This window comes from Corvus hawaiiensis, chromosome 22 (genome assembly GCF_020740725.1).
Source record: "Corvus hawaiiensis isolate bCorHaw1 chromosome 22, bCorHaw1.pri.cur, whole genome shotgun sequence".
Classification (NCBI taxonomy): Eukaryota; Metazoa; Chordata; class Aves; order Passeriformes; family Corvidae; genus Corvus; species Corvus hawaiiensis.
The window spans coordinates 6214878-6285421 of record NC_063234.1 but is presented as its reverse complement, the minus strand read 5'-3'; the positions used below and the strand labels follow the sequence as shown (position 1 = coordinate 6285421).

General features: G+C 50.5%; 1 protein-coding gene and 2 long non-coding RNA genes across 5 annotated transcripts in view; 1 reads left to right on the top strand and 2 right to left on the bottom strand.

Annotated features, from left to right (window-relative positions):
- LOC125337075 overlaps window positions 1-5214 on the bottom strand; it is an 8910-nt gene extending 3696 nt beyond the window's left edge. The window contains exon 1 of the long non-coding RNA XR_007207933.1: window positions 1-5214. This exon is cut by the window's left edge and continues 2712 nt beyond it. This is a non-coding gene — a long non-coding RNA (uncharacterized LOC125337075).
- Window positions 5215-41559: 36345 nt separating this feature from the next.
- Window positions 41560-63584, bottom strand: LOC125337076. Its single transcript, XR_007207934.1, has 2 exons — window positions 63508-63584; window positions 41560-44108 (listed from the first exon to the last, which is right to left on the bottom strand). It is a non-coding gene; the product is annotated as an uncharacterized LOC125337076 (long non-coding RNA).
- On the top strand, window positions 49553-69164 carry WNT4 (Wnt family member 4). Of its 3 annotated transcripts, XM_048326368.1 has the most exons (8): window positions 49622-49705; window positions 50733-50833; window positions 50969-51005; window positions 51547-51779; window positions 60775-61010; window positions 63035-63166; window positions 63535-63677; window positions 63895-69164. In XM_048326368.1, the coding sequence occupies exons 4-8, from the start codon at window positions 51652-51654 to the stop codon at window positions 64360-64362; spliced, it is 1107 nt and encodes a 368-aa protein (XP_048182325.1). In that variant the 5' UTR covers window positions 49622-49705; window positions 50733-50833; window positions 50969-51005; window positions 51547-51651; the 3' UTR covers window positions 64363-69164. The 3 variants fall into 3 exon arrangements, with proteins under 3 accessions (XP_048182326.1, XP_048182325.1, XP_048182324.1); XM_048326367.1 differs by having other exon boundaries at window positions 50733-51064; window positions 51585-51779; XM_048326369.1 differs by lacking the exons at window positions 50733-50833; window positions 50969-51005; window positions 51547-51779 and having other exon boundaries at window positions 49553-49705.
- Window positions 69165-70544: the final 1380 nt, after the last annotated feature.

Sequence of the window (70544 nt, the reverse complement as noted above, 5' to 3'; positions counted from 1 at the left end):
AGCTGCCCAGTATTGTCCAGCAGCTGTTACCACATCCGCCAGCACTCGCTCAGCAGCAACATTGGAGCATTATGAGGCCACTCAGCCATGGAGATTGTGGGGCTCTGTCAAGTAAACACTGGGACTCAGAGCTGGAGATGTGCTTCCTCGTCAGGTCTGTTCCCAGTCTTTCACCTGAAGCATCTTAGTGCCTCCCAGCAGTGCAACAGGGGACACGGTAGAAACCCGTCCCACGTGCTGTTCCCACACTGCTGCCCTGTTCAGGTCCTGGGGTGGACAGCCACCAGCCCCTCAGCCCAGCCGGTTCCCCATCATGACCTCAAAAGCATTCCAGACCCCCCGGGTGAGGATGCAAGAACAGTGTCCATGCTCGGCATCCCCTCCCACTTGGAGGGAAAGGGAGATGGGTCACTGGGACCCATCTGCGTGTGTGGCATCAGCCTACTGCTGCAGCCGCTTGGTGTGGGGTTGGCAGCACAGTAGCAAAAGTAGCTGCGCGGGGGGCCTGGATCAGGCTGGATCTGGCTGGAGGAGGAGGCACACTGCATTTCCCAGACCAGTGCTGCCAGCAGAACTGCTGTTGAGGTCCAGCCAAAACCTAAAGCCTCCTTCCCCAGCTGGGAGCTGCGCAGCTCCCCTTCCTCCCTCCACCCCGTCCCCTGACACCCGGCTGCAGCTGCCTCTCCCGACACTGAAGGGCGCTCTCCGAAAGCCCGGCTGGCGCAGTGCTGCTGCAGGATGATGACCCGAGGGCTCAGAGCCCTCAGCCGGCTCTCACAGTGCCGTGTGTGTACCCGCACGTAGCTCATCTGACACGGGGCTGGGAATGACTTGGTGGAGGGAGTCTCCACAGGCCATCTTTAGGATGGGGTGCTGTCCTTCCAGGAGGTTTTTCAGCTGGAAGGAAATACCTTTAGTGGGCAATTCCTTCCAAATCTCTCATTATTCCTGGTAGCCAGATGTTCCCCTGCAGCTTCTGAAGAGACAGGAGCTGCAGGTCTCTGTCATTTTTTCTTCCCCACCAGATCAACCTATTTCTCTCTTTCTTCCCTCATGTCACATCCCTGTGGTGATGGCGAGGGGTGGGGAGCAAGGACACTGTGAGGGTGAGGGAAAAGGCTTCATGAGAGAAGGTAGAGTGTGGTGGGCTACACTGGGAAGAGGCAAGGGGTGGAGGGCACAGGGGATGGACAGAGCAGGAGAGGAGGAGTAAGGGGCAGGGGAAGGATGCATTTTATAATTCACTGTTCCACTAACCCCCTAAATAGAGTCACCCTGGCCTGGACAGGACAGACAGCTGGAGGTTAGCAAACGCTTCCTCCTCCCCCAGACAGGGAACAGCAGTAGGGAGGCAGCTGGGGGGCCCTGGCTGTCTGAAGTCCCAACTGCCCCGCACTGCTCCCACCCCATCAATCCTGGGAGCATCCCATGTGTGGCTGTGCCCCTGTCACATTTGTTCTGGGGCAAGGTCTGTAAGCCTCCAGCCCTCTCAACTCAGTTTTTCACTAGTGTGGGTCAGGAACTCAGAGCATGGAGCAGGATCAGGCCCAAGCCTTGCTTTCCCTTGGCTCTGCTGGATCAAGGTCCTATTGTTTTGGATAGGCTGGGTTGCAGCATCACCCAAGCCATGGGGTGAGGGGGTGGGAAGCGAGGGTGCATATACCAGCAGCAGATCACGGTGACTGTCTTGTGCATGGCCAGGAGATCCCTGGTCTGTGGTTCTTGCAGGCTGAGAGCTTCTCCCCATCCAGTCCCACCCTTCTGGACATACCCACAGCACTCTGGTGTCTCATCCAGGACAAGGTCCTTTCCTGGTTCAGAGTGACATTCTGGGTACCCCCAGGAGTCATCCCCAACTGCTGTACACGGTAATGGTCTAGAAAGAGAGGAGAGATCAGATTAAAGATCTCTCCATTCAGAGCTGGAGGGTCAGAACAGGATATGCTCTTCCCCCTGACACCCAGAGGTGAATGTAAAAGGGCACAGGGTTACATTGGGACCACTGCTGTGACTTGAACTGAATTTTGAGCTTCATCTTAGCCCCAGAGATGTTGGAGCAAAATCCTTCTGGACATCTCTGAAGGGGAAAGGTGACTATTTTATTTGTTTGTTTGTTTGTTTTTATTTTGCAAACATAGCTGCCCTGGCTCATCCTCTGCGTGACCACAGCACAGTTTGGGGCCAAAGCAGAGCCTCCCACCAGTTCTGGTCACAACAACCCTTCAGGCTGCAGACTTTGGTAAACATGTCTCCATGAAACCTTTCTCTTTGTTGTTCTTGTTTTCAAACCCAAAGTATTTGCTCCAAGGAGCAGCTGGGAACAGCAGAGTGGGCAGGGTTATGTTGGGACCTTGTGTGGCATCCCCTCGGCATGTGTACCATGCTTCTCTCCTACTCTCGCACCTACTGGGACAGAATCTGGCAGAGGAGCTAATGCTGGTGCCCCAAAGCAGGGAAATAGCTGAAGGACTGAACAAGAGGGAAGTTTTGTACCTTGTTCCTTGAATAGCTTCTATGGAAAAATTGGTCAGAAATCATTCACCAAAGGGAGGTTTTGAAGACACAATCAGATTTTCACCTAATGAGTTCTTTTCATTAAAACATTTGCTTTCAGAGAAAATTTTCAGTGTTTCATCTGAAAGAAAGAAAAAGCAATGAATTCAAAAACACCACTGCCACATCTCCCAGCAAAGGGAAAGCTGGGTTGACCCTGCCGTGCAGATGAAGAGTGAAACCCAGAACACCTGAAGGGCCAAGGTCTGTGTGTAGCTGAAAGAAGTCTGCCCTCCCCAACAGTCAGATTGTCAATTTTTGCCAAATAGCTCAAACATCCCAGAGAAACAAATGTCCTGATGTGCCACTGGCTGTTGAATTGTTGTGGACCAGGCAGCAGTGACAGAGATTCGCAACCAGGGGAGTTCTGTTAGTTGTCCCTATACATGAGACAACTCTGCAAGAACCTTTTAAGACATAGAAGCATGAAAATAAGCAAGGCCAGGGGCATCCAGGGAGAGCAGTTCACTCAGCATCCCAGCCTAACCATGGCATAAGGCATCTTGCCTTGCCCCTTCCATCCCAGTGCTGGGCTCCTACATCCTCTGCCCCTGAGCTCAGCCAAAGCTCAGTAACTGCCAGCTAAGTCATTAGTGTGGCACAGCCCCAAAGCCTGGCAGGGAGACAGGGCATAAAAGCAAGACTCTGTGACATGGACCAGAAGGACAGTCCTGGCAGACTGCACCTGGCAGGGACCCAGAGATGCTGCTACAGCCGACATCCCCAGCCGCCACCACAGCAAGGCCAGGTTGGGCGCCAGGAGATGTGGTTTGCATGGAGCTATTGTTCCATGGGAAACTGGCTGTCTTCCTGCTCTTCATCTGTCAGCAGGATTTTCAGAGAATATGTTCCCAAATATGAAGTGAATGTGGCAGGCTGAGCTGGAGCCCTTTGCTAGAAAACCTGGACGTCAGAGTGGGTCCGGTTTAATCCCAGAGTCTGTGAGAATCAGTGTAAAGTAGCATATCAAGTGAACTTTTCACTCTGTGGCAGGAGGGATTACCACATCCCCTTTGTTTGTTGTGCACTGCGTAACTGAAAACACTTTAACCCTTTCTTGCAGCCCTGCGGCACTAAGTACCCATGAAAATTCCTAGGAAAACTGCAGCTGTTCCAGTCTCCGCTGGTTGGAGGGTGACGGGTACTCTCGTTTTCCATGAGCCATTGCTCCTAGGCTCCCTCTTGGCTAGGGAAATGGGTCCTGTTTTAAAATGCCTCACCACAGAGCTCCTTGGGAAGGTTTTGCATCAGGCAGTGCAGGCAGCACCAGGTGCTCCCAACTTTCTCATAGCCCTGGCCTGGCAAAACCTTGGAGGAGGCTCCACTGGTTCCATGTCCAAGTGAGTTTTGCAGCTACAGAGCAGCAGTTTCAGCCCTTTCAGCACCCACACAACTCACCAGTCTGTCATCTTTTACTGCCCTGCATTAGTGCAGTTCCAAGGAGAAAAAAACGCACAGGAAAATCCTGCCAAAATATTAAAGTGAGATCATTTCTATTAGAAAATGTTCCCTGTGAAGAAGCAAGTTTCGATGTGAAGCAAATCAGAAAAGTTATTTTGGTTCAAGATGAATGAAAATGCAAATGCTGGCCTCTGAGAAGTTTATTTCTAATAAATCACGTTTCATTCCTCCCTCCTCTTTCTTGGTTCTTTTCCAGTTGAAATGCCTCAAAATTTCATCAGTTCTGGACAAGTCACCAGGTGACATGGTGTCATGGTTTTAATGCTCCTATTCCTACTTGATAACTTTCCTACAGTTGGAGAAAACAAAGGGGAAATAAAATGGAGGAAAGGCAGAAAAGCCAGACTCCAGGACATGAGTCATCTCACTGCCCTCAGCAGCAAACTGAGATGAAAGAGAGAAAACTTCCTGTTTCCAGTTTCAAAAGACAGGCTTTGAAATGCAACCCGAAAAGCTGAATTTGAAACTGGGCTTTCCACCTTATCCTGTAAATTCCACAGAGTATTGGAGACATGAAAAATTACCTTTTTTTTTTTTTCCTGGAAAGGAAAGCATTAAAATAAAACTTTCTAGTTGGGGGATTTTCTCCTTTAGGAAGTTGGTGGTGTCACCTCTGCAGCAGCTTCTCATCAGTCTCAAGCTCACTGGGTAGGCCCCACATGCCACATTTGCTTCTCAGGATGCAGTTTTTACTCTCTCCAATCTGCACTGTGTCCATCACCTCCCAGTCACTCCCCACCCTGGCCTCAACAATGCTTGGTCACAACAAGCCTTCCCTCCAACTCCCTCCTCTGGAAATGCCCAAAGGAAAGCAGCTGAGCAACCCTCTGCTCATCCACTGAAAAAAAATTCTTTAAGGTCAGTTCAGGAGCTTTCTGGGGGCAATTTTAGTTATTTCATGTGTTTGCAGCACAAGGACCACAACATGATGTTCATGACCAGCACTAAAGTGGGCAGTGCAATGCTTTCAGTCCAGGCATGGACTCCAGCCCAGCACCCAGAATTTCTAGATAGACAATGTGTGTTCACTAGGAGATAAGGACCAGGTCTGGATCCTGGACCCTCTCCATTGTACTCTTTCTTGCTCTTCATTTGGGTGTTAAGAGCTAATGGGCTGAATTAATGACTCCTCCAACCCTGGCACTAAAGGAAGGTTCCAGGTTTCCCAGCCCTCTTTGCCAGGTGCTAGGAATCATCCTGGTTTCCTTCCTTCCTGGTCTCTTCATGGCCCTGGGCTCAGTGCCATGAAGCTCTGCACCTTCCTGCTACCAAGGAGCTGCAAAGCATCCACATCTAAGCAAAATCCTCAGCACAGCTGGGACAGATGCTGGTCCGGTATCCCAAATTGCCTTTGGGTGAAAATGAATGAACTCTCCTTGTGAATGCTGGGCAGGTACTGCCCAGACAATTGACTGCAAATATTCAATTACACTTTGAAATGCATCTTAAGAGAGCCAACCTGCTCTCTTAAGAATGCACTTTCCTAGGCAAACACATGGAAAACCACATTGTAAGCTCAACTGCTCGCTGAAAATGAATTTCTGAATCATTTAAGTAAGCACTAGTGGTGGGAACTGGGGATCTGGCACCCAAGACAAAATCGTCAAAAGGCAGAGTTCCTTTCTTGGAATGGATAAGTGGGTCAAACAGCTCATCTTACCTGGTCTTCAACCCTTGCTCGTCATCCTCTTGTCCCACAGGATGGCAAGGGTCACACACAAACCATTTCTTTGGAGTCTCTGTTCTTTTTTGATGTGTTTCTGCTTCTGTTCTTGCCCTAACAGGCGACCATGTGTACTGATGATGAGACAAGGAGCACAGGGCCAGATGTAGGCAGGATCCATCCAAGTGGCTGCCTCTAGCTGGAGGCTGATCTATGAGATATGGACATACTTCTTGCTTGTCAGTCCCCCTAGCCCGGTGCCTTTCCATGCCCTGGCACCCTCGGTCAGCCTGAGTCACCCAGTGCTCAAAACCTTCCCAGGGTGGCTGCCTGAGGGACCTACTCCAGGTCATGGCTGATGGGGCATTTCCCTGGATGGGGAGTCAGAGCCCAGCTCTGCCTTTGCCTTGCAGAGCCAGCTCTGCCAGTGGGGGGAGTGTGACCTTGTGACTCCCACAAATCCCAAATTAATTAATCCTGGGGACACTGGGGCAGCATGAACAACCTGTTTGATTTCTCTGCAGTTTTTTCCTGGGGCTCAAAGGGATTAGTGCAGGCGGGAACAGGGAAATATAACAAGGGGCTCAGCTTTCAGCTCCCGCTCCCAGCCAGCAGACTTCTGTTCTTACCAGAGGTATTAACAGCAGTAATCCACACTGTCTCTGAGCGTTATCTGTGTGTGGCATCCTCTTCCTCTCACCCTTGCCCTCTCAAGTATGCTTCCATGCTCAACTCACTAGTATGTGTTCATGTCCTGCCTGATGAACTTGCACCATCCTTGTTCCTCCTTGACACATGCCCCTCTGTGCACATCCCATCCCCCTGTATCCTATGGCATATGCAATGCCCCACACAGAGCCCACCCAAATTACTATGGGGCCATACACTTCTTGCATATCTGTCCCTATAGCCCAACACACTTCATGTACAACTCATTGATGCACTCTCACATGCACATGAATACCCCGTGATGCTTGAGCATGTCTGCATCTGTTCCCCATGCATGCACATCTCACTCATATAAACTCACATGGGCTCACAGTTTGCCTCCTCACATGCTCTGCACCAAATTCTATCTCAGCTCTGCATGACCAGCCTGGTCATGCTGTAGTCTGTGGGCTCATGCCATTTCTCTTAGGCCATTCTTCCATGACTCCTTGTGGAGAGTGTTGGGCATGCTGGTCCGCAGCGACAACTGCACCATGAGTGTGGTGCTCCAGAGTCAACATATGATGTTCAAATCCTTAATGAAAAGGAGTTTTGTTACAGCTTGAGCAGGTACCAAATGCAAGGACCCATTTGGCCTTGGTATCATCTCAGTGCAAAGAAGCCTTTGATGGAAATGGGTGAGCTGCAACCATCTGCTCCTGCCAACAGATCTACGAGTGCTGTTGCAGTTTGTCACAACTTTTAGAACCCTTGGGGTAGCTGGGAGCAGAGGGCATCCCTGTGAACCAGAAGGCTTGGGCATCTCTGGGAACACTTTGGGTCACTCAACTGAGTTACTGGCTCCAGTGCCTGGCCATGGCTGCTGAGGTCCCAGATAACAGAGAGTTGAGGATGGCTGGATTGAGTGCCCCCTGACCACCATTCATGCTTTGTATCCAGTGCTTCATCATCCAGACAGGAAGATGTGAAGACCCAGAGGGTCCTGAGCACAGTTACCCTTAGGATAAGGGAAGCAGAAAAGTATGGAGTAGACAAAAGTGATGGGATATTGTTAAAACATGAATCACAGGGGTGTGAGAGGTGGCCCCTGAATGGGCAAGGAGGAATGACCTGCTGCTAACTCAGAATAGACCCATAGAAGATCTCACTATTGTGCCTGTTGCTATTAACCAACAGCATCTGTCATGTGCAAACACAATATCCTCTTCTCCAGGAGAGAAGGGGAGAAACCAGTAAGAGATAATGGGAACCCTCCTAAGAATGATCAAGTTCCTTACAATGTGGTTTTCCATGTGTTTGCCTAGGAAAGTGCATTCTTAAGAGAGCAGGTTGGCTCTCTTAAGATGCATTTCAAAGTGTAATTGAATATTTGCAGTCAATTGTCTGGGCAGTACCTGCCCAGCATTCACAAGGAGAGTTCATTCATTTTCACCCAAAGGCAATTTGGGATACCGGACCAGCATCTGTCCCAGCTGTGCTGAGGATTTTGCTTAGATGTGGATGCTTTGCAGCTCCTTGGTAGCAGGAAGGTGCAGAGCTTCATGGCACTGAGCCCAGGGCCATGAAGAGACCAGGAAGGAAGGAAACCAGGATGATTCCTAGCACCTGGCAAAGAGGGCTGGGAAACCTGGAACCTTCCTTTAGTGCCAGGGTTGGAGGAGTCATTAATTCAGCCCATTAGCTCTTAACACCCAAATGAAGAGCAAGAAAGAGTATAATAGAGAGGGTCCAGGATCCAGACCTGGTCCTCATCCTCTGGTGAATTGCTCCTTGCCACAGTAAAACTTAATCCCTTAAGTACAGGCACTTTGAAACTGTCCAAATCAAAGTGCAACATCCCAGGTGCCCACTTGCCAGCCTGCTCCAGGAGCAGGCTTTCAAGATCTTAAAGGAAATAGGCTGCCTCAGTCACCAGCTGGTGCTGCTAGAATGAAGAACTCTGAACAAAGCTGGACCTTATCCCTCCAAACCAAGATATTCAGCCTTGCAATCACCCATTCCCCTGGCTCCTAGGTCTGTGCTTCTTTCTGTTCCATCTCTGCTCCAAGCCTCAATCAAGCAGCTGAAAACTCATTATCAGCCCAGTATGGACAGCCTGAGACCGGCTGTGTGGAGAGGATGGCAGCTCCCTGCCTAGTTCCAAGGAGTTTATAGTCAGAGATGGCTCTGGTAGCCAGGGAAAGCCCTCATGAAACAATGACAGAGTGCCCAATTGATGAGACCCTGGTCCCTGACCTTCAATCCCTTGGCAGCTTCCCAGGTTATCCCAAAATGAAATGGTGCTGCACAGTGGGACTGGAAAAGTTAGCCAAGGCTTGGTGCAGACTGCCACTGTCCATAGAGTCCATCCAGAGTGATAACCTAGGGGGACAGAGACAGATCAGCCTTCCCACTAGCTGACTCTGCCTGCTTTGATGAAATCTGCCCTCTTAAAACCAAAGATCCTGCTTTCCAGCAGTCACAGAGATTTGTCTTTCCTGTAGTCTGGCTGAGGTGGTGTCCAAACTGAGAACACTGAGGCCACAAAACAAGTGTTCCCCACACTTGGGTAGAGTGGGTGATATATAAAAATCTTTGCCTTCTCCTTGGCATGGGCAGTTCTCATGGGAACAGCCTGCCTGGAGGCAGAGGCTTCCCCAAATGCAGATGGACAAGCAGCAGCTCCCAACCTGCCAAAACCCAGAGCTCATTGAGCCGCTAATTCAGTCCTTAGCTCAGTATCAGCATGTGTACATGACACTCTCCACATATGTGAAGGGTAACATAATTAATCATTGGTGCGAATTCCTCATGTGAAATGGACAGGGGCTCAGACCCAGAGTGCTTGTGAGTAACTCCATCCTAGTGACTGCTTTGTGGTGACGAAGAAACATAAAGGTCTGAAGTAACAAAATACTCGGTTCTCCAAGGTAGCAGGATCCCGATCTTGGACCAGCATAGCCTCATGCTGCACATTTCTGATCATACTCAGTACCTTTCTCCCAGCCTAGTTCTCCTCCATCCTTTCTGACGTTGAACAATCTACACCACACACAACAACAGTGGATTTTCTGCAGGGCTGGAATACATCCCCTTTACTGCACTGTTTGTTGCATATTGTTATCAGCCTGGTCATTCAAACCCAAATTCATCCCTCCTGAGCTTGCCAGGCCAGATGGTAAGGGTATGTTATATGAAGGGTCCTGTGCAGTATCAAAAGGTGAGGGAGTTACAAACTGTATCACCAGCAGGTATGTTCCCCACTGCTCTGGACTCGATGGAAAGCTGGGTTTACAAGGGCTGTGCATTGAACATGGCCAAATAACTCAAGGAAGCATGACTGGGGGTCATGTGTACAAGACCGGGTCTTTTCTCTTGGAAAGCAGCAGCACTGAAAGGGCCTTAGGCAATTGTGGAAACAACTTGAGCTGAGCATAAGCTTCCAGGACAAAAGAGAGCTTAGCTGGCAAACAGTGTTACAGGCTTTAGCAGAGGGACAGTGAATAGAGGGGAAGCAGCCTATCCCTGAGCATGGCAGGAGGAAGTCCATCGCTGCCATATGGACACAGGTCCATTGCTGGCACTTCAAAGAATTTGCTGACAACATGGAGGAAACGAAGGAGGGGGTGCAAGCACAAGTCAAAGTCTAGAAAAGCTGCCTCCAAGCAAGAGGCAGCAGCAGCTTTAGGTTACCAGAGAGATGCTCAAGTTGTGGCCCGGCTGCACACCTGCAAGGAGGTGTTTGAGAGCAAGTGAGTTTCGGTTCTGCAGAGAACAGATGCAGCAGATACACATGCTTTGCAGCAGGGAAAGCAATAAAATATGGGAACAGGTGACTTGAGGACCTGGTGGCGCACTGCTTCTCTGGGCTCAAAGCTGACTATCCCAATTTCAAAGCCCTGTCCTGGGTTTGGCCATAGATCTGAGCTTGGGGCAGGGGATGTACCACCACAATCCTACAGCAAGTTCCTGGCAGCAGGACAGACCAATGCATCAGAGCTGTCCCTCTGTGCCAGAGTCTCCACCTTGCACAGAGCAGGGAACAAGTAGCTCAGGAGGGTGTACAAGGCATGCATTTTTTTTTTCCCAGACAGAGCCTTAGATAAAGAAGAGGGTCAGGATTAATGCAGCTGCTGCCCCCAGGCCAACTGCACTACAGGCTTGTCTGCTGGAGCAAAGCACTCAAACCTGCCCACCTTTGTCTAGCAACTGATCTAAAGGCTTGTCCCTCCCCAAATACGTGGCCCCCTGGCCTGGCCTGAATGCATGTCTTTGCCAGAGCCTGCCGTTCAGCTGAGCGTGTCTCTGGTGGCTGGTTTTGAGTGTCTGGAAGCCCTCCTGGTATGGCAGGGTCTGGGGCTGGTGTTCTGACCTTACAGCCATCTCCCCAATGCTGTTATCAACCTGATGTGGCCTCAGGTTTTGCAGAGGCCAGTGCTGTCCATCAGGGTTTGCTAGGGAAGAAACTGCCGGGGCAGCAGCACTGCCAGTGCTCAAGGGGCATCCATCTTCCTGGGAATCCTTCCTCACCCCCATGGGATCCCCACCTCCTCAGGGCCTGAGCCACTGGACTGTCATTCCTGAGCTCTTCCAGAGGCTCCCTGAGTATCACAGCAGCCAGTTCCCTTCACTTCCTCATGTGCATGCCCTGCCCTGCCCCACAGTCTGTACCGGGATGCCTCTGCATCCAGCCTCAAGATCAGCCATAAGCAAAATGGGTCTTTGAGAAACAAATGCCAAGAAAAGCCCAAGTAACCTCAGAATACGACTGGTGGAGTTATGGGGCACAAAGAAAAATTGAGGTCGCTCATCCCATGTCCTCCTCACAACCAGCAGGACATGACGTGTCAGCACAAATCACAGAAACTGAAATGCGTGTCCCAGCTTTGTTCTGAATACCTCCCAGCTGACAGACTGTGGATGTAGGATGAATTTGTCCCCCCATCTGCTTGCTTTTCAGAGCCCTTACTGCACCTGGCTTTCACCAACCCTGCATGGCAGTGAGTACTACTGTTCAGTTACACACAGTAGAAAGACCCTTCCTTTAGCTGGATTTACACCTGCTGACATCTCCCCTTGGCAAATCAGCTTCTTCACCTGTTCTAACTTACAAAATTACATTCTTGCTCAGGCTGTGACAAAATAAGACCTTTTAGTGATGGAGCTTGTCAGGGGCTTTTGGAAAACCAAGGACACTTTTCTAAGTGACTCTCCCTGATTTACGTATGTTTCTTCCTTCAGCTTGCTGCCCTGGAGATGCACCACCTCTGCAGCAAGTAGTCATCACAACCTTCTTCCAGGTGAACATGCACATGTTCATTAATACAAGTTTCTATTTTAATATTGATAATTTGCTCAGTGACCTTTAGTTTCCTAGGTCTTTATTTCAAAAACCTGGTATCATATTTACCTGCCTTCTGGGACAGAAATTTAGACAGCAGGGCCCACTGAACACCTAATTTGGTTCCAGCCATTCTGAGTTCCGTGTTCCCTGGTGACCTTCCATACAGTTTATCGGCTTGTTTTGAAACTTTCCCACTCGACTCCTTGGCACCAGGCAATTTCTCATCTCTGTTCTCCTGGGAGGCAGTGCTGCAAACTCCAGAGACAGGCAGGGGTTTCCCACACAATTGTGATCACTTCTTCCAGTGGTGGTCATAGGGCATCTCCCTGCCCAGGCAGCGTCACTGCTGGGATGCCTAAAACCCCTCCGTTAAGAAACAAGCCCCATCATCTCCTTGGATTGGCTGTGGGACCAGGCGCCATCCCCCGGGCAGGAACAGGTCTCTACCTAATCTAGGGGAGCAGGATACACCTCAGCAAAGAAAAGGACAATTTCGAGGTGCAGATTTCAGCATTTCCCCTGCTCCAGAGGCCAGTCTGTTCATATACCATTTACCCCATCCCACCACGCAACCCCTGGCTTTTCACATCTCTGCTGCCTGCGGTATTTCAGGGTGGTAGGGCAAGAGCACACCTATGCACATGGCTGACCCTGCGGACAAGTCGGGGTGTGCAAGGTGTGCATGTGACCCATCACCTATGGATTTGATAGCCCTCAGTGATCCAGGCAGGGAATTATCCAGGTGCAGCCCCTGCTCGCACCTCTCCGTGGCTATAACCAGAGCAAAGTGAGTTTCTTCCATGCCAGAACCAACATTAGCCTGCAGAAATATCGTTCTTCTCCTTCCCTATGGACAGAGGTTTAGCACTGGCCCACCAGCTCCCTAGAAGCAGGGCAGGTGAAGCCAAATACTTTTACTAATCCCAGCTCCGAAGAGCTGCTCTCAGGTTACAGACGATGTGAATAGGATCTATGTTCCAGGGTGATCAGACTTCCTGGAATTTCTGCAGGACCAGTTATCTGTTCCTGTAACCATCTGCAGCTGAATGTGCTGGTATGGCCCATGTCCAAAATGCCCCCATCTCCTCAGAGCCCGATCTGAGGTCTTTGAGTGAAGCACGGGTGGCAGCAGAAAAACTACCCCGCAGCTTCACACATGGGTCTCCCAACTGAACAGCCCAGAGCACCTCAGAAATCTGATATCCGCAGCCTTCCATGGCCCAGATGAGAAGAGACAAAGAACTCTCAGCCACCAGATGTGCCAAGTGTGACTCCCTAACTTATATCCAGCCACAACCTGACACTGACCGCATGGATTCATTTAGGGTTGACTCAGCTCTGCAGCATCACTGAGAGATTGCAGCACACCTGAAACGTCCCTGAGTTGTCCTGTCCCTGGAGGAGTCTCTCAGATCAAGAGGAATTTCACATCGCCGCCTGCTTTTTCCTAGTAGGTCTGATGATGCCTTGGGACGTCATGAGGCCCTCCAGGGTGGGCTGATGGTGGAAGCTTGTCCTTTGATGAAGGCAAAGGGAACTGCAATGAGCAAACAGCTCAAGCCAAGTGAATCCAGACAATGAATATCTCTCCACACCCCTTGCAGAAGACACTGCAGTCTCCACTGCAGTGCAGAGTACAGTGTTTTTTCCTCTTTGCTACTAATGCTGGTTTCCTGAAAAAAGTCTTAGGGTTTGCAGGCATCACTGCAGGACTTAGGGAGTATTCAGGCTGGCATATACACCCTGTCCACAGGCTCCCCTGCTGCCCAAAAGGCAGCTTCCAAGCCTCTGAGTACCTCCCTCTTCCACGGCCACCCATGTTACAGCAGCAGAGATGAGCAGAGGTGCTGTCTGTCACCCAGCTGTGCCTGTTAGGGACCAGCAGATGCAGTTCTGCCAGGTGAATGACACCATTGCATATGCATGAAAAATGCTTAACGCAGCACCTGTGTCCAGTCTTGGGCCTGACCAGAACAGCAGCTCACAGGCAGGAGGATGGAGCTGAGTAGCTGTGGTTTATGGGGTAACTTCATCCCTGCTCCCCATTGCAGTCACTAACACCAGTAGCACTGCACCTCTGATCCCAACCTGCAAATATGCTATGTGTCCTTTCTGCCATCAGTCACCTCCATAAGGACCACAGTGCTACTCTATTCCCTGCCCAGCTCATACCTGGCCATTCATAGTCCTGCAGTTGCTTCCCTGCTAAAGACTCTGCTTGCCCATGAATTTGCCTCTCTGCTTTCCATCCTGAGACATTGTAGGCAGGAAGAACTGCCAGGGAACCATGGAGAAAACATCCTCTTTATCCCGTTTTCCACCATCCTGCAGCCCTGATGCTACATTTCTCCAGCCTTTCCAGCCATCATATACATGGTGACATACATCCCTAGTTTTTCCTCTGGGTATCCTTGGATCAGCCTAAGTAGTTGCCTGACAGCACAGGCAGCCTGTCCTCTCATGGCAAATTCTGCTCAGGGCTTCACACATTAATAGACAGCAATTAACCACATGAAAAATGACAGAAAAGTCCATGGACAGACAGTCACTTTGGTCTGTGCTTCCTGCTCCTCAGCAAAGCATGTTCTTTGCCAGGCTTTGCAGGGGAGAAAACACTTTTGTGTGTGAGAAGCTGTGTGGCAATAGCAGCCTCAGCAGCATGAGACATAAATCTGATGGCAGAGCATCCTTAGCCAGATGAAACCATCCTGCAAGATCTCTGTCTGCTGCTCCTGGGACAAAATCCACAGAAGGAGCTGGAAACACTTTATCAGAGTTTTCCAAGAAGAAAACAGGGGGTCCAGATCCACTACCAGTGAGCCCTGGTGCTTGTTGTAGATCCTGGTCACCTCAGCGTCTGAGCAGGGTTTCTAGGAGAGCACCATCCTCACCACTGCAATCTGGTTCCCAGGGAGTGGTCTGTGTCCTGAGGAATGTGGCTCTTGAACTGAACTCCAAAGGCTTTTGCAAGCCTTTCAATCCCAAACACAGGGACTGAGAAGGGGGTGAGTGCCCCCTGAGGAGGGGAGAGCAGTGGGATAGGATTAGAGCTGGCACTAACGCCCTGCTCTCCGCAGCGGCATCTGAGCAGCACAGGGAGAGGTCAGGATTAGGGGAAATCCTTTGAGACCAAAGGGGAGTTAAGCAGCTCTCTCCTTGCACACACAGAGGGGGGACCCCCAAACCTCCACCCTGGAAAAGGCCATGCTGGGGGCAGAAGGCAAGGGGCAGCCTTTGTCCCTTTGATTCAAAGCAGAGAGCAATTAGGTGATGGACTTAGAGCACAGGGAGCACCACTCCCTGCCTCCACAGGGATCTCTCTCTGTTTCTCTGCTTTCTTTCATTCTCCACCCCAGCTCCTAAATCCATCTGCACTAGGTCTTTAATTGCATTAGCTCAGCACCTTTCACTGGGAAAAATTTAAGATGGTTTCAATACAGTGATTGCTTTTTACAGCCCTGGGACAGGTTTGACAGCAACCACAAGGAGTGGTTTAACACAGAGAAATTTATCCTGGGTGCCTGTTACATCTAAAGTACAGTAGGTGCTCTTAGAAACCCAGCCCCTGTAGCAACTTGGAATGACAGGTTTCATAAAAAACACACCCATATTTTGTGAGAAGACAGAGATTGAAGACAGGAATCCCAAATGGACAACTCAGAGGCTCCAGCCTCTGCAACTCTGAGGACCTGACGCTTTGTGTTCGCAACACTGAACATCACTTACAGGCTGCTTGGAGACAACTTTGGACACCCTGGCACCCCCTCAAGCTCCAGAGACATGGATCAGCCAGGCAAGCCCAGTGGGTAATGCAGCCCCTTGAGGGCCGGGAAGGTGCTGCTCTCTCCATATCCTCCTCCATCCTTCTCCACTCCAGTGGTAGCTCCTCCACCCCTGTAGAGATGCAGGCACCAACTGCTGCCAGGTCTTTGGGAAAATGGTATCAAACCAGCCTTACACTGCCTCCTCCTCCTCCCTGTTTCCCATGTTCCTTGCTTGGCAGCATTTAGTAACGAATGCACCACTACCTGTGACGGACACAGGGTGCTCACCCCGTGCAAGTGGGCAGCCTCGCTCTGCTCAGATCCCAATCTCTGCTCGAATTTGGTCGAGGATGGGAGTTCTCCCACTATCTAGGAATGCCCACGGAGCCACTCCATGTCCATCTCCCTTCTCAGGTCAGCTCCGAGAGGTCAGGAGCCCTGCAGGGGCAAAGGAAAATGCTCCAAATATCTCACAGGAAGCAATCTCATCTTCACGTAGGGATTTCACCCCCAGTGCTGTTTGCACTCATCCCATGAGATGGTTACATGGAAGCACCAAGGAAATTTTTAACAAGAGGAGAGCAAGGAACAGGTAGACAGAACTGTGCAAATAATCATCCCTTTAACAGGCTGAAAACATCACTTTCTTTACCCCAGCCTAGAGCTGTTTGTTGTAAACCTCTTCCGTCTCTGCTCAGGCTCCACTGTGTGGTCCCGCACCCTGGACCCTTGTCCCCATGTCCCAGAGGGGACAGTGCCGAAAGGTGAGTGGCTCTAATAGGATTTGGAAGCATTTGCAAGTGTGATCATACACATGTTATGACAGGGAGTGACACATGGGTCATTTGTACCTAAGGCTGGAGAAGACCCCCCAACCCAGTCCTTCCATTTGTCTAGGTAAGTGAGAGCCAAGAGCAGGCAGATGTTGAAGGAGATGGAGAAGACATGGCAGATTTCAAGGGATTTCACTCTCATCCTTCCAAAACATTGTCTCCACATTTCCTCTAAGGCTGAGATAAACAATCCAACATCCATCCTGCCACCTACTCCTCCCAGCACCTTGGCCAGGTTTGGTGGTGGGTTTGGCTGGAGACTGAAGGCAAAAAATAGTAATTATGGAGGGCAGGATCATCAGCCAGACACTTTCCCATATGACAAAGCAACATTTGTAGGGGTGGAAGTATGGCTGATGCACCTGAAAAGCCAAATATGACTTGAGCAGTCTGTCACGGTATAAACTCAAAGGCAGTTAACAGGCCAGATTCATCATTGCTGCATTTGTCACAGGAAGGTTATGGAATCTATAAAATCTCCATTTTATTTAAAGACATGGCATAGGTCCACTCCCTGTCCTCCCATGCATGTTCCCAGCTGCTGGGAAATCTCACCCATGAGAGCAGAGTACTGCATAGGCACAACCTTCTTTCAGTATTGGACAGACTAGGAAGATTTTTGCCTCCTGATGCTCCCACAGTACTTTTTTCAATCCCTACTGTGCAAAAAAAAAAAAAACTCCCGATCTCTTTTTGTGAAGTGGTGGAAATGCACTTAGAGTAACAGTAGAGTAAAAACTATCATTACCTAGAAACTTCTGCAGAGTCCCTCAGAGCGCAAACTCAGGAGCTGAATTAAGCTATAGGGCACACCTTAGCTCTGGCCCACTTTCCCTCTCCTCCTGTCTCTCGGTTAATGCACACCTGAGTAATTACAGATGTTCTAGGCAAACTGCAAGTTATGCCTCTAGATGCAGTTTGTGATTTGCAAAGCAGCATGTGTACAAGTAAAGATACCCAGGAAGAAGCAATTTGCAAATTATTTTACATGATTAATTATAGAAGTGAATATAAAAATGTAGGTTAGATGGGCCCTCTGGAGGTCTCTCGTCCAAGCCCCTTCTCAACACATGACTAAACTTGAATTTAGACCTGATTGCTCAGAACTAGGCTTTGTCTAGAGTGCTGAAACTCTCCCAGGATGGAGAGGGTTTTTGGTCACAGCCTCTCAGGGTCTCTTTCCAGTGCTTGACATTTCCAGGATGAAGAAATTTTCCCTTATGTCCCATCAGACTTTCTCTCAGTGCAACATGTTCCCATGTTTCTCTGTGCATCTGAGCTGGCATTTTTTTCTTCTGTACAGGTGTCTTTCGTAGTGGCACAGGCAGTTAAATCCCCACCGAGCTCCTCTTCTCCACATGCAGCAAACCTGCGTCCTTCCACTTCCGCTCAGACGTCACATCCTCCAACCACCAACCACCTCTGTGGCCCTCAGCTGGACCCACCTCAGTTTACAGACTCCTTTCTTCTGTAGAAGAGCCAAAATGGGGAACAGGATCCTCTTTGTTCTTCCCAGCTTCCTGTCGCATGAGGATACTCCATCCCAGGATCTGCATTTGCCCCAAACCTCATGAATTTTCTGCCAGCCTCCTGAGCATGTCAATGTTCCTCTGAACAGCAGCTCTGACCTTCAGTGTATTTACCACTTCCCTCAATTTGGTGTCACCTTCAGACTTTCTATGGTTGCATTCTCTCCGCTCATTTAGATCACAGCAACACAGCGTATCTTCATTTTATCCTCCTAAAAAAAAAAAACTAGACTTTTCCAAATAAAAAAGGCCTGTGATTTTGAGCAAGCACAGCACTGGTCAGTGCATTGCCCAGCCATGCCTTTGGTGAACAGGGATGGGATGGTTTCAGTGAGCAGTGGGACCAGCCTGCCCTCCATAAGCACAAATCACAGGATGAAACTTCCCACCAGCTGGGAAGTCCACAAGTCCTTAAAAGGCTGCAAAGCAAATAAACATCCACCGCATGGGGCATAGGTTGGAGGGTAGGATGCTGAGGGGAAGCATTTATCAGGAGAGCAGAAGCAGATCCTTCAGACTATGGTGACCTCAGCAAGAGACCTGGTTCATGCACTTCTTGCCCCATATGGTGGCCAGGCACTGAACAGACTCCCCAGGGAATGGTCATGGTCCAAGGCTGCCAGAGCTCCAGGAGCATTTGGACAATGCTCTCAGGCACAGGGTGGTATTTTTGGGATGTGCTGTGCAGGGCCAGGAGTCAGACTGATTGACCCTCGTAGGTGCCTTCCAGCACAGGATATTCCATGATTTTTATTCTTGACAGGTTACAGCTTGGCTTCACCTCTGAGGAACTGAGGTTGTGCAGAGGCCAATAAACTGCTGGGCTGCAGCTCCTTTGGTGTCTATAGGAAAAAAACAGTTCAAGATGTGCAGCACAGCCTTTTCTGTCCTCTCCTCATGGAGGAAAAATAAAGGGGGTCTTCAAGGGCAACAGGACCTGGGAACCAGAGACAGTCACAGCCAGGAGAAGAACACAGCTACAAGGTGCAAAGAAGGTGCAAAGACTAAAAACCCCACTTCTCTTTGGGTTTCCTTAGCTCCTTCCATGGTGCAGAGGTCTTCAGGCCGCCAACATGTTGCATTATCCCAACAACACCACCTCAGTGAGACCTGTCACAGTTCTGCCTTCTCTGGTACCTGGCAATGTTACCAAAACGTGTCATTGCCTTCAGAATGTTCCCGCCACTCCTGCCCAGATGCCAGTATCCCCAGGCAGGAGCAGCAGGCCCCAGCCCCTGCATGTGAGCACAGGCAGTGGGGTGGGGGCAGCAGGGTGAGCAGGGTGCAGGCAGCAGCGAGCCGGTGGCAGGGGCCCACAGCCGGGCAGCCCACAGCTGAGAGCTGTCAGGCAGCTGCCTGCTGGGGTGGGCTGGCCAGCCCTCTGGCAGGGACATCAAGGGTGGAGGGTGGGAGGAGGACAATAGTCTGTTTTGCACTGAGCAGGAAGGATGTTTGGGAAGAGAGTGGCTGAGCAGAGAACGACAGAGCCTGCTGGAGGAAGAGGGGGGTTTGCAAGGAGGAAGAACCGGCGTCGTGCAGCAGAGGATGTACTACAATGCAGGGGGAATCTGGGCTCTTCCCCACCAGTCTGGCAACCACAGGACACTTCCCACACATGTTCAGGACAGGACAACATGAGGCACTGATACTCTTTCATGCCATACCAGACTGTTGTTGTGCGGGGGGGGGGGGGGGGCGGGGGGGGAACCCCAAAGAGCCTGAGGCTGGCCAGAGCTAAGGCTCCACAAATAACCTCAGAAACCAAGGAGGCAGCCAAAATGTGTAGTGTAATCACAGATAAACACATAGTCTACTCAAGTTACACTGGGGGGAAACCACCGACCACAAGCAGACAGGAGAAGAGAGGAACAACAAGCAAAACAGAGAAAGGAAAATCCACCAGGAGAGACAAAAGCAAGTCAGTAAATCACAAGGGCTGCTGCTCTTCTCCTGACCCTCTCCTTGTCTTCTCTGCCTGAGAAACTTCAACCTTGCAAATTTTGCAAGGAGGAGCTCAGAAACTGGTAGTACAAAGCTCAGGCAGGAGCTCCACCGAGAATCTGCCTCTGACAGACATCTCCGCTGAGGTGGATGGAGAAGTGCATGGAGATTTACTGTTGGGCACCCAGGGTAACAGAGATGGTGGCCAAGCTCTGCACTCCCACAATAGGCTCTGCAGCTCACTCCAGTTCCAAAAAAACAAGGGTCTTGGAAATACTGTGGAAATAGCCATACTGGTGGAAAGGATCATTTCCCCCTGCAAATCACAAGTTCACACAGTAAGGAGCTAAAGGGATACCATGAGCCAGACTGAGTGGAGACCACCATTGTCATCCAGGGAAAACTTTTCAGAGCGCATTGGACTGAAGATGTGCAGATGGTCTGGAGTAAAAAAACTGCAGGCATTTCCTCCTTTCCTGCCAGCACCTCCTGCCCAGCCCTGCGCTGGCCTGCAGGAGCCAATTCACAGATGAGTGCAGGCACAGGAATGCAGTGGGAGTAGAAACTTCTTTGAAGATTCCAGCCACTGCATGGCCAGTGGGAATGCATAGCTGGAGAGGCTGAGCTGGGAGATAGCCACTGCTATGAGATCTGCCATGAAATCAGTTCCTGGGAACGTTCTGCCAACCAGCCGCAGCTTTCCCGTCAGGGGTAAACATCCACCAAAACAAAAGAAGATTTTGCTTTTCTTTTGGAGACATGGAAGTAAATGCAATACAAGTAATATCTTCACACATTGTGCTTCTGCCCCAGCCCTCCATGACCTGGGTGTGCTTCAGCAGGTCCTTGTAAGATGGATGTTGGGGGTTGCTTCTTGGAGAAGTCCTTCCCAAAAGAAAGGAGTCTCTGGCATTAAACACCCCACTTCTCTTTGGGTTCCTGTAGCTCTTTCCATGGTGCAGAGGTCTTCAGACTGCCAGAACATTTCATTATCCCAACAGCAACACCTCAGTGAGGCCTGTCACAGTTCTGCCTTCTCCAATACCTGGCAATGTTACCAAAACACAGACACGCTGGAGAGTTAGGCTTAGCTTTTTAGGGACCCACCTGAGACAAAAGGTGATAAGTTAAAACATGAGAAGTTGCTGACTCTTTTGTCACTTGAGGGCCAAGTATCTGTCCAGGTGTAACGCATTCAGCTGTAGCCCAGACACCAGAGCAGGGGGCTCAATACTGACAATAAAACATCCTCTCACCCTGGAAAGCCAGGCAGGGCCTGGTCCTACCATTGGATGCATAGTCCTATCCCTCTACATGCCACTATGGGATCCTTGAATCATAGAATGATAGAATACCCTGACTTTGAAGGGGAACGTAAGAATCATTGAGTCCAATCATTGAGGCCCTGCACAGGACAACCCCAAGAATCCCACCATGCGCCTGACAGCAATGTCCGAATGTTCCTTGAGCTCTGGCAGGCTGGACTCCGGACTGCCCTTCCATCCAAATGCTGTCCCAGGTGCTCCAGAGGAAGCCAGAACATTTACCGTCTCAGGAAAATGAGTGGCTTGCATGGGAGTAAGTCATTCTCTTCTGGGACCCAGCTCCAGGTCTGCAGAAAGGCTGCTCAGACTCAGTTCCTCTGCTGTGCAAACAGGTATACAAAAAAACCACCAGAATATACAAAGTATTCCTGAGCTACCAGCCAAACATCCCTCCTGTTAAATGCATGACCTCTCTGCATTACCAGCTTTCTGCAGAGACCACACATAATGCCCGTGGATAAATCTCCCCTCTCCGGTTTCCATTTCCATGAGGCCAAACTGCTGGCTCATACCTTCTTCTGCTCTTCACAGGGCATCATGCCCTGAGCGAAAAAAAAACACCTGCTGCTTTGCTTCCTTCACAAAACAACCCCAGGGACCACAGCCCCAACCCCCTCATGTGCCCCTGCAGCCTGGGCAGTGCTTAGGAAGCTCCAGCATCCACGCTCAAGGATACTGTGAGCAGCAGGATGGGGAGGACACTTGTGAAGGCAGAAGCAGTTACTTTTTGCCTGTCTGTGGAAAGACAGGGCTTTGGGCTTTCCCAAAGCTCACTTACGGACGTGTTGGGGTTTCCCTAACATGTCCATAAATGCAGACTTCTTGCCCTTTTCCTGAAGGCTTCCTTGACCTCCAGCCCATGTGTAGCCATCCATGGGACAGGAGATCAGATCATGCAGCCATAATCACCCCAGGTAGGCCTGAACCCTGTGGGAAATGGGAAATTCATAAGGAAAGAGAATGTGGAAGGATGTCAGATACTGGGGTGGGTGGGTGCACCTGATCAGAAAACTGGGGATAGAGGGGGAGTTGTGTGGGTGGACCGGGACCTGAGAGCTGAAAGGAGACAGTCAGAGGGAGCATGGGAGGCCCTGGATGGAGCTTGCTGGTGGCCTGTGCAAACACAATGGGAGCTGTTAGCAGAGAGAGATGGGAGGGGGTCCTACCAGGGTCTGTGGCTGGAAGAAGGGCTGCCATGTCCCCAGTTCACAGGAGGGCAGGCAGCTCCCAATCACACAGACAGCAGTACAGGATTGCATGGAAATATCTCCTGAACAAGGGTCGCGAGGCCAGGGAGAGCCCAGCTTCTTGTATGCATCACCTGCCTTAGCCAAGCTGACCACAAATAGATGAAGTACACTTTCAAATAACCAGGTTGAGTGTCTTCACAGCCTAAATCCTGAGCAGAGGGGCTGTAGAGACCATGAGTCAGCTCTGTATTAATAGCAAGTCAGAAATCAGGCAGGTGTCAAGGTCTAACAAGGGCACGACAGACACCATGCTCCCCTGGCCTGAGAAGTTATTATTGCTCCAAGGAGTTAATATTTCCCATGCTCCAGCATTCCCTACCTCCTTCCTTCCTGAGGGGGTCTTGCTCTCCCCAGCAACTCCTATCTGCTGCACCAGATGGATGCGTCTTCTCACAGGGAGGGACCCAAGGCCACTGGCAGCATCCCAGGAAGTGGAACAGTTTGAGGAAGGCTGAGGAGCTTGCTCCCAAAACAAACTGTGAGGCAGGGGAGCTTCCTAAATGCACACCCCCCAGCCCATCCCATCCATCTAGTGCATCCCACAGAGGCTCTCAGCACACTGTCCTGGAGGGCTGGGAAAGCCTTGGCTCACACATGCTGCCTGGAGTAGACTCCCAGCTCACTTCCACCTGTTTCTGATAAGCTCACTAATCCATCCCTATAATGATTCTTTATTAATGGATGCTGCTGTCTTCATTACATGCCTTAATTAGTGTTTTGTGAGCAAATTCAAGGGGATAAAGAAGCATGTCACATTTTCCAGTGGGGGCTTTGCGCACAGCTACCAAAATAATTTTGTCTGTGAAGCTGGAGTTCCTGTTTCACCCTGCCCATGAGCCATCGTCATGAGAGCTGTTTCTGCCTAAGCCGGCAAGCAGGCTGGGCAAGCTGAGCGGCTGCTTGCTGCCCAGCCTCCCCACCCTTCCTCCCTGGCTGGGCTCACTGAGCTCCCACAAGCCAAGATGAATTTCAGTCATGCACAGACTTGAAGAGAGATTTGTCATTGGGAATCAAAAAATTGTGGAAAAGCCTGGACCACTACTGCCATGTTCAGTGGACTGCTCTCCCCCCATCATGCTGTCTGCCTGGGGATGGGCCTGAGGGCAGCAGTTGCTGTGGTCCCTGCTGACCGATGCTGATCCAGCTGGTCACTGAGGCTTAAAGTTTGACGAAGTTTCCTGAGATATCCCCGGCATCCTTGGAGAAATGGAAAAATCCCTCTGGAGTCCCTGCTTTCTCCTGGACCAGAGGTGGGAATGACCTGGGATGGCTCCAGTACAAGAGGATCCATGGAGCCCCATTACCAGCAGAGCAGCACTGGCCATCACCAGTGTTTCTGGGCAGAGAGGGACTGGCAGGAGCCAGTTCCATGCAGGCAGTACCACCAGGATGGGATCTGAAGCAGCCAGCCCTCAGCTCCACTCAAGAGGTAAAAAAGCCAGAGCAGTTGGCTAATGTGGCCAGCACCACTCCAGGTGTCCTCCCCTGGCACAGGCTGTTCCATACCCAGGATCCTGCTGAAGCCAGCACAGTCCCTGTCCCCCTTGGGCACTTTTGGACCAGCCCCTGCTCCTCACACATCTGAGACCGCAAGCAGGAACACAGCAGATGTGCCTCCATCATCCTGACCTGTGTCCTGGGGCTGGCCACCATCCCACCAGCATAGCACAGGAAGTCTGGAGACCTGCACCTTCACATAGCCCTGACCCAGATCTGCAAACCCTCTTTATCTGGATTCAATGGGTGCATGGATGCCAGGCCATAGTGTCAGAATTTTCCTGAATCTAATTTCATCTTTAAAAAACCCTGTAAATTTTGCTTGCCATTTGTGCCTGAGCTGTTCGCAGCAACAGCTTGAGGCTCCCTCTGGCTTGTGCCTGATCCAAGGTTCCTTATGCCAGAAAAAGGCAGAGGATCCTCCTCCTGGGGAAGCTCTCTCTCACGAAGCAAGTAGGGATGCCAAATCTGATGCATACCAGCCCTGGCTGCATTACAGGTGGGATCATCTCCCCAGGTGCTGCAGTGGTCCCCCCTGCATTAACCCCTTGACATTCCTGCCAACACATTTCAGTTCCCATTAGGTCTTTTCCCACTTTCCCCAAGAGTGAAATGAACCAAAACTTGCCCCTTCGTCATGGCTCTGAGGAGAATTTAATTCCAAGGTTCAAAGCTTCTTCATCCCTTCCCAGATAAAAGGGTGATCAGTGAAAGGGGATGAGCTGGTTAATAAAAGCCAAAGAAGAAAGCAGGACTGAAGGGCCGTGCCTATAGAGCAAAACCCAGCAGGAGAGAAGCAGCTTTTCTCTGGGCAAGCCTTTCCCCAGTTAATAATTACAAGCCAGGCCCGCCAGTTCCGACCCACTGCTCCACAAGAAAAGGCAATTAATTTAAGACTAATAGGATTTTAAATTTAAAACAATCCCAAGCGGGCTTGTGTGGCAGGCTGTGAATGCGCTGGAGAGCCAGCCAGCAGCAGGCGGGATGGGGGCTGGATTTGGCAGAGCAGATGGAGGCCAGGAGATGAAATCTCATGTCTTGCAGCCACTGGGATGGCAGGTCCCCATTCAGAGGGCAGCCCAGTGGGGCTCTCCTCAGTGGGAGGATGGTGAGGAGTTGTCTCATTGAGTTCATGCTAGTGGCAGCAACCGGACACAAAGAGAAGCCACCAGCCCATGCTGCGCCCAGACCACCTCTGGCACTGGAAACAAGGGACTCCAAAACCCATCCCCAGCAGGGACATCTGTGCATTGGCCCAGGGACCATGACCATCTCCTGTCTCCTGATAGCAGGTCCAGGTGTAAGCGTGCCTCAGCCATCCTTACTCTGACCTGGCATGGACTGAGTGTCCTAGGGAAGTCAAACTAGGCCTTGGGCTCTTCCTGCCACTCAGCCTACAATGACAGACATGCTGTCAGCCCCTGCAGGCACCGCATGGCTGGGTTTCCACCTCCCACCCCAGAAGGGCAGTTACAAAATCTCCTCCCAGTCCCATGGGGACTCTCCAGGAGCACCCAGCCAGACTGAGCTCAGAAAAAAGGAGCTATGCCAGCCTGTGTCTGAGGAGAGGGTTGGGAGGGCAGGAACAGGGGACTCATCTGTTATGGGAGTTGCATGGTGATGGTGGGGAAGGGATGAGCACAGGGGCCCTGCCCTGATCCCCTCCTTGGCAGCCAGAGCCCTGCCAAGTCCCAGCATGTGTTGGCAGATGCTGGAGCTGAAATCCATGTGGAGCCACCCAGCACCAGAGGTGTGTGTAGAAACAAGACAGCAAAGTGCAATACTATGGGCTGTGCTGACAGGGATCTGCAGCCGCACTGGCCAGAGCCATGAATGGGGCTTGACCCAACAGTTACTCCCTCTTCATACTATAGCCCCAAAAGGTCTGGGATTTACCATTTTTGCAAGGAAAGACCCCTCTAAGTCCAACTGAAACACCCTCTCCTGAAGTATTTTAGCATGAACATATCACTTCACTCCAGAGCAGCTGGAGGTGTGGGCTCAGCCTCATAAGGGGCTTAGATGTTGCAGCATGTCCAAATACCCTCGTGAGTCTGGGTTTTGGCATCTTGTGTCACTACAGCAATTCCCTGCTGTGTCTGTAGGGACTCTGGGGACACAAGGATCATCCCATGAATCTTTGGTGCCATCAGCCCTCATGGAAGCATCTGCCATTCACAGTGCACTTTCAAGGCAGGAAAAGGGAGGCTATATTCAGGAATACACACTTGTTCCACAGGTGTTTGAAGAACATTTTAAGAAAGTCCTCATGCAAGAGGATTGGTATTAAGTCCTCGCAAGATCCCAGGGTACTCAGCCTGGTAAATAAGGAGTGTTGGTGTCTGTGCAGTGTCCTCAATCAACCTCCATGCCCCTGGGCAATGAAGAACCACAGCACTGAACCGCAGTGGCCCTGTCCCCTGGCAGGTCCCTGAGGGAGCACTGTCCAGACTGGGGGCTGAGGTCACGTCTCACACACTATATCCATCTCCAAGACAAGACAGATACCAGGCATGGAAAATATTCAAGAGGAGGGTGCAGAAGAGCTTCCCAACACCAGAATGTTCCTTCTTCGAATTTTCCACAGTCACAGGCACCAAGCCTGTTCTTAACCTGGGTCACACAGTACATTTCTCCTGGCCTTATTTTGAGAGATTATTTTTACCCAATATCCCACTTTCTCTAGGAAAACAAACCCCAAACACCAGCCTGGGGATAACTCCAGCCTCAGTTATGAGAGTTGGCAGGGTTGCAAAGCATTCAATGGTGAGTCTTTCATCGTGGGAAACACTGAGTGACCTTTGTGTGATGGGTGGAGTTTCTCCAGGCAAACAGGAGGGATTTATGGACCTGGCCACAGACCAGGGGAAAGCTCCTATGAAATGTCTTTGTCACTAGCCACAGAAAGGACATGACCTATGGCACTAACCTCAGAGGCCAAGGGTCTGCATGAAGAAGGGGGCTGGTCCTGCAGGATGATGCCACACGAATGAGATGAAAAACCAGGGACGTTCACCGAGTTGCTACCATTAAATAAGTTCTAGGTAGACACATTTAGCAGAGAGATAGAGGAATGAAGAAGATTGAGACCCCAAAAACACGACTGTGATGATGGAGGAAGATGAAGGTAGGCTGGTTTGACCCCACTACAAAAAGTTGCTGTCCCTGCAAAGCTGATCAAGAAAGCTGTCCAGATAGTAGGTGGAAGTAGGTCAGCAGACAAGAAGGAAGATTCTGAGGGTCCAAGGAATTGTTCAAACTCCCCAAATCTTGCTGCATCCTCTCATGTGAAAACACCAGTGGGAGGAGGAAAATGCAGTGGCTTGTAAGATGGCCAGAAAGTCACACAGAAAAGGCCACAGGGTTCTAGTAGAGGATGGAAAATAAAGTCTTTGTTGCAGGTATGACTAGGAGGGAGTGGAGCATCATTCTACTAATCCAGCACCAATAACCAGACAAGGGATCTCTGGTCTGGTTGGATGTTGATGGGACAACAATCAGCTGTTCCTCCTCCTCTGGGGGAGTGAAGTTTTGTCCCATCTGAACATCATGATAAGAGAGATGGCAATCAAAGCCAAACAGGCACAGTGGACAGAGGGTGGAGATCCTGTATAAGTCTGGGACTGGGCATGAAGAAAGTTTGGGAAAAACACAGATGCAATATTTATTGGAGCAGGAGAAGGACCTCACAGCCCAGGTGCAGAGACAGGCCAGAGTGTTAATAGAAAGCATCACCCAGCAGAGAACAGCAGGAACTCTTTTGAGCTGTGGCTTATGCCACTGTGGGGAAAACTAAAAGCTAGCAAGAAAGGCAGAAAGAAAACACATGGTGGTTCCAAGAGCCAAAGAAGCAAGAGTCCCATGGCTGCAGAAAAAGCCTGTCGGGACGTGATGCAGAACTCTGCTGCTGTCTCGAGGTCAGCCAAGCAGAGAAGCCCATTCTCCTGGGTCAATAACCACGACTGGGTTTGGGATGCTCAGAGGACCAGTGACAAATGCTGGCTACCAGCCATTCAAATAAACAGTAGGCAGCCAGTTGGCCAGTGGCCACTCAAATAACCAGCCCCAAGCTAAAAAAATACAGTAAGCTAGTAAATTTAGTAACCTAAAGAGAAACATTCCACTACCAACCAGCATGCAAATAAGCCAGAAGGGGATATAGAGCTGACACAGTCCCCTGTTCGGCTTTTGATATTCAATGGCCCTTTTCCAACTGGCTGCCAGTTGGTTATTTGCATTGGAACAGGAAACAAATTTTTCTCCTATTTATACTGCTTACCTCAGGAATAAACTAATTACTGTTATAAAATCCCATTCCCACAGTGTCCAGCACACATCTGTAACCTCTGGAAGGGACAAATGTGCACAACTTGCCAGCTGGACTGTTCCATCGAAATGGCCAAATCCCAACTTGCTTTTTCGTTGGCTCTCCTGACTGGATGATGAAGCAAAGCCTTCCCTGCAAATACCCCTGCTGCATCAGCTGTTTACCTTGCTCATAAGCAGATCACTGCTACAAAATGCTCTTCCAAAGCTGTTCAGCACACAGCAAGACAGCCTCAGGACAGGGAAGAGGAGCAGGGAGCAATCTGCTGGTGTTTCAGTTCCTGTGGCCAGCTGGCTGTTCCAAGCGTCCAGGCTGTGGAGCAGCCGGAATGGAGGTGGTCCAGCCATGCTGAGATCCACACATGCCACTAGATGGAGTTTGACAGCGAGACAGCCCCACATCCCTGTCCAGCTGCTGGGATGGTCTCCACTGGAGTTGTTCTCTGATTGTGATGGCAGAAGGGCATTTCTGAGGTCCAGCACTGGCAGAGGACTTCAAGTCCCACCACAGTGGAAGCCATCCCATCCTCATGTACATATGCAATTGTCACACAATGTGCTCTTGGCAGACAGATCCTGCAGTGCCCAACACATTTCCTAGCATGGAAATCCTACCCAGTACCTTCCCACCAGCTCACACACAAAAGCAAGTACCTACATCAACTACTGCCCTGTGTGCATGAAGGGACCCAACAGCCACGACCATACCCAGAACCCCCAGCTGGGATTGACCAAGCAATGCCCAACAGTGCAGGAAGAAACCAGGCATTCAAGGACACTGCAGTCTGGCCAACTCTCAGTGCTCATTTTGGAAGACTTGCTGTTTCCTTCAAGACCCAGCTCCTGGAATCAGGGGATTACCAAAGGAAGACTGAATTATTCCCCTGCATCAAATCCACAGAGACTTTTTTACAGAATGCCCCTGGCAGATGGCATCTACGGAGCATGTAGTGTTTCTTTGCTTTCATCTAATTTTTAGAGCCAGACTTGCCAGGTCCTGACCCACGAACACATTGCAATCACATGCTAGAACAACTTTACTCACTGCTGCCTTTGGCTCCCTCCCCACATAGGCCTCAGCAGAGAGAAGATGTGCCGTGGTTCTCCCTTGCCAGAGCACCACTCACCTGAGCGAGCAGACCCCCAGATCTCTGTGTGCTGCCATGCCATGGCATTCCCTCTGCAGAGCTTTGTAGAGCTCCACATGGATTTGGAGGCTGGGAAGAAATGATGGGTGATACTCTGTCCCCTGTCTAAGTTGCCTATGGGTTCTGGCACATGTGGGCACCGGGCACAGCCTGAAGAGCTGCTCTACAGGGCCAGGAACAGGTGTAATGAAGTGCAAGTGGCAGGGAGGCAAGTCCACAAGGAATCTTGAATTCTGTCTTATTTGGGATGGACCTCATCTGGCATTCTCCACGCAAGCTTGTGAAGGCAGGCTACAGGAACAGACTAGCAGAGGTTAGGTGAGAAGATGAGGAGGAAGGAGAATAGGGAGACAGGGAACACAGTGCTAGCTAGATACTGCATCCACAGGCTTGTCTGCTGGGATGTGAATGGAGCAGCAAGGATAGTCCTCCTCTGGGCTCACCTGGTTACTGAGAGCTGGTGATTTCCTCCACTTTGGCATTTAAGTACTTTGGCACTCTTTGCATGCTAGGTGTGGCCAGGCAGAAGTGCACATTCATCTTTAAATAGGGCAACACAGATGGGGACAAGTATGATTTTATCCAAAGTGTACATGGCTGCAAAGGCCACAATGGGATTTTTTTTTTCTTTTTGTGAGGGTGGAATAGTCCCTTCACACATTCAGAAATCAGGTTTCTATTCATATATCTGGAGATGCCAGGAGGAGCCACATCAGGAGAGATCACACTGTCATGCAGAGTAGCCTTTTGATATCAGAGATAATACTTTCTGAAAACATTCAACTTCTCTTTCTACTCCCAGGTGTGGGCTGTTTTCCATCCCCACTCTCCTCTGGCATGTTTGTCTGTCTGTCTGCCTACATCTATCCTCCTGCTCCTATGGCCCACAGCATCAGCAGGAGAATCAGAAAGACTTATCCAGTTTGGATGAAATACCAGTTATGACCCACACCAATGAGCCTGGTCTGGATAACCTCCCCCCCAGCACTCTGTGACTCTGTCATAACTATCCACAGTCAGCCCAGCAAGGTGCCCTGGCAGTGGTCCTCACGGTGGATATGAGATCCAGGAGAAGGTTTGGGCAACATGTACCTGAACAAACTCCTGAGGAGGCTTCACCTCAGGGGTTTCAGGACCCACAGAGGGTCTTGGAGAGCAGCTCTAAGTGTTAAGGGCCTGGGCAAGAAGATGCTACGTGGCTACAGTTCAGTTCATCACCCAGTACCTGCTGGAGATTCCATGAAGGTTGCTGGCTGACACAGTTGGTCCATGATACGTGTTCGTCTGCCAGGCATCCAGACAGATGAAATGAGCTATAAAGAGACCCAGACAGATAAATCCAGCCCAAATGGCTTGCTGAGCTGACCAGCAGGCCCTGGCAGAAAGCAAGGCTGACAGCAGCTGAAGGGTCTGTCCTGGTCTTCCTTGGAGCTTTTGGAATTCCAGAAGCTGGGACAGGAGAGGAGCTCATGGCTACAGAGCAGGATTGCCCCATGCAGTTGGGCAGAGTGCAAGGAAGGGCAATGGCAGCCTGAGTGGTGGAGTAAGAGCAAGAGCAACCTGTGCTGGACAAGGGAGGCAGGAGAACATGGACATGTGGAATGGAGCCAGCTGAATATGGACTGTGGGAAAAAATGGAGATTTGTCATTGCAGGTGTAGGCAAGGCAGGTGGGATGGGTGCACACCTGGCCCTGCAGGAAGAAAGCAGTAGGTGAAGATGGAGTCAGGATGGGTGATGGATCAGTGATCTTCCTGGATCTATTTCCCAGTGAGATGCTTCCCTATTATCCCTCCTATCTCATGTCCACCATAATGTAGTTTCTGGTCATGAGTAGGGCTGGATAAGAAGGGCAACTCCCATGACCCAGGGGACTGGAGGATCTCTGTCAGGCATGCACCAGGACAGGAAGTTCCCTGAGCTGGCAACAGCTTGGAAGCTCTGTGCTGCAAGATTTGAGCAATTTCTGAGACAGCAAGCCCAACCCAACAGGAGCCAAACCCCTCTCGCCACCTACAACTCCCAAATCCAGACAACTTTCCTGGAGTCTGAGCAGAGACAGCATCTCCCCAGGGGCTGAAGTCCACCCCAGATAGAGAAAGAACCTCTGAGGCTGGGTGAAAGTTAGTGGTGCCCCCCAGGGATTTTTCCACTGGCCTTCCCACATCCAGAACCACAGCCAGCTTCTTCATGCAACATCTCTTCACAATGATGCCCTGAGAGAGCCCTGAGCATTCCCCAGGATTATTCGTGAGAGTCAGATGGACTCAGACTCAGAGCTCAAGGCCCTCTCAGATAATCCTAAACAAAAAGATAGAAAGCTGGAAAACTGGGAGGGGAGTTTGCTTTTAGAAGATATCCCTTGTCAGTAGGCTCATGGACAAGCTACACAATGTCCTTTCCTCTCTCCTGCACATGAAGAGGTGCACAAGAGCCTCTTCCCTCAGCACGCTGAAGAGAAAGCAATGACAACAGATCTGCCAAAAGACATTTTCAGAAGGGTCCTCGTGCAGCGTTTTGGCAGAGGAAGAAGACCCAAATGGCTCTCAACAAGAGGCAAATGAAAAGAGGAACTGGTGTGACCAGGAAGAAGGTGTTCAGAGGGAAAGTTCAGTCTCGGGGACATCTGATGGCTCTGGAGCCAGCCCTGAACAAAGCAGAATGGAAACAGGCCTCCTTTGCACTGGCCATGGAAACACACCTGGTGAACAGGGCTGGGGAGTCCACATGAGACCATCCCTACTCTTGTATTCCACAGCCATTACTGTGGCCATGGAGATGGTGGGGTGTGTGACCTGGTCCCTTTCCACTCATGATCTCAGCCTTGTGTCATACCTCCCCATCCACACACTGGTGCAAGGCCTTACAAGTGTGTGACCTTCTCTTCAGGCTCACCCTACCACAGCAGCAACACCAGCACCAGTCCTTCATCACCAACTCTACTTTGTTGGCCAAGCATCCAATGCCTCCTCACACATATCTGGAGGCAAGTCACCACCATGTGGAACAGGCAGGGCCCAGGACTGAGAGGCACTCAGAGTGGATTCGATTTGAAATTGGGTTAATTGCACCTTTCCATCATTTATTTAGCTTGGGATAGGTCCAAAACATATGAATGAAATCCCCCCATGCACGCTACACTGCTGACAAGCGGATATTGCATCTGGTTTGAATATGGCAAGCGGCTGCAGAGGCAGAGACAGTGTGGAGCTGCTTGAAATACAACACATGCCTCCTCACGCTCCCAGCCCCCCTGAACCACGTGCCCTGCAGTTACATCATGCTGAAAGACCCCACCCTGCATCCCCAAACTTTCTCCACCATCTTCACATGCCATCATCTCAGGCCACTGCCAACCTGACCCATGTCCCTGACACTGCTGAGAGGTTCATAACCCTGGCCAAAAGCCAGGAGCAGGAGATGGAGGAGGAGGAGGACAACCCCTCAGAGCAGTATGGAGTAACATCCCTCGGTTGGGCTGTTATGGCCAGGATGGCTGTGGATAACACAGATGAAATGGCGACCTTCCCTGGAATTGGGAAAGGGTGGGAGGGGAGATACAAAGGGAAAAGAAAGCAGAGTGGATGCCAAAAGTTTTATTTCTCTAACCCTCCCCAGAGCCCCCTGTCAGCCCATGAGCACTGGCATGTAATCACTGCAGGGGCTGCCCGAAAGCACTGGGGCCAATCTGTTCCCAGGGTGCTGAGGCTGGCTTAAGGGGAGGTGGAGCCAATGCCAGGAGAATTTTAGCAGAGGAAAGTCACCTTTGGTCTGATGTCAATGGGTGCACGTTGCTGAGGGAAGGCTCTGGGGCAGCACCAATGAACAGAAGATCCCCTTATTCCTCCTGTATTCTCATGCTGCTCTGCAGTCAGCACAGGTTAGGGACCTTGTAGGGGCTCTAGTGAAGCAAGAGACCCACCAGGGTTCTGCAAGGCTACAGGAAGACATGGGAGTTTGCAAGAGTTGCTTATACAGAACCCTTTGGCTCATGGTGCCAGGCAGCTGCTGGATGTGCAAGAAAGGATGCTTGGTGAATGGGAGGAAGGATGTTTGATGGAAGGGCATCCTGGCAGTGGGAATGCAATGCTTCTCTTTCTTGGCTTTTTGGGAGAAAGATGGGAAAGCATTGGTCTGTATTTAGGTGTCCCACACACATTCTCACTGCAGTCCATCTCTCAGGAAAACATGTCCCCAAGATGCAGTGGTCACTTTGCTGGTCGCTGTAGCAGCACTGTGCCCAGACAACCAGGGTGGAAGCAGGGTCCAGCCACGGAGATGATGGACGTGCACTTTGGGTTTCCCTCCCAAGCACTGCTTCTGGGATGTGGCCCCTGGTCTGCCCCTCCCCCAAAGCTTGGCTGCCTCCTCTCAACTCCTCTCACTGTGAGCACCTACAGAAGAAGGAAATGGGGAAGCCAGAAGCTTCCAACCCAATGGTGTGTTCTCCCCAGCCACTGTTTGGGGGACAAAGGGATTCCAGCAGTTGCCACTAGCATCCAGTGGTAGGTCTTCTCCAGCTCCCACAATGGCACAGAGAAATGCCAACCTCCAGGCCAGGAGAGCTACATAGGACCCTTCCTCCTCGTTGCAAAACAGCAGAGCCCTGATTTGCACAGGTGTTGAGCACCGTCCATCCCCAGCAGCCTTCAGGCCTGTCACGGTCACTCAGCGCCTCCCAGGATCTGGCCTTTTTTCCCTTTTTCTTTTATGAAGACATTATTTTACAGCTTGTTAATTTGTACTTTTTCAAGTTTTTAACAAGGATCAGGGGCCAAGTCCCCAGGCAGTCCACTGGCCGTGAGAAATCCCATTTGGTATCATATAAATTATTGCAGATATTACTAATATTGCGTCTATTGTGTAAATACTGACTAAATGTTTGAAAAACACAAATAAATATGAGCTGAGCTGATGGCTGGAGCAGCTGCCTATGAGCTATTCTGGGCCCCCAGGGGGAAAGAATACACATTTTAAACTAATGTGTAAATATGTAACCTGCCTCCATCCCCCTCCACATCGTCGTGAGCAGTTCTTGGAAGCAGCCCAGTCCCTCAGCTGCACGACTATGATTTAACAACAGCTATAAATACATCTCATCCACTGGGCAACTGCACAAACAAGGGCTCACCTGGCAGTAAGAGGTCACCAAAAAGTCTCCCACATGAAACCACTGTGCATGAACGGGTGTGTGGTGAGGGGAGATGCTCAGCGCTTGTCCTTAAAGCCTCCCCTGGGTCCTGGACCTCATCAGCCCAGCCTCACAGACCTCAGTGTTGCACACCAGAGCCAGGTATGAGCTAATGGACCACCATCGACTGATGGGCCACCAGGACCAAGGAAGATTCTGCCTCCAAGTCCTGAGCTTCCTTTCCAAGGGCAAATGCCTCCACTCATTTGCAAGCTCTACCCAATTCCTCGTTGTTGCAAGAAAGTCACTGAGTCCTCTGTTGTTGCCGTTCTTCATCACCATCCAAAATTCCAGAGTAACATGCCCCTTGCCAGAGGGCAGAAGGATAACCCAAGGACTGGGTCCCCACATCCCGCTGCTTCTCAGCTTCAGATGCTGGGAGATTCCAGCCCTTCCTTGCAAGTCTCCAGTTCCCCCTGACCCATCACCCAGGGCTGGCTCTGAGTGGAATGAGGAACTTCGTTAAACCCTTCCCCACCCAAACCAGTGGCACTGTGAATTGTACTCCTGGCACAGCAAATGGAGCAGGGAACCACAGAGTGCAGGTGAGGGAGAGGAGACAGCTCACATCCCTGGGCTTTGCCTTTGATGGACATGGGACGATGCTGGTTTTTACCTAGCATTGTTTATTTGTGACCTTCCCAATCTTTTAAATTGGATTTAACCCACATCCACTACTCAGTGGGGTACAAACACCTCTGGGTTAGCCCAGAGCCACAGAGCTGCTGCAGAGGACAAAAGCTGCTGAATTGGCCACAAGTGACAGCATGGGGAAGATTTGCTCCTCAGAGGATGAACAGCAGCACAGCAAATGTGGTGCCAGGCTGTGTCATGGGTCCTGTCACCCAAGACTGCAGAGAAAGGTACTGGCAGCCATTGGGCCCCCACTACCCTGCCCACAGAGGGGAGGGAGAGGAGAAGCCAGGCCAGGAAGATGTGAGTCAGGGCAAGAAGGTCATTGCAGTGGGAGCCAGTCAAGACTCTGGGCAGATGCCTGTGCCCTGAGGCAAAACATGGGATTTAATCCCATTTCTCTTGAGAAAGGTGAAGATCACAGTATGGACAGCCATTTCCAAAGCTTCAGGTACTTTTCAGGCATGGGGTGCCAGCTCCAATCTTGGTCACAGAGAACAAAGCTAAACTCACGTGATACCCACAGGACCAAACGCTGTGGAGAGGCTTTTCCAAACTTCTCCTGCCTCCTAACCCCTCTCTGGCACATCCAGACAGATGATTCCACACTGATTTTTTTAACTTTTTTCCAGGTCCTGGGGTTCATCCTAGTGCAGTGTATACTTCTGAGCTTGAAATCTCCCAGGGCCCACCATGGCCACAGACTCCTCCAAAACCCAGTTTGACTCCTCCAAGCCCCTGCAGTTGCTATAGGTGCCCAGACTCAGCCCACCAGGAGTAAAGTCCACCCCACCAACCCCTCTAAATAACACCTTCTGCCTCTTACAGGTCACATCTCTAAGGCCTTACATAGGTCCAATGCAACAATGCATCAGAGACAAGCGGGTGAGGGACTGGGGGAGGGTCGCACAGGATCGGGTTGTGCATCAGGGCTCAGCTCTTCCCCTGTAACTACAGATTAAAACAATAAACTCAGAAGGATCCAGCCTTTGGCAGGGACTATGAAGAACCAATGTTTGACTGGCCCACAGTTCACAGGCACACCCAAATAAATAGCATTGTTTATAAGGACTGAAAATTAAAAATTAAGGGCTGTGATTTTCAAAGCTCCCCAAGGAGCCCTGACATTGAACTCCCATAAAAATTAATGGCATGAAATCCCAGCCCTGCATTTCTCTGGAGCGATAAAAAGAGTATTCATTGTGCAATCAATTGCTGAAATTCATAGTAATTTCTACTAAAGAAATCCTAAGTAATTTCACTGCTATGGACAGTTTCAGCTAACAATAAATACACTAAATAAAATACTTACCATTTGAGTAGGAGAAATTACTGTAAGGTTCAGCAAATTTGCTAAAACAATGCAAAGTAATTTCATTCCTTACTTTCTGCTGGGAATTCAAGCCACCCATTTAAATTTGCTTACTCTTGTTTGAATTTTAAGTTGTTTTTCCTTTCAAATGCAAAACAAAATTTGTGCGGCTGATTGAAAAACTTCTAAGGAATATACAGGTGTTCCCATGTTTTTTGACAAAATCATGATCTTCATGATTTGTCAAACTTCACAGACCACTGCTTCTTGCAACAGCCTTGGGTTTGGCCAGAGGAAAACATTACCAGGGGAGATATTGATGCCAAAGACTTTGGCCTTCCCTAGACATCTTTGCTGCATTTCTGCATGTTTGCATGCACCTGCAGATGCCAGGATCCCCTACCATTGCCCCTCACATGCGAGAGAATAATTCAACTTGATATCAGTCACCCTTATCAGGCCTTTTGTGTGGTTTGCTGAGGATGAGATAAATGGTGCACAGGACTAGAAATGCCACGTGAAATTCCTCCACCAGAGACATGCCATGGAGTCAGTGGATCCCATCCAAACACACACACAAACACGTGCTCTTCAAGTCCCACACCCACCCACACCTGCCTTGTCCATGCTGTGTGTGTTTGACAGGAAGGCACCAAAGCCACAGATGCCCCACTGACACTCACAAGCAGCCAAAAGGAACATTTCTTTCCCCATCCTCAGACCTTTATCTGTGCTGAACAAGCATCTGCAAGACACCCCGTGCATCAAATTCCATGGTTGCAGCCTACATTCCTCTCTGAACATCCTAGTCTTCTCCCCACTGCATGTCTATAGCTGGGATCACGCCTCTGCCTTCACTCAGCTGATGGACCTTGCAGACATGCAAAAAGTTCCCTCATTTCCAGACAAACAGATGATCATCAGCATAATTCATTATCATTTTGATTCCCTTTTTTGAGGAATTTGGTCCTCAACGTTGTAGCTTTCAAAGTCGGCTGAAGAATTAAGCACTGATCCCATTACAATTTAGTAGGAATCCTGTTCCATCCTCCTTTAGATTCCTCTGAGACCCTGCCCCACCTTCAGGCCTCAACAGAGGAGTACACCCAGGATCAAACCAGCTGTACCATTAGAAGACACTGCAGCTAAGAGCCCTCGGGAAAAGGTCTGTAAACAAAAAGAAGCAGGAGGCCGCAGGTCATGAAACTGGACATGCATACAGCCCGGTTATCCCAAATTAGGGACATCTTTTTAAAGAGATGACACAGTAAAGGGAAAGATAAAGACAAAACTCTAGAAACTCTTCCTCTCATTTGAGCAATATTTGGGCCTTCCTCACAGCTCATATCCCACCATGCCTTATACCCACTCCACACACTGAGCAGACCCAATGCAGAGTTTCCAGGATTTTCAGATCTGGAAAATACCAACCAACCTCCAGAGTCAGGCCAACGATGAGTGGGAAGAGCAACTAGCAAGGTCCACACATCCCACACCACAGCCATTGGCTTCACCATCAGAAGGGTCAGAGAGTTTGATGTGCATGTTTCCTTGCTGTGGTTGGGTGTGAGCTGGCTGGAAGCATCACCGGCAATGGAGGTCCACAAGATCTGAGCTGGTCATGGCACATGCTGACCCACCCAGTCACTGGGCCACCGAGTCTGCCCCACAGGTCCACGCTCGTGGCCGTGACGAAGTCCCGTTACATGTGGCTGTGTCCCCCTCTAGTGGCGTGTCCCAGCCAGCACGGCCCCGGCCAGCGTGGCAAGCCAGACGTGCTCCCTGTGGCATGGTCACCATGAATTCGTGCCACCGTGACTCCAGTCCTTGCTGGTGGCAGCATGCACAAAGAGGACCTCCAAGAGGACGTGCTGCTGCTGCTCTGTATCGAGTGCCATCCTCCATCAGCTATGGCAGGGCAAGGTGTTCCTGTTGGGAGACACTGGTCCATGAAAGAGAGCAGGATGTTCCCAGTCCCCCAAACCTCTCCAGAGCTGGACTAGGAAGATGGCTTGACAAAGCAGGACAATGTTACAGATACCAGCCATAGGTAGCCCAGTCTGTAGCACTCTCCTGACTCTCTGAAGGCCTTTTTTTCTGGGAGGACTGGGACAATTAAATGGAATTCCCTTCTGGCAGGTGCTGCCTGCAGATGGAGGGATGAGTTCTGGTTCTCCAGGCTGCAAAGCTAGCAAGATGCCTCCTCACCACAACGAGGATGTAGCACTCTTTATCACTGTTAATTTGGATAGATGTACTCAGCAGTTCTGGTTTCATGTTCCCCTATCCACAGTATCACAACAGGGGCAGGATCAAAACTTGTTTCCTTGCTGCATTTATGGCTGACAACTGTATTTAGTCCTGAAAAACACAGCAGGTCTGGCTCCCTGTTAGTTGTGTGTGCTGTGGGACATCACTGTTCCTGCTTTCCTACACATTTAGTAATTGTTTTGCTGGCTGATTCTCTTAAGCAACTCTAATTCTTTCACAGCTTCATGCTTCCATATATCTTCATAGAGTAAGAAATGAAAACTGCCCTGGTTTGCCCAAGAGAGCTGAACTGTGTGGAATAAGTATGGTGTTTCCTTTGGTGGGAGGACAGACCCACTCTTGGTCTTGAAATGGTGCTAAAGCAAGTGACCATAGCCCCAAGAGAAGGTGGGACACCCTGGGAGTCTGCTGAGCATGCCAGAATATAGCCAGATTCTTAAAAACTCACAAAAATGTGTTTCAATTTCTTTCTAAATTGGGGGCCCCAAACTAAGCACCCTCAAACACTTAGCATCAGAGGGTCCACTGAAAAGGATGCTGTGAGTGCTGCAGGCCCTGTTCACAATCACCATAAGGCTCTTGCTATCATCTCCCACACCTCTGGATAGGAACTGCTTGGATAACAGTGATTCAAATATTTCTCAATTTTTTAAAAAGTAGAAATTCCCTAAGTGGCAGAAATCAGTAATCTGAAAAATGAAGAAATTACCAAAAAATGCAGTTTGTGAAAGGAAAAAAAAAAAAAATTAAAACTTTTGAGCATTTTTCTACTCATTTCTGCAAGCCTGGGTCCATGCACACTGGTCACTCTGTACTGCTCATCTCAGCTTGGTAGAAAGCCAGAGAGATGGTTAAACATCTTCCCTATGGCTTTCCCTCGATGCCAGATGCACCCCAAGGTATTTCCTGAGTCATGCAACATTTGTGGGCTGTATGAAGCCTGTAACTTTGTTCTAGGATGGGAGATGACCCATACATCAATGTCAACATCTACAACTGCGAGTCCTTTGAGACTTCCGAGTCACCCATGACTTCATTTACAAATTCTGGCATCAGTGACAACAGCTCTGTGGGCCTAGGTCTTGCTGCTCTAACTTCCCCTTCAGAGACAACCGGGGAAAATGCCTCAGATCAGCAAGTGGTTCACAAATCTTGGTTTTGAGTCCTCCTCATAACGGCTGCCAGGGGCGGGTTCAACTCACTCATTAAAAAAAGAAAAAAAGCAGTCTTTGGAACTTACATAGGCTTCCCTACAGCTTTGCCAAGTCTTGCCACAGCCTCTGCAAGAGTACCACATGGGGAAGAGGAGATGAAGGGGCCAGCATTTCACCATGGGTTAAGAAGGGACCCTGGCTGATTATCTTAAAGTTCACATCCATTTTTCAGGTAATTACACTTAAGGAAGATGTGTCAAACCCTTTGTGGTGGGCTGCCCTGCATGAGCTTCCCACAGTGTGCTGGGGATCTGTCTTCTGCAGGATGATGCATCTTCAAATCACAACAAAGGACCCATCTGAGGATCTCTAAAGGGTCCAGCAGGCCAACAATGTCCTCCAGGCTATCAGGTGTTTCAGAGACCACTGTGGCATGTTGCACATCTCAGCATGGCATTCCCACCTGAGAACTCAGTATTCCCAAGGCCTTCCTTCTGTGTGTTCTGCTATTTCTCCCTCTCCAGGAGAAGGAATAGGGACCCATTTGGGGAAGGAACCCACTGGGATCCAAAGTTAAAGGACACTGAAGAAACCTTGGGAGAAGGAACATGGCCACCTCTCAACTTCAGTCTCTAGGTTGTTTACTGCCTGGAGGGTCAGGACACAGCACATTTCCCTTGATGCTGAGCATCTGCCTCAGAAAATATCTGTGTTAGGGAGATCCTATGTCCATAACATCCCTCTGAGGCACTGCTTACCCAGACATCCAGGGGTGATGGGAAGCTCACATCCTCCATCTCCACTGCTGGATTTCTGTGCTGTGCCTTTGTGCTCCTGGCATCTCTTCCTCATCAGCTGTGACTCCAGAAAATCTCTGCTAGTGTGTTCCGGCTTGCCAATCCCATCCTGGCGGGGCTCCTGCATTTCAGTACTCAGTGGTCCACCCTGTGGTTTGGACATTTTGCCATCTTGGTAACCCACAATGCTCATCATGTGTCCAGGGCACAAATTCCAAGTGCTACTACCCTTGCATGGGAGAGGACATTGGGTCTAGCAGGCCTAAAGAGTGCCTAGTTCCTCCTCAACAGCCAGCCCTCCACTGGCATTTGCCCAGAAGCACCTGAGGAGTTACTCTGGAGGTGCAGCTCCCCTCATCAAGGAGACAAGGTCCATCCATCCATCACCATCCATCACCATCCATCACCATCACCATCCATCACCATCCATCACCATCCATCATCTGGTCACTGAGTGCAAGAAACACAGGTACATGGACAACACAATCTGTCACTTTCAATCTCCACTTCCACCTGCCCATGGCTTGTCCCCCAAACATGTGGAGCTTCCCTGCTCTTTCCTCCAGCAATTTCATTCTTTCTCACTAACCTGAGACTGTGAACATGTGCCTTTCTGATCCCATCTCCTCCCCAGATTCCCTGTGTCTGAGCCCCTCTCCATTTTGTTCCCTGGCTCTCTGGTATTTATGACCTGTATCTTTGTTCTGCTCTGGAGAAATCCCCATGCTGCAGAACTCAGCCGGCCAAGGTCCCTGTGCTGCAGCAACCCTGTTGTCTCCAGGAGCATTCCCATTAGCAGGGGACAGGTGATGGATTCAGCACTGCCAATGCAGGACTAATTTCCCATGCAGCGTTTTCCTAAAGTTCAAGCTGGATTCACAGATCATTACATACATACATACATACATACATACATACACTGAGATATAGACAGAGGTTTATTGAGATATATATGCATCATCATAAGTCAAACATATACAACTACCCACAACCATCGTTCGCTTCAACAGTCCCATTCCTGGTGATTTCTGTTAAGAGTTTTTCTGGAGCACACCTGCCTTAGGAACTTAAGAACCCCTCTAAATTCAACATGCGAAATGACACACATCTGACTGATTACCTGTCTCCCACGTATCTCTTCCATCTGCACTTTTGAACTTCTGATCTGCAAATCCCTTCTGCGGGGTCCACAGAAAGTAACTCATCAACCTGGAGTCTGTTATCAGTACAGTTAAGTTGCTTTAGAAGGGTCTGCATTGCCACAGGAAAATTTTTCAGACTCAGCTAACCAAAGCAGGTTGAAAACCACTGACCAGAGGTTTTGCGATTCTAGGGAATGTTCTAAGATGATTTGGAAACTTTGCACTTCTAGAGCTGAAATGTTAATAAGAAACTATTGACTTTAGTTGGGATGAACACTGCTATATTGACATGAGAAGGAAGCACAGACGGAGGGGAAAAAAAAGTCAATATTTGCCAGGTGGGATAATAAATCTTGGGTTTATGATCAATGCAAAATGCAGTGGTTGCGTTGCTATATACAGTCCGCCAGGTAAACTGAGCCACTGCGTTTCCTTTATTTCAATTAGCTGTGAGTAATTTGCTGAGATATTCAGGGTAATGTGTAACTGAGAGGTTCTGAGGGCTGTTCCCAGCCTACGGCTACAGAACCTGACACCTCTAAGCGATGTGGAACATTTTTAGCCTCTGCTGGAGGCAAAAACTGAAAGTTAGACAGCACAACCCTAATTCCTCCCCAGATTGCTGGGATGGTTTCTGCCAGGTCCTTGCCCCACAGCCACGCAGCCTGGGTGGGAGTTGGGGTAATGAGGCTGCCTGAACACCCTGAGGGAGGCTGGTTGCAAGGGGAGTCTGTGCTACACCTTCTCCCACTCTTCACAACCAAACCAGGCAAACAAGCAGATCATGTTGGCATGGAAAATTCACCCCACTGTCTCTGACAAAAGAGCAGCTTCTAAAGGCTGCCTTCCTACATGGGAGTTAGGCAGCTTTTGTGTCTGGTCTTCTGCACACCTCCATAGAGCCATAAAACTCTGCCTTTCTTCCCTGCCATGGACATTTCAAGCTTCACTGATTAGGTTTGCATTGTATGTAGCTATTAAAGCCAAACATTTACAGTCCTTCCAGTTTTGCAGGATAATTTCAGAAGCAACAGCCCCAAAGAAGTCCTTTTCTGTAGTTGAATAACCATATTTGTACAAATATTTTAGCAAAAATCTGGGCTATTCTGATTTCCATGTGGCTTCCCTCCCTTCCTAAGAATAATTATGCCAAATCCTCCAAGACACAGGATAAACACAGTGGTTTCACTTTATTATAACAAACTATAGATTTTCCAATGCTGCCTCACCAGGTCTCTCATTTGCCTTTGTCTCCAAAAGATTTTGTTTTCATCATTTTGCCACCATATTTACGTAGAAATGCACTGGACAGCTGAGGGGATTTCACTGTCTCTTACATTTCCTGTTCTGTTGTTTAATTAGTCACTTCTGAAAAGAGCGTTACTTAAAATAAGAGATTTCCTGCTACAAGAGAAAATAAAATAGATGAGCCCCAGACAGCCCAATGCTGCTGCAGAAACTTCATTCCTGATGTGTTTCAGGAGAAATAAGGACTTGGTTCGGGAATCAGGTTCAATTATCAATTGCATTTCAGCAAAGCAGCAGGATCAAACTTGGTATGAGTGCAGCAACCTGTCCCTTGGGTATCTCCCAAAGCCCAGCTCTGCTTCTTCCTCCAAGCCAGGAAAAAATTCCCTATCAACACACCTTCATCTGACACCAGCATGAAAAAGTTGTACAGCCAACACTTTGCTCCACATGCATCTTCAGGAAAGGAACAGATCTCCCGAAGATGCTGCTCATATCTCAGGTGGATGCAGACTGAGCCAATGGAAGAGATGGTTCAAAAGAAACACTGGGACCTCTTGAAGATGGGTGTGGAGGGAGAATGCTGTCCCCATTTAAAACATTCCCCAGTCAGGGCAGGGAAATGCAGCTTAATGTCCTCCGAACATTTTCTGCTGTAAGGCCAGTGTCTTGTCATTTACCTGATAGCCAAAGACAGGAAAAACTGTCCTTATTGATACTCCACATGGCTTTCAAAGGGCTTGGCCAATGCAACTCTGCATCCTCTTTGCCAAATGAAAGAGGATGAATTTACACACAGAGAAGCAGAAACCTTGGGTGAGAAGCAGTAGAAGACTTTGGTCCTGGACTTCTCCACTGGCCCGGACAAGCTCATTTGTCTCTGTCAGCCCTTGTCATGGGACAAAGCTTGGCAGTTCTTTCCAGGCACAGTTTTTCTTGCTTCCAGAGATTTAGAAGGTTTTCTCCATCAGTATTTTATTCACTACCAGTAGACCCAACAATCCCAATCAGCACCTCTCTTTTCCTTGATTTTCTTCTGTTCCTTCACACCTCTGGTTTGTATCCCCAAAAGGCCATGTCTGCATGACAAAACAAAGCAGGCCAGAGAATGGTGGCACTGAGGGTGAAATGGTATGGAGTTGTCAGGGAACATACAGCAAAGCTTAAAACAAACCGGCCTTATCTATCCTATGCCTTGGGATAAGACCTCCCTTGCTCTTTGCCTAGCCACTGTCTGCAAGGTACATGTTAGCTGGGCCAAAACCATACCAGCAAGAGCACCAACAGGTTGAGTGGTGCAAGGAGAGAGGCAGAACAAGACACAGCCCCATGACCTCCTTGGAAAATGGTCACACACAGGAAGAGAGATGTGGACATCACTTAGGCTGAACACCTTGGCAATGGTAACACCACCTGGGGTGGTTGTAGGTCTCATCTCTCTGGGGAAACGTCATTGCAGCCTTCCAGTACTTACACGGGCTTATAAAAAAAGAGGAAGAGCAACTTTTTAACACAAGCAGATAGTGACATGACAAGGGGAACAGTTTTAAACTAAAAGAGAAGAGACTAGATTAGATATTAGGAAGAAATTCTTTACTAAGAGGGTGGTGAGGCCCTGGAATTGGTTGTCCACAGAAGCTGTGGCTGCATCATACCTGGAAATGTTCAAGGCCAGGTTGGACGGGACTTGGAGCAACCTGGTCTAGTGGAAGGTCCCTGCCCATGGCACGGGGTGGAATGAGATGGTCTTTAATGTCCTTTCCAACCCAAACCAGTCTGGGATTCCATCATCTGTAACATCTGCTGTATGTGAAGATAAGCTGAAGACAACTCCACCAAAAGTCATGAATAGTTTGAGTTCACCCCTGCCCAGTCCTCTCCTGACCATCACCGGCCCGGAAGACCCTCTGCAATCCTGGTGGCCTCATCCCTCCTTCCATCCTGCTCAGCTGAGCGTGGCTCTTCCAGCTCCCACAGTGGGGGATGAAGTCTCAGTGCTCCTAAATGCCTGGAGGTATAATAAGCACTGCAAGGAGTGGATCAGGGTGTTATGTATCCAACCAGCCTGCAATCTCATTTTCTCCCTGGGCAGAATGAGTAGGGCAAAGGTTGCAGTCATGAGCTGTCACTCCAGTGCCGGCTGTCTGCACGTGCACTGCTGGGTATGGCCACTTGTCCAGCACCTGGATCAAGACTTGTTTCAGCAGTGCTACAGACTGCTTGGTGTGGATGGCACCCAGGTGAGTGGGAAGTCAGTTGGGATATATTTTAAATGCCAGAATCTGGAACTGCAGTAACAGTCTCCTCTGAAGATAGTACAAGCCAGGGGACAATTCACTCACAACCTGTGAAAAAGGATCTATCTGAGCAGTGGAAAAGTTGGCTCTTTCTGCAATGGTATGGTTTGAAGGCATTCACAATATTTGGGAATGCTCTTAACTTCCCTCATGGACCGCACCCAGAAGTTCACCACAGACACTCATTTTTCCCAGAGAAACTTTGATGGTATGTTCAGAGACAACACCCAAAAGAAAAGTCCCTAAATCCCAAGCCACTCGGTATTTTTTTAGTGCCCTATCTGACAATAAAATTGGAGGAGTGAATCTTACCAGCCTCAGTGCCAGATTTCAGGTGACGCCACTGAAGATTTGTTAGAACTGAATGCCTACTTCTGAAGACTCATACAAATAAATGCGCATTCCCAAGCAAGCTCTGAAATACATATGGGGCTAAAGGTATCCTGCTGCAGCCAAAAAAAGGGTGGTCTTGATGTTTGTTGTGGTTTGACAATGTTCCAGTGGCTACTGTGATGTGTTGAGCTGCCCAGGTGAGTATGGATTGCAGCAACTGCTCACTCCCCGATTGTAATGGACTGGACATGGTTCTTTTGTCAGAGCAATTTTCATGTTTGCAAAGCTGCTTCTGTTTGTGAACTGCAGTCCTATACAGTCCCTGCTCTGACCAGTCATCAGTGCTCCTTGGAAATGTTTGGGTAGTTTGAAATAAATTTCATCAGAAAAAACACAGGTTTCTGTAAAGGAGTGCAATTGCCCTGTATTTTCTGGCATGGAGGCTCCCAGAATAGCTTCTCCTTTCTCCAGGACAGGATTAATACATGTACTGTTGCTAAAGTGTCCGATATTTATCTTCCATTAAATCCAAAATAGAATTTATTTCTACTCAGAGCCAACTCTCACAGGCTCAGATTCACCCATGAGTTCTCCTTTCCTTTTTCTTGTAGCTCTTCTCCCCATCACATGGTGGAGACTATCCTCCAGATTATAGAGTACCCCACTTTCAATCCCATTTGGTAAGCCCATGGGGCATCAGAAAGCTGAAAAGAATATCTGTAATACAAAAGAATACCTGTAAAATATCTCTCACAACCTCCATGACTGATAGCACCGGTCAGATCCAGAAACTGAGCAGGAGTGCTACCTGCCTGCACTTAACTCTTGAGTGCAATTTGTATTTACATCACTTATGTCCAGAGCCTGGCAACATGCTTTGTTGCTTTCACACTGGTCTCAGAGCTGAAAACTCTTGAGTGCAATTTGTATTTACATCACTTATGTCCAGAGCCTGGCTACACCTTTGCCTGGACCTTTGCATGCTTTGTTGCTTTCACACTGGTCTCAGAGCTGAAAACCCCTTCCTGCTACCACTGCTGGCCCTTTACCTTGCCTGTGATATGGTGATGGTAATTTCTCTTTGAATAAAGTCACACCTGGGCAAGCCTATGAAACACTCCTGGGGTGTATTTCATTCCTCTTCCCATCTACTGAAATATTTACACATCAAAGGGAGTCTCCTTATCTAATGGGAGTTTGATGTTGCGGCCTGGGGTGGTCAGCAGGCACTGAGCTCCAACCCACACTGGGGGTCACAAGGGGCCTTCATCACCAGCTGCTGTCCTGAGAGGGGTACACAGGAGGGGCCCTGCTGGCCAGGAGGCTCTGCAGCAATGCACAGGCCAGGAGACCTGGTGTGTCCCTTAAACATTCCCCTGGATCTGGACCTTCCCCTCTTCCAAATCAGCTGGGCTTTAGGTTTTTAAAGCACCCTGGAACCTTCTGAATCAGAGGCCAAAAGAACCCAGCTTCCAGAAAGCTGCAGGTAATGACCAAGCAGTGTTTCATGGGCATCTTTGAAAAGACCGAGGGACCCACACCCTTGCAGTGAGTGCCTATTTCCATATTCTGTCCTCTGTTTACACTCATCACCTCCTCCACCCCAGAGACTGTAAAATAAACACCCCTCCTGCCCTGCTGCACTTTTATCATCTCCACAGGCAGCTCACACTGCACTTCCTTTCAGGGTGACTTACTCCAGATGTGTCTGCATCTGCCTCCCCTCTGGCATGGGGATACCACTCATCACTCCATGGACACTCTAGTCCCAATGATCCCATGCTGTGACTGCTGCAATGGCCTGGCATTCATGTCCTCCTGCTGAGTAAGTCAGGATGGTCCCCTCTGTTCTACCTGCTACAATAGAGACAGGGCTTGAAGCTGCTGCAGAAGCAGGTGGGCAGGATCTACAACTCCTCGCCCAGGCCAAGAGAAGTCTCAAGAGGTCTTCCAGCTCATGTCAAGCACCCACTGCACCATCCTGCCACCACAGCTACCCCAAAAAGCCGCAGGGTGCCCTGAGCCTCTCCGCAGCACCGCCAGCCCTGGCACCAGGAGCATTTCAGCCAGGAGTGCTCCTTGGGCTGCAGATGTCCATGCCAGACAGGACCCCAGGTTCCATGCTCACCCTTCTGGCTTCTGCTGAACTCTCTGGTGTTTCTCCTTGGACGGGAATAACACGAGAGGCCCAAAAGTATGATATTCCCATGGACCCACATGGCTCCAGCCAGCCAGCCACAGTCCTCTACCCTCTCATACCCCTTAGCCTCTCAATTAGTTCTTGCCTTCCTGACAAATTCACTCAACACCCTGAGCAATTAGAAGCCAGAAGGCCTCAGCTTTGTCTCAAATGATGAGCCAGATTAATCAGCTCCAGTTGCACTGAATTACCCAGACAGGGCTCACAGCAACAACTTCCAATTCACCAGCAAAGCAGCCAGCATCCCGCTTTCACCCAGGGTAATCAGCAAGGATGTGAAAGCCAGATGAATGACTAGGTGAGGGTGGGCTGCCGCCTGTCAGGAGCTGGAATATAAGTCAAAGCACTTTGAAATTAAATCCTCACTTTGACAGGGAACTAATGCAGAGATTTTAAAGTAGGTGTAATAAAGTTAGACAGGCATATGTGCAGCCTAGCGCAAGTTGCTGTGCTTTGAATAAGTGTGCCCCAGCTACAGGGAAATGGAGTTGAAAAGACAAAGGGAATTTTGAATAGCTCCAAACCAGCTTGGCAAGATTTTAGAGATGGTAGCAAGAGGTTTTAGTAATGGACCTAAGTAACAACACTGTCGGGAGGAGATTTGGTGCACAGTTGTGGCTGCCTGGGATCTTGGATTTCACACCAAGCAGCTAGCTCATGTTGCTCTTGGCTTTAAATTAAGTCATTTGTGCCCATATGGATAGACAGAGGCATGGTGGATGGAGCAGAGATAGGGATCCCCACCACATCTCTTGGCCTCAGGGTGGGTAAGCCATGCTGTTAGGAGCTCCTGGAATTTCCCAAGAGTTGACTTTTCCAGAGGTGAGTTTAAGCCTTGATATCTGGTCAAGCATCACCCTCCATCTGCACATTCTAGAGCCTGCCACCAGCCGTTGTGGCTGGCAGCTCTCCACGGGGCAGCCCTTGCTGAGATGCCAAGGGCATTTGCAAACTTGTCCCTGTTCTGGCTCCAAATGCTGTTCTCCTGATAGAACCCCCAGAGAGATACCCCCAGACAGAACCCACCCAGACCCCGCTCCTGAGTTGCAAATTTTCAAATGCACTTTGGCATTTACAGTGAATCCTCAGAAACTGGGATCTGGGAAAACACTCCCAGTCAAAGGGGTGCTTGTTGAGGAAGGCAGCCTGGGCGATGCCAAGGCTCCTCCCAGCAACAGGGAAACTCCAGGCAGTGCCAGGACATCTCAGGGCTCTGCTTCTTCACAGCCACCAGGAAATTACCCCAAAAAACATCAAATGCGGAAACCCCCGCCCCTTCCCTCTGCGAGGTTCCCCTGTCTCTCCCCGCACCCACCGATCCCACCCGGAGGTGCCGCTCGGTGGGTGCGGCAGGAAGGGGGGGGGGGGGGGGGTGCCGGCGGATCCCCCGGCGGATCCCCCGCTGCCCTCCGCGTCGCCGTAAAAGTTCCCAATACCCTCCTTGCGGTCGGAGCCCCCACTGCCTTCTCCGCCGCCGGCCCGCCCCGGGGGTGTCCCCGGCAGCGGGTCCCGCCCAGGGAGCGGCGGAGCCGGGGCGGCCCCCGGGGCTGCCTCCGCCCCCGGCCCGCCTCCGGCCCCGCCGCTCCATCCCGGGACGGGTCGGCCGCCCTGACAGTCGGGCTCAGCGGCCGTCGCGGGAGCATCAGCTGGGCAGCGCCCGCCGCTCCTGCCCGCGCCCACCTGCGGCGGCGGCTGCCCCGGGCGCGGGGCGGCGGGGGCGCTGCCGCCGCCGCCGGCTCCGCGCAGTCTCACCCTGCCTGCCCTCCAGGATGAGCCCGGAGTATTCTCTGCGCTCCTTGCTGCTCATCATCCTCGCCACCTTCTCGGCCAACGCCAGCAACTGGCTGTGAGTAGCCGCGAAGCGAGAGGGGGAATACGGACACGCCGCCACTTGTTGGTAGCCCGGGGGGCGCGGAGCAGGTGCCTTGGGTTTGGGTAGCATCGGGGTGCGACCCCCCGCAGCGATGCTGCTCGGTCCCCGGCGGGGCATCGGGTGCCCGTCGCCATCGCGCCGGTCCCTTGTCCCCGCTGAACCTCGCCGCCGTGGCCGTGGGGTTGCAGCCCTCATTCGCATGCAGGTGGGCGGCAGGGGATGCCGACTCTCCCCAGCCGCTCAGTGGCGGTGTATTATCGCGGCTGATGGGAATGGGGCTTGTTATCTAGCTCCCGTCCCATTTTTTGTCCTTAAGTTATGAATGCGGATCACGCCGAGATCACAGGCGGAGGTCGGGGCATGGGGTCGGAGCGAGGCCTGGGGGTTGGCGAGATGCCACGCGAGGGACAGCGGTCCAGGGGAGGATTTGGCAGAGCTGGGGTGGCCAAACGTGCTGGGCTTGGGGATCTGCAGCGAGCAGGGCTGCCCACGCCTCGGCCCCCCATTCCCGGTAGGAGGACGGGTGTCGGGGGGCTGTTGCACGCTGCAAAGGAGCCCGATGACATCGGGAACCCGCTGAACAAACACTGAAATAATGTGTAAGGTAAACAGGGACAGAAATCGTTCTGGAAAATTCCTACGTGTTTGCCAAGGCGGTGGGACTACTTTCTGCAGAGGACACCTCTCCTTCCCCCCCCTCCCCGGGGCGGAGGGGATGGAGCATGACAGCACTTTCCCACCTAACTTTGAACGAAGGCATCGGTTCTTCCTAATAAATCTGTTTTGGTGGGAGATGGTGCTTCCCCTGCTCCCCGTGTTGCCGGCTGACGGGAACTAATTAGTTCCCGTGCACGCACCCAGCAGACCCGCTCTCCGGCTGGGAGCATGGGCCGCCTTCATGGATTTCTGTCGGCAGGGGCAGGTACACCACGCAGGATAGGGAGTTCCCGGGTGTGTCGGCATGAAAGATCCTGAGTGTCTTGTACTTTTCCCAACACAGGTGCTCAGGTGGGCACACATCACCGGTGCAAGGAGTCCTCTCTGCATCCGGATACGGCTCCTGCCTTTAGATTTTGAGTCGCTGGAGGCTGTGGGATGTAGGTGGGTTTTGGAGGATGCTCCTCAATGCCTGGGGAAAGCGGCAGGTCAGCGGCACTCTGAGTGTCCTGCCTGTGGGAAAAGGTGGCTGCCTAGGATGCGTTAGTGCTTAGTCCTTCTCCCCTCCTCCTTTGCCAGATGGAGAGACTTGTGTGCCACACGTCTTCAGCAACTGGTGGGTGGATCATAGCAGCTATCAAGGTGGTCTTTTTAACTGTCATGCTTCTGGTGAAGGTATATTGGGAACTGTGGGAGTGTTTTTCCCGCAGGAAGAAAGTCCTGCTGAGGAAGCTCTGTGAGATGATGGCAGATCTCTGGAGAGGAGCAGCTTCGGCTGCCCTGGGACGGGCACGGGGGAAAGTAGGGATTTCATGAGTGAGGTCAGCAAGCTGCCCCGCACGGATGCGCAGAGGTGGGACTCCCCTCGGTTCCCGGCGCCGCACGCAGCTGGGATAGGATTTGGGAGGCGACGCGGAGGGGTGATTCGCCGCACTAGTCGGGGAGGGCTGTGTGCAGCCGTCCGTGCTGGCAGAGCAAGGGTGGGCGCGGGGGGCTCGGCAGCAGAGAGCGGAGGGCTCATTCCTGCCAACAGGGGAGGAAAAGCAGATACATTTCAGTGCGTTTGAAAGGAAGGGGGTCAGCTTTTTTTGATGTTGCAAATGTATCATGATAAAAGGATCGTCCTCCGCTCAGTGCTTTTTATTCTTTGCCTTTAGGATTAAGACAATTCCCATTGTTTATCTTCTCACATCAGAAACAAAGGCTGCCGGAGGCAATAAACAGAGTGAGAAGGATCCCAGGAGTTATCAGATATTCGAGGAATGAGTGTACCCCGTATGTCTTCACGTGTGTGGGCTCGGCATGCTCGGCGTTATCCCAGGGCACTGCCAGCTTGCACCCAGCACACGGGACGGATCCAGCCTCGCCAGGCACACGGTTCTGCACAGAGGTGTGTGCACTGAATGGCAGCGCACAGTGGAGTTTGCTTTTCCAGAAACCTGCTGGATTAGTGATTAAGCTCAGTTGTGAGCTTTTTTTTTTCCCCCCTAAAGCTCTAAAGCTTCTTTCAACCTGTACAGACTCGCATTCCCCCAGCGCTTTGGAGAGATGCCGCTTGCAACACTTGATCTAAGTGTTTCTGTAAGCCTGGCTTTGTGGGAGAAGCGCTCATTTTGGCCATGCAATAGTGTCTGCTGAGCTGCCCCATCCAGTATAAAAAGGAGATGGTGTAGGGAATCTCTCAAAGGGATCACTCTGCTACAGTGGCCATTGAGCTGGAAGGGATTTCCCAAATCTTTTCATTAAACAAACCAAGCTGCTTTCTCCCTGGTTAGGAAGCAAACCTCAGGTGCGTTTTCTCAGTGTCTTGAGTTTGGGGAGTTGCTGCTTGGCTTGTTGCCTATCCAGAAAGCCTCTTTTCTCCAAATCTGAAGAGATGCTCTGTTCCCACTTCTTGTGAAAGCCTCAGGCTTGCTCTTCCTTCTGCATTTGGAGGCTCAGATTTGCCTCCTGCCTCTTCAGGCACAGATTTGTAAATTAAATAAAGGGCTGTAGACAGAGCCTTTTACATCTCTCTAGCTGTGCACAGGAAGGTCCATCTGGCTTCTACTTTATCTCTGAAGGAGCCCAGGGACATGCTTTATACAGGGGAAGCAGATGAGTTACTTTTCAAAGTAACTTGTACTTTGTAGACTCTTGAACCCACATGTGCAGTGATGTGGTTGAATTTGGAAGCAAGGCCTCTTCTGCTCCAAACCCATCCTGATGCTGAGGGTGTTTCATAGAAAGTTCCAGCCAAACAAGCATCATTCCATAGCTGGAATAGGAGTGCCAGGCTCTGGTTTCAGTCCAGTTGTTTAGTTAGTTATTCATTTATTTACCTATTTTGGAGAGAAGGAGGTCCATATGAAAACATGGACTAGAGAATGTGCAAAGTGGGTTGTGGATGTAAGTATCCACTAACTGCGTGAGGCACTGGGGCCCACTGCCTTGCTCTCTAGCTGTTCAGAGGGTTTGAATGATGAGAGAACAGAAACAGAAAACATCAGATACGACAGGGGAGGGTCCTGTAGGGGTGAGACCCCTGGTTATCAAACTATCTGGGAATCGTTACAGCCTCTCTCCATTTTCTTGCAGCTAAAACTGGCTCTGGAGGAGGCTCCCCATATGGTCTGAGATGTGGTTATGCCATTGCAGAGCATGGTGTACCACCAGCAACTCTGTCTATCCATCCTTTACAGGGATTTCACATTTCCATCTGTGCTTGGGACTTGGCTTAAAGGGCCAGGAGCACAGATGGGCTTTTAAAACCTTAAAAAAAAAAATAATTTGAGTGCTCTGGGAAAGCTTGAAGACATTGTGAGGGTCCTAGCAAGCCTGGCTAAGCAACTGCTCTCTAACCACTTTCGAGGGCTGGTGAGGAAGGGATAAAAGGAGTTTGGAGTTCCCTGGCCTCCTTTCATCTGAACATCACAAGGTGCTTTGCAAACAGGGGCCCAAATTCTTTGTGCCCATCTCTGCCAGCTTAGGAGTGAGGATGTTGCAAGAGCAGGCGGAATGCTCATTTTGTTTGGGTCATTATGCAGTGCAGAGGATTTGAGAGGAAGCATGCCTGGGTCCTGCATTTGCATCCTTCTGGTTTTAAACCAGGCTTTATTTTTTTAAGGTGAGTCTCCACAGCTTTGATAGTGGGGAGAAATCACTTCACCTGGAGCCTGGCTTGGTTTAATTTTGTACAAGATTCTTTGCATGGTCATTGCAATGCTCCCGTCTTCCACCTGGTGAGGAACTGGTCCAGCATTTTCCCATCAGGTGCTGTGCTGCCATGGCACAGATTTGGCAGGTGCAGCTGACTCTAATGCAGAGTTGCTCCTGCCAAGCTCCACTCCCCTCTCCATGCTCCTGGTTTTTGCTGTGAGGACAGTGTCAGGAAGGTTCCCCAGTCACATCTGTCCCAGCAGCCAGGGTGGTAGGTTGCACCATTTGGGTTTGATGAGGAATTTCCTTACTTTAGGGGATGCTGTGGGTTGGACAAGTGGCTCTCCACTTCTGGGATGCTCAGGGCTCCCTTGCATTGCTCTGTCAGATCAACAAGGTTGGTGCATGAACCCATGGTACCCATTCCCAAGGCTGTGGGGTGGGAAATTGAAACTGCTGTAAATGTATTTTAATTTTTATTTATTTGTAAATCTTGCCACTTCTGACAAAACCAGCTAATTTTAACTCGGCAATGAACACGGGCTGGCTGTGGGTTGCACTCTGCAGATTGCACTCAGGTCCTGGCCCTGGACTTCCAAACAAGTTTGGCTTGTCTCTGAGCAATGGTCTTGTCTGGCAGACACCCATCAGGGCTGTGTTTTCCAGGGTGTTAGGAGGGCCCCGTGCTCTCTGACTCCTCAGTGGTGATGGGCATTTCTGTCCTTTCCTAAGAAAGCCTCAAATAAAGTTACACCCCAGTCGTTCACTGCAGAACCTGACTCTAGGGAGGATGGACAAGAGGGAGATAAAACCACTCTGCATCCCAGACTGTGAAGAACTGGATGAGCTCCAAATATGAGCAACAGCAAGAGGCAGGTTTCTTTTTTGCAGTGCCTTGATGTGACTCCATGAATCAGAACTGGACTTTTGCACTGACACAAAAAAGTGTTTATGTGACTCTGCTGAGAGCTACTGTCCACTTGATTAATTAATTCATCTTTGTAGATGTAGAGAAATGCATTACAGCCACTTTCTTAAAATGATGAAATTGCTGAGCAGTCCTGGAGGTTAACAGTTTCTACGAGATTCTTCTGTATTTCCTTACAAGTGCAACGACACTAGCTCTTACAATAGCTGGTGATTTTTTCTTAAAGGTTGAAAGCCTTGTGAATCCACAAACTTTCAGTCATCCAAGGCTGCTTGAATGTCAGACTCTGCTCTGGATACTCAGTGCAGGTAACCTCTGCCTTGCCCACCCCAGGGTGTCTGTCCCAACATCTGTGGGTGACCCCTGGCAGCATCCTCCAGGCTCTCTTGGAGCTGCTGCCATGGGCTGTTGCACTTCACAGCCAGGAAGGTGCCGTGCAGGATCTGACTGGCTCAGCAGAACTGGAGCCAGTATTGTGCTTTCATGAAATTACCTGGGGGAAAGTAATCAGTTGAGTCTCTTGGCCGATGTTGGGTGAGATCAAACTAATCCTGTAGAAGGCTTTTTTTGCCACGTATTTGCAAATTCTGATCGAAACTTAAAACTCATCAGATTTTCTGCAACCAAGTCTAGCCTGAAGCACTGCAGGAGTTGGCCTGCACTTGCCTCCTCTTGCAACAAGGCCTTGGTGTTGTACCTGAGTCCAGGAGTAGCTTCTGTTGGCTTGTAAAGGAAGTAAAGGAAATTTCCTACACATTCAAAGCAGATTTCCAAAATGGATGCTGTTCAGGCTCTTTCCAGCTTCCATCCTGCTCATCCCCATTACAAAGTGGAGATTTTGCCCCCACATGCTCAGAAAGCAAAAAAGCAGCACTGGCTCAGGACCAGCAGCTGGCCATCTCACTGTCCCCAAATACTTGTGATGGGGGAGGCAAGCCACCACCAGTGGCTGGGGCTGGGGCATTGCTGGGTGCACATGGTGTTAGGTGCAGGGTCTAAGGGATGGGGAACAGGATTGGAGGTGTAGGCTCACCCTCGAGCTGAGGGGTAGAAGTGTAAGGCGTAGCAATGCCTCCTCCTGGGTGACTCTTTTGGCAGCTGTTAATTGGAGATGAAAAGTAGGTGTGAAAAGCAGGTTTCAGCAAAGAGATGGTGCTCTAACTGTGACAGGAAGGACTGAGGCAGACAGCTGTATTTCTTCCAAGAAAGAGATCAGACAGGTTCTCAGATGATGACTTTGTAAATCATAGTTTACACTTAGAAAGGCAGGATGTCTAATCCCAGGAGGGAGATGCTCGGTCCCTGGGAAGGCCAAGTCCTGCTACAGAGCCAGCAGCTGGACAAGAGCAACCTTGCAGGTCTCCCACAAATCCTGACAGGAACATGCCCAAGCTGACAGACTTGAAGAACCATGGATGTGGTGGGCCCAACCAGCCTGGTGCTGTTGGCACAGGGAGAGTGGCACTAAGCCCAATATGGGACACTATGAGAAATCTTGGGAGCTCTCTGGCCTGCCTGGAGCATCATCTGACATGCCAGCCTGAGGCATCTTTCCATGGCTTCACTCACCCTGCTTGGTAGGGGAAAGCAACAAGGCAAAGATAAAACACTTCTCCATATCTGCAGGATGGCTCCTTGCAAGGAGCCGTAACTCTGATCAGTACCTCTCCCTGCATGCATCTGTCTAGCTATGCAGACAGACAGATGCATGCAGGGATGCATGGGGTTTTTCCATGAGTTTTTCACATTATAAACAAGCCTTTAGTTCTTCCCCAGAAGAAACTTGCCTACACAAGCAGTCGCAATCCTTAGGACAATCTCGAGTCACTGCTGACTGTCCCTGCAGCCTCAGTAAGCATGGAGATGTGCTTGCTGACCCCTCCACAATCTGGGGGGTGTTTGCTGCCTTTCAGACAGGAGCAGAGCTGAATCATCTTCACAATTTAAGGCTTGGACAAGCCTTTTGTGGCCTTGGCCATTCAACCCTGGGGGAAGGTTGAATATTTGCTGAGCAGGGTGAAGCTTGTGAGCCTGATTTCAGAAGATCTATTGCGTGGTTTATCAGGGATGCCATTGGCCTGGGTCTGAAAGTTCTCATCTTCAGGAAAATATTCCTGAAATGAGACAATACAAAGAGTTCTCACACTTGAAACTCATTTGCTTGAATAAAAGAAACACCAGAGATCTCTGCTTTCTACAAGACATCTGCTGCATCTTCTCTGACCCACCTCAATTGAGTATTTGTCAATGACTGAAATTTCCACACCTTTCCATAGCAGGGAATCTCTCCTCCTAGTTCAATCTGCCAGCTGCTGTGGCTCTTTCAATGTCTCCTTGTCATTTCACCCATTATTCTTCCTCCTGAAAGTATTATCATAATTTTTATTTAAGCAGGGCTTTCTGACATCCCCCACCTTTCCAAAGCTCCCTGGATTTGAGATTTACTTATTTTCCATCTTGCAGAGTGAATCAGCTGCAGCTGCTTAAATTATGGGGCTTCAATCCTGATCTCAATACTGTGGATGGGAAAAAAGGAAGGGCTTTCTGTCAGTTTTCTCTTAGATCAATGACTCTTCAGAGGGAGGCTGTTCTGCAAGTGACTTGCCTGGATTTAAAGGCAGGAGAAAAGAAACATACAAGGCCATGATGAAGCAAGGAGACAGAACTTGAAAAAACGGTGTGGGCAGCAGCTCTCCTCTTGAAACATTCTTTGCCCAGTCTTGGAAAAGGAAGAAAATACACCATTATTTGGGCTTTTTTTCCACAAGCAGGGCTGTTTTGAGGCTGCATGTGAGACTTAAATTATAAGCATAATAAGCATAGCAATCGAGATGTGATATCACAATGGAGATCTGCATGGAGACTTTGCAGAGGGCAGGAGCTGTTTGTTGCACTCCTCCTGCTGTGCCCGTCTAGCTTTCTGTGCAGGTAGACAAAGGCTTTGGCTGTGGATTCTACCACTTCAGCCCAGGAAAACAAAGTTTGGATGAAGTTCTTGTTAAGGACCAAGCAAAGCGCTAGAGCCAGGTTTCCATGGGGACCGTGGGATGCTGCAGATGGGTTTGGTTCCTGACAGCCCTGGTGCTCCACAGCCCTGAGAAACATGAGATGGAAGCATCTCCAAGTGCTGATGAGGGCGGAGCATGTTTCCTAGCTCTTACCTCACTCTTCATCTGCCCCAGAGAGGGGAAGGGGATAAGATGTTCCTACCTGGTGCTCCTGAATGTGGTGTGATGAGATGCCATATGAGAGCCTCAAAGCTGAGGTCCTTCAGCAAAGGTCCTTCCTTAAATCCTTGCCTCAACCTCTGGATCCATCCTGAACGAGGGATCAGGATGGGAGCTTCCTCCCCCATCGAAAACCATGTCTTTTGGAAAGCAGAGATGGTTCTCCTGGACCGGTAACAAACTGATAGCATGATGGGGCCACAGCATTTTAGGCACAGTTGCCTCCATCTCCACAGAGGGGCTGCCAAACATAGGCTGAGGAGGGGTGATGGGACACAGGACCTGTCAAGGGGGAGAGAGGCCAGAGCACTGTTCTGGATAGTTTCATCCTACTTGTCTGCCTTGCAAAACAAATTACCAGATCTGTTCTTGGAGAGCTGTACCTATTTTTGAAGCATCCTTGGCCTTTGTTTTATCATCCCAAACAGCATCAAATGTGAGTTGGGAAAGCACCTTATCAGGTGCATCTCCTTGGAAAAGCTTGAAAGGCTCTTGTCACACTTTCCTTTATGCGTGCTTTGAATTTATTACTCCATATTGCCCAGAGAATCTCAAGCTGGGAAATATGTAAGAAAAGAAGATGATGCCCCATCCTGAGCAGAGCTGATACTAATGTGGCTCCTACACCTATGTCACAGAACTCTTCTGCCTGTGTCTGCACTCAAAGCAGGCACTGACTCATCTGTAGGACCAGTCTCACAGCTTTGAAGGAGATGCTTCCCTGGCATGATAAATGCTGCTAGAGTTGCTGGCAGAGGGGGAAGCCAAATCAGCACAAGGGGTTAGTACTGGAGGTAGATTCTGATTTTCTTGGCTTCCAGGCCCAAAGCTCTTCTATAACCCACATTGTCTTGGGCTGGATCTTACCACTCTGCTGCATCATCTTTCCCATGCCCAAGCTGGAATGATGGCTGGACCTGGGAGGAGACAGCTGTTACGGGCACTCTGTGTGTGCTCAGCATTCAGCATCCTCAAAGCTCCTGGAGGTGGTTTGGTGCCTTCACCCCACATCAGCTAAGTGCAGCAAGATGTGAGAACAGCAGTTGTTGCACTCCATGTCTGGGATGGCAGCACAGGGTCAGGGACACCCATGTGCATGGTGTGGGGGCCAGCAGAAAGGTGACAGTCTTGAGTTTGGCCATGATGGGTTTTTCAAGCCACCCATGTGCATCAGGTCCTGTCCTCTGCAAACAGGGCTGTCCCCTTGGAGGAACAGGATGCCTTGGGCAAAGATGATTTGCTGGTATAAAGGCTCTAAGAGCACTTGGCTCTGAAACCCCAGGAGCCTGCTGCTTCCCACTGTTGGAGAAGCTTTGCCTCCATGATCACAATCAGGGAAAACTGAATACTTTTGACATCTCACCATGCAGATTCCCCATGAACTCCATGAGCCAAGACAGCTTTCTCCCTGGCTCCCATGGCCCCCCAGTTGTGAGCATGAAACCAAGCTGCTGAATAATTCTGCTGATGCACAGAAGAGAAAATCCTGTTCTCTCCTCCTGGGGCAGACTGGCAAGGTTAATGGGAGGAAGAGGCTGTGACAACCTATTTTGTGGCTGGAGTCAGCAGATCTGGCTCCTGGGACACATGGGAACAGGCAGGGAGCAGGAGCCACTTTTGCACAGTCACTTCTCAGAGGCAAGCAGGGCTTCAAAAGAAAAATCCTTAGCAGGATGTTGCAACTTGGGAGGAGGAGTTAAAAAAACAAGCAAACAAAAAAACCCACAAGTTCTGTATGGCTGGGAAATGCAGTCAAGGCATGAAGTTTCCAAAAAGCTCACTACTTACATCTCTTGGTGCAGACAAGGTAGCAGCATGAGACAACACTGACAATTCCCAAGGACACTAAAGCTCAGTGTGGTCAGTGGATGGATGGGTGCAAGTGTGAGTTACACCTGTCCTGTGCAGGGGACCTCCACAGCAGGTCAGGGCTCCACCATGGAGGTGTCATCTAAAGTGGCTGCCAGCAGCCACAGGAAGGAGGGGGTCTCATATACACACCTGCCAGCACAGTCACTAATAATTGTAGAGGATATTAGATTATCACACAGCCCTGTTGGAAAATCTGACTGGGTCTATCTTAAGCTCCTTCTGTGATCCAGAGGTTGCGGCAGGAGGATGGAACTGGGAAACGGGCAAGCATGGACACCATGCCCACAACACAACAAGGGGTGGGAGGCTGAGTTACTGGGATGTTCAGCAGGAACCATCATGCCCACACACTGGACAAGGAAATGCTGAGAGTTTTCGAGGTGCTTGGTCTTAAAGGTGCTTGCTCCCTCATTCCTCTAATGCTGACACCCAAGAGCAGCTCTGTGACTCTTTCTGCTGAACATGGCGCTATGGAAAGCAGAACACATGGTCCCCTCCACACAGGACCAGTCTTTTCCAGATCATCTAAGACCTCACGGCTCTATTCACAAGTTGGGCTGGTGGAGAAGGTGCCCAGTCTGTGCAATTTTGCCCCAGCAGGCTCCTGATTCTGCTTCCCTGCTTCAAGCCCTGCTTGAATCCCAAGTGACAGGAAACCTGGCAGCTCCCAGAGGCCATCCTTGCCTGGGATGGGGGAGCTAAAAGCAGCCTCCAGGAGGGAAGTGGTTTGAAGGGCAATGTTTGCCGGTGATGAACACACAGCCATGCTGTGGGAGCACTGTGGCAGATGGAGCTGGCAGCCAAGTGCCTGTCCTGCTTGTTTTGGCTGACTTCGGAGACCTCTGGCTTTTCCTAGTAGCACTTGGATATGCCGGTACTCAGGAGACCTGACCAGGAACATTCAGACAACACTGAAAATATCTTCCTTGCCTGCAACAGAGGCAAAGGGGAGCCAACAGCTGGACTCCCTGAGAGACAGGGACTAGGCTGCAGAGGGATGGTGGTTTTGCTTGGGCTTGTTCTCTGTCAGCCAAAAATGCATCTTGTGGAGCCACTGCTATGGTACATTTATAGGTACCCCAGATGGGCAGCAGGTCTCAGCTATGGAGGGAATAAGAGGTTCAGTCTCCTTGCTTTCTGCAAGGCTGAACATGGGCCCCAGCTGAATATGGGCTCCCCTAGCCCTTGCCTCCTAACCCGTTGTGCTGGTGTCATGGCAGGTACCTGGCAAAGCTGTCTTCAGTGGGGAGCATCTCCGAGGAGGAGACCTGCGAAAAGCTGAAGGGCTTGATCCAGCGCCAGGTGCAGATGTGTAAGAGGAACCTGGAGGTGATGGACTCGGTGCGACGCGGAGCCCAGCTGGCCATCGAGGAGTGCCAGTACCAGTTCCGCAACCGCCGCTGGAACTGCTCCACACTAGACACCCTGCCTGTCTTCGGCAAAGTGGTGACACAAGGTGAGCTGGAAGGACGTGTGTCTGGGGTGATGCTGCTGGGGGAATGGCTATAAAAGCAGTCTGGTGGACTGCAGGTGGTAGGATTTTGCCTTCTTGCCCCAAACCGGTGGCTGGGGAGGGTCAGGAAGGGCCTATCCAGTGTTGGATCTTGGGGCAGATGGGTCCCTGTGCACTTCAGCAGGGCTCTTCTCACTATGTTGGGTACAATATATCCAGACTCCTGCTGCTCCTCAGCTCTCCTGAACCTTTTTCACACGCATTGACAAGGACATGCCAAGTTTGAAAAGAGGTCCTAAAGTCACCCTGTGGTCTCATCTCTTCCCCACCAAGCCCAGGAGCTCCACTCCACAAAGCCATTTACTCAGTCTCTTTCTGGGTAGTGCTGAAGTGGTGGCTGCTGCCAGGCTGGCATGTGGCCGCTCTTGAGCAGAGCATCAATGGGCACCATCAGGAGGATGGCTCAGTGCCACCTGGCATGGGAAGAACTCGTGGCAGCATCATTGCCCACCACCAGCCTTCAGGGCTGGGTATGGCCAGGGCAGCCCCCAGCCCCTCTGATCCCAGCTGCACCCCAACTTCCCAGCACAGGACTGTAATCAAACCAGAGCACTGGAGTGAGGATACAGAGGGGAAAACCCCTCTGCAACCCCTTAAGATCACTGAAGCATCCCTTACCTCCCCTCAGGTGCTATCTCTGAGGCACTATCTCACCTCCTATCCCAGGACCCCTAGACCAAAGCATCCTCCCGGCTCCTTATTTGACTTTCCTCTCCTCAATGCAGGGGTGAAGATCTCTTCTTGTGAAGGTTCAGGGACTGGAAATACCAGAAATACCAGAAACTAAAAGTCGTCTCTTTTTAGGCAGCCACAGCACAAACCGACCAACATGATCCTACTATTAGCCTCGATTAACTTGGAGGCGGTTCAGTCCCCACACTGGCTGGGTCCTCCCCAGCCACTGCCAGCTGGGCCACCAAAGTCTGGGATGCGACCACCAAAGTAGCTGCCCTCTCTCTGACCGGCAAGCTGGGTGATGCCTGCTCACAAGCCATCCCCCCTCTGCACCAAGCATGGGACCACCCCAAATGCCAGCCCTCCTTGCTCAGAACTGGAGGGTTTGTGTCCTCAATCAGCCTTGGAGGACAGTGGGGATTTGTGTGTTGCTAGAGCTGATACCTGCCCCTGCTACCCTGTGTGTTCACACCCAGGGATCTGTCCAACTTCTCAAACACGCTTTTCCCAACCATGTGGCACCACATAGGTATCTGACACAAGAACTGGGACTGGACTGCACCCTGGACACCAGTGGGGTTTTGTGAGGTGCTTTGGGAGCAGAACAGGGTTTTGCAGAGTAGTTTGGGAGGCGTTGGGAGCTACAGGACCCTGTGAAAGAGGATGGCAAGGATCTGCACCTGCAGGGAATGTTCCTGGACATGGAAAGCAGACAGGTGTTTTGGATGCAGGAAGGATTCCATGGCAGAGGTGCCCTGCAAGCACAAGGCAAGACAGTCTTCCATATAAGCGCTGGAGAGCTCTGCCCGCATTGGCAGTGCAGCCTCTGTCTCTCCTATTGCCAGGTTTTATCATTCACCCATCATTCATGTTTTTAATATTGTGGGGCAGTTCCCAGCTTATTCACTATTGCAAGAATGGGCCCTCACTGCTGCAAAACATCTCCCAGCACCCAGGGGTCTCTGATGAGTCAGGTTCAGCCTTGACACTAAGCAAACAGCATCCCTGGAGGTGGGGACAATGAGGGTTCTGCATGGGCTGTCTCATCTTAGGAGGAAGTGACAGAGCAAAGGGTTTAGCCTGATAGCTCTGTATAGCCGAGAGCCATCTTTCAGACCAGCTTTTCAGGGGGGTTTATGTGCCACACCAGTGTTAAGAGGGGAGAGGAGAAGAGACACACATGGCAGGCCACCAAGGGCCTTTGGCCACCGGGCTACATCCCCTCCAGAATTCCCGCTCGTGTTGCCTCGGACTTGCTGCCACATTTCCCACCATGGTTTGTGCCATTTCAGGGACGCGGGAGGCAGCGTTCGTCTATGCCATCTCTTCGGCAGGGGTGGCCTTTGCCGTGACCCGCGCCTGCAGCAGTGGTGAGCTGGACAAGTGTGGATGTGACCGCACAGTGCAGGGGGGCAGCCCACAGGGTGAGTGTCTGAACAGAGAGCAGCTGCAGCTGCCTGGGGACGCGAAGTAGCCAAAATACCTGCAATTCAAACCCACTCTCTGGAGCCATCCAGAAAGGAGGGAAAAGTTTAAAAAAACAAAACTCTGGTTAGTCCACATGAGTGCCTCAAAAAGGCACCTGGGTGCATAACCCACAGGACAGAAAGCATCTTGTCCATGTGTCCCCCAGGGCCACACTCCCTAGCTTCCCTAATTCCCCATGCGGCCCAGACTACTAGGCAGCAAGACAGAGAGGGGGCAGGCCAGCTGGATTTTAGGAAGAGCAGGGCTGGAGAGTGCAAGCACTACAGGGTGGCAGTACCTGTCTCATCTGTGCTCTCTGCCTCAGGCTTCCAGTGGTCGGGCTGCTCCGATAACATCGCCTATGGCGTGGCCTTCTCACAGTCCTTCGTCGACATCCGCGAGAGGAGCAAAGGGGCCTCTTCCAACAGAGCGTTAATGAACCTCCACAACAACGAGGCAGGGAGGAAGGTAATGGCAAGGAGGAAATGTAGGCAGTTGGTGCGGCTCTGCAGCATCCCACCCAGGCTCTGCAGCCACAGCTTGAGCCATTTGGGCTTCTTTTAATCCCATACCCACCCAGCAGTGTTTTCTGCACAGCCCTCCCAGGCCCCATCCATTGCACCCTCCATGCTGTGTCCATCCCATGCTGACCATCCCATCTTGTTCCTTGTGTCTGTTCCTCCAGGCAATCCTGAACAACATGCGGGTGGAATGTAAGTGTCACGGTGTGTCAGGCTCGTGCGAGTTCAAGACATGCTGGAAAGCCATGCCCCCCTTCCGCAAAGTGGGCAACATCCTGAAGGAGAAATTTGATGGTGCCACAGAGGTTGAACAGAGCGAGATTGGATCCACCAAAGTGCTGGTGCCCAAAAACTCCCAGTTCAAGCCCCACACAGACGAGGACCTCGTCTACCTAGACTCCAGTCCTGACTTCTGTGACCACGACCTCAAGAATGGGGTCCTGGGCACCAGTGGGCGGCAGTGCAATAAGACCTCCAAGGCCATTGATGGCTGCGAGCTGATGTGCTGCGGCCGTGGCTTTCACACGGACAAAGTGGAGGTTGTGGAAAGGTGCAGCTGCAAATTCCACTGGTGCTGCTCTGTCAAGTGCAAACCCTGCCATCGGGTGGTGGAGATCCACACGTGCCGGTGATGCACGGGGGAGAGCACCCACCTGTATCCTCTTTAACTGACCCTGCTTCTCCCTTGCCCCACAGCCAGGACTGAGGAAGTGACCCAGATGCTGCAGGGAGAGCACACCTCTTTACAGAGACAGAACCACAGAGAAAAACAGAGTTTAAAGAAAAAAATATTTAAAGTTTAAAAAAACTGATCATTGTTGGCTTTTTAAAATTTTGTTTTGTCTGCTTTGCTGTATTTCTTGCTGAAGCCAGAACCCCTTAGTGTCCTGTGCCAGCAGACACGTTTGCTCTCTGGCTGGCTGGGGACCTGTGTGGTGCCAGCTCCTGTTGGATGGGCTCCTGCTGCCTCTGGAGCGCTGCAGATAAGAAGTGTTTAAGACAAGGGTAATGAAGCATTTGAAATCTTCTATCACAGTTATTTTTGTTTGTTTAAGGCACATGCTGAGCATCTTGGACCACCACTGCCCTGGCTAAGCCTCAGGAAGGGAAGGAGCACAGCCAGCCTGTGCAGCCAGGTGCATGGCAAGGGACAGGCAGGTGGTGACAAGGGTGGCACTGTCCTCCAAGAGTTAAGTTCCATGTGGAGCCCAGCAAGGGTGATCAGTTTATGAGGGAAATGTGGGACACTTCTGCACCTCCTTGTTGTGGGATGCTCAAAGGCCTCCTGGGCAATGGATGGATTTTGGAGCAGCTCCAGGGGCTGCTCTGGTTTACAGAAGTTCCTCAGTGGCTGCCTAGGGCTACTGGGGGACACGATGGTCCCACCATGTTCTGTTTCCCTCATCTCTTCTCTAGTACCTGGTTCCACTGGAGACAGCAAAGGGCAGTGACACCTGCAATCCACTGACTCTTAATGGAGCTGGGAGCTGATGGGAGAAAATCCAAATTGATTTCTTTCCTTCTGTCCCATAATTGCCCCCACCTTGCATGCATCCCACAACAGGTCTCCTCTCCCACAACAGGTCTCCTCTTTCTCCTCCACATGCCTGTTCTCCTCATTCAGGAAGGCACTTGGGGACAGTCACCATCCTGCTGAATGCTGAGAAAAGCAAAAGTACACAGTGGAGCAATTGTTGGGGGTGGAGGAATGCTGGTGTTCTGCCGCTATCGCTGTCTCACCCTTAGGAAGACACGGAAGAAGGACTCAGCCAGAGGGATGCCGCCATGTGTGCCTGGTCACAGAAATTTAGTGCAGCAGGGCCCCAGCTGTCCTGTCTTGCTCCCTGGGACACTGCCATGAGGATAAGGTGCTGTCCTGCCTACTCTGTCTTCCCTCTGCCTAGGACTGGCTTAGTGCAGAGTCCTTGCTGTTGGGCTGCAGTACGAAATATTTGGAGAACTAATAAGCAGAGGGGCACTGCGAGGGGAGGTGGAAAGTGAACCAATTCCTCTCTTCCTCACTCAGTGGTCTATGAGTCAAGAAGTAAAAGGGAGGCAGAGAAAAACCTCAAAATGGCACCTTAAGCCAACAGGCGAGGAGTCAGCATTGCTGAGCCCTCCTGTGTAGGAGAGAGCTCTCTGCATGGTCCAGGAAAGCCCAGAGCTGTGGCCCTCACCCTCCCAGCTGAAGGAGGGGGTTCCTGCAAAACCTGCAGTCTTGTTTTTCTTCCTTGAGGGGGGAAAGGTTGGGGGAATGCACAGACGTATGTGAAATCCCATCTGTGCCATGGCAGTGATGGGCTGGAGGAAAGCCTGTGGTCGCTGGAAGATCTCCAGACACCATCTGCTGACAACTGACTTGAAGCAGTGCAGGGCAAGGGAGGTTTGCATCAGGGTAACCCCCAGCGCACCCCAGCTGCCTCCCTCCTGCCTGCTCAGCACCAGCTCCAATAAACCTCCAGCAAAATGTGCCACGTGATGGGGAGGGACACCCTAGGTAGGCCCTGAGGTAGAGCACCGTGGGTTGATCCATTTCAGTGCAAATGAGAGATCTGCACACCAGGGCAGGGTTTGCCTCTCTCAGTTGGCCAAGGGTGCAGCATTAAATCCCCAGGGGGGCAATCTAAGCTTTGCCTCCCCTGGTTCCATCTCCAGCCCCCCCAAGGCTGCAAATCCTCAAATACCTTAGAGACTATTATTCCTCTTCCCAGCTCATGCAGAGGAGGTCACAGACCTCAGGCCATTGGCCAAGTCTTCTACTCCTTGTCCATCTAGGATGAGGGCCAAAGCCAAACAAGACAATCCAAATCAGCATGGAGATTAATGTCTACACATGGGATTTTTTCAAGCTGCAATGAAAGCTAAGCCCTGCAAGTGCCACCCAGGGATAGTTTGGCTCTGCAGCACCCCGGCTCTTCTCATAACTGTAAATTTCAACACCAGAGGGGGGGTTAGAAATGCATTTTCATATTTACTTTGTCTATTAAATAATGAGTTTGTGCTGAACAAGCCATGGGGTTTTCCTGTCCTGTAATCATCTCCACTGGTCAGTGTAAAACCATAACGTGCTGCAAACCCCTCATGGTTGCTGGTCTCCTCCCAAGAGTCCTTAGCTGGTAAGAGAGGTGCCTACATTGTGCCTCCGGACAATGCAAAGGGAACACTAAAGCTCTCTTTGTCTCTCCTCCAGTCTCTCCTCAGGAGATGCTGGTGTTTGGACCACAGGCTGCATCCCTGCTTTCCCATCAGTGGAAGCACAGCTTGTTTCACAAGCCTTAACCACTTGACACACCACTGGCTTAAGAGGCAACTTATTTTAGATTTCAGTAAGTCTCTGACTTCCTCCTGTAAAGAGGGCATCAATATCCATCTGCTTAGAACAGTGCTCCTCTGCCCTGTCCACAGCCAAGGAGCCACAGCTACCTTGTGTGCTGCTGGAAGCATCCTGCCAGTGGGCTCAACGTGCATTTGAGCTGGGAAGGGGCAAGAACTGCCCCTAGATGCCAAGTCAGGGACCTGCTGACTTTTACCTCCATCCCTGTCCTGCGGTGTGCTGGATTTGGAGGGGATGCAGTGCCAGCTACCGAGGTACGCTCCAAGCTGCCCACAGCCAGTGCATTTTGCTTGTCCCTTTTCCTTCCTCCAAGTCGGGAGTATTGGCTGCATCCTTTTCACACTCCCCTACAATCTGGAGCTTCTTGCTTCAGCAGGGGTTGCTGCTGGGTCCAGCTGTACACTCTGCCTTGTCTCTTTTCTTTAGCTGTAACTCTCCATTTGTGTGCTCTCAAAGCTCACCTTTCCATAGGCCCATGGTAAAACCACTGTCTTCTCTCCCTTCAGCCTCTCTGGTGGCAGGGGTTGAGGGGTATTTTGTTAAGTTTAACTTGTTGCAGAAAGAGGATGGTAGGATGGGAGAAAATGATGCCTGAGCCTCCCAAAAATCCTTACTTCCAACAGCTCCTCTCTTCCCCTGGTGGATCCCACTCCTCCAGTACTTCTTTTCCCCACTCCAGCAGCAGCCTCAGGTGAGGAACTGTCTCCAGTGAAAAAAAAAAAAAGATGCCTCATTCTTCTGCTGAAACAAGGTGAAGGGAGACACTGGCTTCTCTGTGACCATAGACAGAGCACGGTGTTTGTGTTCCCCTCTTCCAATGCCCCCCACCTGCTCTGCCTGTCCCCTGCATCCCACATACATCAGACCACATCACACTATGCCTTTCCCCACCACTGCATCCTGTCACATGCTCGGCCCCATTCCAGCCCTACAGGCCCAGAACTAGGTCCTCATCCTCAGCCCCCCCAACACCTTCTCCTTAGTAAGCTCATCCCTCCTTTGAGAACTCACAGGCTGACATCTCCACCCAGCCTCTTGCCCTCATAAACTTTGCTGGATGTCCCACTTGCCAACTTGAGATCATCATGGCAAAAATAGGATTCAGCTCCAAGTCCTCTCCACCCTGCTCCGATGGGTAAATCCATGATTTTTTTCCCATTCCCCAAACTCCCAACTTTACCACCATGTTCTGCTTCTGTTTTCTTCACCTTTTCTACTGGAAAATCCACCTGTGTGTCAGGTACCTTCAGCTTCAGCTATTTCAAGCTCTGGGCTTCACATTTCCCAACTCTCCATCCCAGATCCAAGCACGGCACAGCCAAGCACATGGGCAGAGCTGGTATTTCTCTCCAGCTGTTTCGACCACATCACCCTCATGCCCTTTACTGGCCATGGACACTTCCCTCACTCCCAACTATCTCATTCTCCCTCCCTGGGCATGTTCAGCCTCACCCACTGCTCCTTGCAAAGCAATTAAATCACCGTGGGTGACATTAATGATGCTGACGGAGCGTAAGTTAGCACTCACATCCTTTCCTTCCCTCATACCATCAGTGAACATTACAGCAAATCCCTTTGCATATTCCTTCAGCAATGAGCACAGTAATTCTCCTGTATCTCCTTCTCTCCCTTTATCCATGAGTTTACCAGCTGGCTGTAGGGAAGCAAGGTGATGGAGACAGCAGGAAAGAAGAGTCTAGGACCACCAAAGAGTAATACTTCAAGGACAGAATGGTGTATTACTGCATGGGGAGGTGAAAAAGAGGATCAGTCCTCCTTAGAGCTGCCACACCACAGTAATTGGGAATGATGGGCCTCATGTCAGTCTGGCACAGGAGAACCCACGCTGGGGTGACCATCACTTCCACCTGCACTTGCTGAAGATGTCAGTGCCTTGGCCAAGCAGAGTGTCCTTCAGCAGCACAAGGCTGCAGCACAAGGCCATGCTGAAGGACGGACACCCAGCAGAGCAGAGCCTTTGACAGCAGCATGATACCATGACGGCAGGAGGGCACCCAGCCAGCGCTCCTCAGAGAGGCCTCCCGACCCTGACTGCCAAAATCCTGCTTTAAGCACAAGAAAATAAATTGTGCAACTTGCCTTGGACTGAATTGTAACACTCAGTGCGGGTGGAGGGGAGAAAGGGGCAGGAGCTGGGCTGAGGATCGGGCCTTGCATCACAGCATTTAGGCTGGACCACAGTAACACCTGGTGCTTGAGCAGCACCTGCACTGGACTCTGCCCTTCTCATCCCTCACAGGTATGCCCAGGAAGTTTCTGCAGCCACCAAGCCACCAAGCTCCTACTCAGGGAGCCAGAGATGCAGCCACATGCAAGCCTCATTCTTGTGCCTGTGCTCGGTCCTCAGGAGCTACAATCTCTCCAGACCCAGCAACACATTCCTTCTCCCATCCCAGATCTGACCGTCAGTATTTCCTCAAGTGCATGTGCAAGGAGTGTTGCCTGGGTGAGCTCCATACCACTGTGGATCCCCAAACTGCTGTGGCAGTGCCTCAACACTAGATGTTTGGTCCAAAGCAGCTAAATGATCCACCAGGATCCTCTCATTCCAGCTCTTCATCACCACATGTGAAAGCACAAATTGCAAGCCTTAATTAGAATCATTTGCTCAGCAGTGCAAAAAAATAACCCACCCCAAACCCCTCAGTGGCTGTTGAGCCTACTTGTCCCTCTCAGCTCTGGTCTAGGACAGTTGTTGCATTATCACAGCTTTGTTCCTGTAATTTACATGGGCAGACAGTGATGGGACCATGGGAAACAATTTTAAACTAAAAGAGGAGGGATTTAGATTGGATGTTAGGAAGAAATTCTTTACCCCAGAGGGTTGTGAGGCTATTGCAGCAAGGCTTAATAAGAAGCGGTTGGAAAATGCAATGGCCTGTCTCTTCAGGTGTCACAGCCTCCTGAGCTGGGGGTAGCCAAACTCAGTCCATGAAAAGGTCTCACCACCACCTCAAGCCCTTTCCAAAGGAAGACTATCAAGCAGCGTGGCAAAGCAGGCAACCAGCAGGTAGGTAATCTGCCTTCACCAGTGACTGTACTGTAGTATAGGAACTGAAACTATGATGGCTGGTCACCTCTCGCCTGTCTTATCATCCCCGGGTGCCCACAGGTGACCTCATAGAGGTACATGAAGCACTGCCAGAACTATGCACCTACTGCTTGCTCACCAAGTCAGAGCTCAACGGACTGTGACTTCTTCCCTACAGCATAATCTGAGAAGCCATCAGCTTCTCCAGCTCCCATCCTTTGGTCTGCAAGATGATTTTAACTACCTGCATGTACATCATTGTTTTGCTGGTTCAGAAACAAGAGATGCACAACCCCACCACATGTCAAGGAACTGTCAGAAAAATTGCTGTGGCCAGGAAAGGATGTTAGAACCAGAAGTGCTCCTGCATCTTCCCTCATATCTACAGCTTCCACCAAAGACACCCAGGAGAGCAGCACCTGACAGCA

Bases quoted from the DNA above. Each gene is read 5' to 3' on its own strand.
- WNT4 (XM_048326368.1), top strand. From the start codon at position 51,652: ATGAGTGTACCCCGTATGTCTTCACGTGTGTGGGCTCGGCATGCTCGG. The intron at 51,780-60,774 runs GTGTGTGCACTG...GTGTCATGGCAG, and splicing joins GCACACGGTTCTGCACAGAG to GTACCTGGCAAAGCTGTCTT. The intron at 63,167-63,534 runs GTGAGTGTCTGA...TCTCTGCCTCAG, and splicing joins GCAGGGGGGCAGCCCACAGG to GCTTCCAGTGGTCGGGCTGC.